The sequence below is a fragment of the Lytechinus variegatus genome, chromosome 19, assembly GCF_018143015.1.
Source record: "Lytechinus variegatus isolate NC3 chromosome 19, Lvar_3.0, whole genome shotgun sequence".
In the NCBI taxonomy this organism is placed as follows: domain Eukaryota; kingdom Metazoa; phylum Echinodermata; class Echinoidea; order Temnopleuroida; family Toxopneustidae; genus Lytechinus; species Lytechinus variegatus.
This window is the reverse complement of record NC_054758.1, coordinates 16,392,564-16,464,652: the sequence shown is the minus strand read 5'-3', so window position 1 is coordinate 16,464,652 and position 72,089 is coordinate 16,392,564. Positions and strand designations below refer to the sequence as shown.

Below are 72,089 nucleotides of genomic sequence, written 5' to 3'. Positions count from 1 at the left end.
TTCAGGTCCCCCTTCATCCGAATTAAACCACTGTTACTTGTTTCCTATTTTCGATGATGAATTATTAAGATCAATAGAATTGAATTAAAACAGTATACTACTCCTCGTGATCCAAGTCCCCTCTCCTAAAAATACAAAACGGCAATTAACCCGTTGATATTCATCTACCCCTCATTTCCCTCCTCTTCAAAACCACTCTGCCACTTTTACACAGTTTCCTAGAGATGATTAATAAATATTTTCGATAATAAGAATCATTAAAATCAATGAAAATCACATTAAAGACACTATTTAACTGTCTAAAGAACTTTGAATTAAAACAGTATATACTCCTCGTGATCCAAGTCCCCTATCCTAAAAATACAAAACGGCAATTAACCCGTTGATATTCATCTACCCCTCATTTCCCTCCTCTTTAAAACCACTCTGCCACTTTTAGACAGTTTAATAGACATGATTAATGAATATTTTCGATAAAAAGAATCATTAAAATCAATGAAAATCACATTAAAAACACTATTTAACTGTCTAAATACTCCTCGTGATCCAAGTCCCCTTCCCGTGTTAAGTTCGTCCAATTTCCCATAGGAGGGGACTTGGATAACGAGGAGTACTATTACTCGTGATCCAAGTCCCCTCTCCTAAAAATACAAAACGGCAATTAACCCGTTGATATTCATCTACCCCTCATTTCCCTTCTCTTCAAAACCACTCTGCCACTTTTAGACAGTTTAATAGACATGATTAATGAATATTTTCGATTATAAAAATCATTAAAATCAATGAAAATCACATTAAAAACACTATTTAACTGTCTAAATACTCCTCGTGATCCAAGTCCCCTTCCCGTGTTAAGTTCGTCCAATTTCCCATAGGAGGGGACTTGGATAACGAGGAGTACTATTACTCGTGATCCAAGTCCCCTCTCGTAAAAATACAAAACGGCAATTAACCCGTTGATATTCATCTACCCCTCATTTCCCTCCTCTTCAAAACCACTCTGCCACTTTTAGACAGTTTAATAGACATGATTAATGAATATTTTCGATAATAAGAATCATTAAAATCAATGAAAATCACATTAAAAACACTATTTAACTGTCTAAAGAACTTTGAATTAAAACAGTATATACTCCTCGTGATCCAAGTCCCCTATCCTAAAAATACAAAACGGCAATTAACCCGTTGATATTCATCTACCCCTCATTTCCCTCCTCTTCAAAACCACTCTGCCACTTTTAGACAGTTTAATAGACATGATTAATGAATATTTTCGATAAAAAGAATCATTAAAATCAATGAAAATCACATTAAAAACACTATTTAACTGTCTAAATACTCCTCGTGATCCAAGTCCCCTTCCCGTGTTAAGTTCGTCCAATTTCCCATAGGAGGGGACTTGGATAACGAGGAGTACTATTACTCGTGATCCAAGTCCCCTCTCCTAAAAATACAAAACGGCAATTAACCCGTTGATATTCATCTACCCCTCATTTCCCTTCTCTTCAAAACCACTCTGCCACTTTTAGACAGTTTAATAGACATGATTAATGAATATTTTTTATTATAAAAATCATTAAAATCAATGAAAATCACATTAAAAACACTATTTAACTGTCTAAATACTCCTCGTGATCCAAGTCCCCTTCCTGTGTTAAGTTCGTCCAATTTCCCATAGGAGGGGACTTGGATAACGAGGAGTACTATTACTCGTGATCCAAGTCCCCTCTCGTAAAAATACAAAACGGCAATTAACCCGTTGATATTCATCTACCCCTCATTTCCCTCCTCTTCAAAACCACTCTGCCACTTTTAGACAGTTTAATAGACATGATTAATGAATATTTTCGATAATAAGAATCATTAAAATCAATGAAAATCACATTAAAAACACTATTTAACTGTCTATACTCCTCGTGATCCAAATCCCCTTCCCGTGTTAAGTTCGTCCAATTTCCCATAGGAGGGGACTTGGATAACGAGGAGTAGTATTACTCGTGATCCAAGTCCCCTCTCCTAAAAATACAAAACGGCAATTAACTCGTTGATATTCATCTACCCCTCATTTCCCTCCTCTTCAAAACCACTCTGCCACTTTTAGACAGTTTAATAGACATGATTAATGAATATTTTCGATTATAAAAATCATTAAAATCAATGAAAATCACATTAAAAACACTATTTAACTGTCTAAATACTCCTCGTGATCCAAGTCCCCTTCCCGTGTTAAGTTCGTCCAATTTCCCATAGGAGGGGACTTGGATAACGAGGAGTACTATTACTCGTGATCCAAGTCCCCTCTCGTAAAAATACAAAACGGCAATTAACCCGTTGATATTCATCTACCCCTCATTTCCCTCTTCAAAACCACTCTGCCACTTTTAGACAGTTTAATAGACATGATTAATGAATATTTTCGATAATAAGAATCATTAAAATCAATGAAAATCACATTAAAAACACTAACACTAACACTAACGTGATCCAAATCCCCTTCCCGTGTTAAGTTCGTCCAATTTTCCATAGGAGGGGACTTGGATAACGAGGAGGGTTACACTTCGTAATTCCGAAGCTTCGTAATTCCGAAGGTTCTTTATTCCGAATGTTCGTAATTCCGAAACACGTAAATTGCCTATACCTCGATGTTCGTTAATCCGAAAACGAAAAAAAGGTTCGTTAATCCGAACATTTGTGGCGTTATTCCGACGGTTCGTTATTCCGAAGGTTCGATAATCCGAAAACGAAATAAGGTTCGTTTTTCCGAAGGTTCGTTAATCCGAAAACGAAATAAGGTTCGTTAATCCGAAAACAAAATAAGGTTCGTTAATCCGAAAAATGAAACCGGGAAAGCAGAGGCAGAGGCAAGGGGGAGGGGGGGGGGGGGCGGGGGACACTGTTGCCGTTCAATTGTTATGAGGATGGGAAGGCAAGGGCGGCCGAACGAATTTTGGGGGGTAAAGCTAAAAAATGAAACTCATACGTCAAAATGGACACTTTGGTGATATTTTCCCCTTAAGATTATCATCTGCTTGAAGTCATCGTGTGTTTGATAGTGATTAAGTAGAGAAAAACCTTTTTTGAACTGATCATTTATTATGGCAAAACGTATATTTAGGCTTTATTTTTCGGGAGAGAGTGTAATGAGCGAGCGGCTTGGTAAAACAAATTCAAATGTGAAATTGTAAAACGTTTTTTGGGGTCAATTATTCTTAAAATGGCATAATTGCGAGGTGTTGCGAGCGTGAATCACAAGCTAAAACTTTAGGGCATTTCAATAAAAAATGAAAATAAGTTTTTAAAAATCCGAGCAGGTTTCTGCTGTCATTAAAAAGATGTGCATCTAACTAAGAAATTAACACGAGCGCAAAACGCAGCTTAAACATACTGACCAGAAAAGGAACCTGTTAAAGAAAGCATTTAGTGACCTCTTTAGGATGCATATTTCACCAATCGAATGAGAGTGCGAAGCGCAAGCTGAAAATTTGCAATACTCCAGCCTGAAAACTTAACTTGTATACCTTAAAAAGAGTATTTTATTTCGAAAAAACACGAAAAACCGCATATTTATTTTTGAAAAAGGAACTTTCCCATTTTAGAAAATATTCATTTCCCTGGTTTTTTAAATTTCATTTTTGGGGTGCAAGTGCCCCCTGCCTCCCTCCCGGCGGATCCAACTTTCGGCAAATGGGGGGGGGGCAATATTTTTTTCAACCACATTTTCCTCGATCGGCAGCTTAAAGTTGATTTTTGTTTGTTTGAAAGGGTAGTCCTAACAGTCAATAATTAGCTTTATAATAAAGTAAATATGTAATAACATGATAAACCCTTTTTAAATAATGCGAGCGCGAGCTATATATTTTTTTAATATGATGGGCAATATGTTTGTGATCTTCAAAACGAGATGCCTATGTAACTAAATTTAGATAATAACTGCGAGTAAGATCGCACACAGAAATTTAAAATATATAAGCTCTGACCTGATCTATAAGGGGAAATTTAAAGAACTTTTTGCAGTTAGCCATGAAGACGATGCGTGTTGCAACCACCGGCGGCGGAATATATTTTCCTTGGGGGGGGGGGGGGGCAAAGCCAAAAAAGGGGCCAATAGGGGCAATTTGGTGCAAACGTATATTTTCACCATGAGATCATCATCTGTGTAAAGAGGTTGTGTGTTTTGTAGTAATTGAATTGAGCAAAAAAATTTAAGTGATCACTGATTGATAAATTACACATTTACGTTTCATTTCTGCGAGCGTAGCCAGCAAGCGGTTTGGGGGGAAAGAAATCAAATCTGAAGATGTAAAGTTCGCCTTTTTGGTCAATTACTGTTAAAAGGGCATCCTTGTGAGATGTTGCGAGCGAATCACGTGCTCAAACTTTTGGAAATTTCATGTAGGCCTACAATGATAATAATGATATAGATATTATTTACCCAGGGAAGCCACTTCAGTTCTGAAAACTGTTCTCCCAGCTATTATTATTTTTTACAATAAAGAATGCTTAGAATGTCCAGTTTTCAGGTTGGAAAATCGGAAAATTGTGGCTCACGTTTCTCGCTCGCATCAAGTATTGTTTATTGAGGAACTCATTCTATTCCTGGTTACAAACAAATATAAAATGTCCAGTTTTCAGGTGGAATATCACAAATTTTAAGCTTGCGGTTCGCGCTCCCATTATTTAGTTCGTGAGATATATATTCTATTCATGAGTCACTAAATGCAGTCCTTAAAAGATTACTTAGAAGCCTGTTGCATAAAGCTTTTTACCTGAGAAAACTCTGGTGAAAACTAAGGTTAGTCTGATTTCCGCCATTGACTTTAGCACAGGGCAAAAACTCCGGTAAAAACAACCTGAGTTTTCTCAGGTAAAAAGTTTTATGCAACGGGCCCCAGGTCAGTATATAAACAAATTACAGCTCGCCCTCGAGTTAATTCTTTAGAAAGATACACATCTTTCTCACGATTAAAAAACTGCTCAGAATGTTTAAGTTCACGTCTTGTTACATGAAATGTCTACTAGTTTGAGCTTGCGATTCGCGCTTTCAACATCTCACAAGGATCATTATTATAGTATTATTTTTATTACCAGCAGAAGCTGTTATTAAAAATGACATCCCCTCCAATACAAATCCTATTATTTCATTTCATTTCATTTCATTTATTTTTTTCCATTTCCAACAATCATTTACATTTACAATAGTTTTGTTACAAACATCTTGATATAATTATAATCAATAAAACAAAGAAACTTATTATGTATAATACTCAAGATAACAGGTCGGAAACGGAGGAGGCTGCTAAAAAGCGAAGCTTGTAGGATGCAGCCTCCTATAACATACGTATGAAGAATATAAACAAAACACAAACACAACATGGTAGAAATTTGAACGTAAAACTATCTGAATGAATAGTTTAAAAGAATAAAAAGAAAGAAATAGAAATGAGAGAAAATAGCAAGATCAGTGGTCTCCAGATTCTTGCCCCAACACTCACAGCGAATTATCTAGAGGTTACTCGCACGCGACCAACACACTTGATCCCCTGCATCTTTAAACCATTTGCTTAGGCAGCAATTGCTCAGATAAAATCGAAATTAGCCTATGCTTGATCAGGGCGCCTATTAATGAAATACATGCTTTTGGCCACAACACATGCATGTATATCATCGATCGTCATTGCATAAAAATTACGAACCTTATTTCGTTTTCGGATTAACGAACCTTAATTCGTTTCCAGATTAACGAACCTTATTTCGTTTTCGGATTGACGAACCTTCGGAATTACGAACCTCATTTTGTTTTCGGATTAACGAACCTTCGGAATTACGAACCTTATTTCGTTTTCGGATTAACGAACCTTCGGAATTACGAACCTTATTTCGTTTTCGGATTAACGAACCTTATTTCGTTTTCGGATTAACGAACCTTATTTCGTTTTCGGATTGACGAACCTTCGGAATTACGAACCTCATTTTGTTTTCGGATTAACGAACCTTCGGAATTACGAACCTTATTTCGTTTTCGGATTAACGAACCTTCGGAATTACGAACCTTATTTCGTTTTCGGATTGACGAACCTTCGGAATTACGAACCTTATTTCGTTTTCGGATTGACGAACCTTCGGAATAACGAACCTTCGGAATAAGGAACCTTCGGAAATATGAACCTTCGGAATAACCGAACCTTCGGAATTACGAATGTATGCGACGAGGAATACTATTACTCGTGATCAAAGTCCCCTATCCTAAAAATACGAAACGGCAATTAACCCGTTGATATTCATCTACCCCTCCTTTCCCTCCTCTTCAAAACCACTCTGCCACTTTTAGACAGTTTAATAGACATGGTTAATGAATATTTTCGATAATACGAATCATTAAAATCCCCGGGGGGGCCACTTCCATTCACGAGTGGATACCATGCGCGACCATGGGGTCTCGAAAAGCACCCTAAACACGTAATTTCCATATTCTGAAAATGCACCCCTTAACAAGTATTGGCGTGTGAAATCCTACCCTTAACAAGTACTGGAAACAAAACGATACTCTTGGCAAATATTCCCTGAAATGAACCCCTAAACAAGTACAGCAATGTTTCATTGTTACGGGTCCTTTGGTTGTCGGCTTTAACTTATTTAATTTAGTACGACCCCACCTTCTACACCTCGCGCAAATAGGACTCTAAACACGTAGTGTTGGGGCAAAAAGGAAATCCTTTATAAAACATTTTAATTTTGTTTTATCATCCCCGCAAATTCGACCCTAAACACGTAATTTTACTAGCGAAATAGATACCCTTTTTCCATTATTTTTGTGTTTTTGACACCCTTTTCACGTTACGTACGTAACGTGCCCTATCGTGAAAAGGACATCCTTTTTACGTGTTTTTTTGGTCGCGCATGGTATCCACTCGTCAATGTAAGTGGCCCCCCGGGTTAAAATCAATGAAAATCACATTAAAAACACTATTTAACTGTCTAAATACTCCTCGTGATCGGAGTCCCCTTCCCGTGTTGAGTTCGTCTAATTTGCCATAGGAGGGGACTTGGATAACGACTAATACTACTCCTCGTTATCCAAGTCCCCTCCTATGGGAGATTGGACGAACTTGACACGGGAAGGGCAGTTAGACAGTTAAATAGTGTTTTTAGTGTAATTAATTTTGTCTTATTAATTGTTTTGATCATTGCTTCATCAACTAGGAAGAATATACCGCCACAGGAGAGAAAAGAAAAAGACTATTTTTGTCGTTTGAAAAAGTGTCCGAGTCAGTTGTTTTCGTGTCAATGGGAAAACGTGTGGTGGAAGGAAGTCCCCGCTCAGTGAGAAGCTTCGCACAGTTTCGCATCGCGAACAATGAATTTCTTTTGAAAATCTTCCAACCGTGGATTCTATTGAAAGATAGCTGATATTTGAGGTGTGTCTCAAGTTTGTCCCCAGTGACTTGGATGACGATAAGGCCTATTTAGGCCAAGTCTATTTAGGCCTTATCGTCATCCAAGTCACTGGGGACAAACTTGAGACACACCTCAAATATCAGCTATCTTTCAATAGAATCCACGGTTGGAAGATTTTCAAAAGAAATTCATTGTTCGCGATGCGAAACTGTGCGAAGCTTCTCACTGAGCGGGGACTTCCTTCCACCACACGTTTTCCCATTGACACGAAAACAACTGACTCGGACACTTTTTCAAACGACAAAAATAGTCTTTTTCTTTTCTCTCCTGTGGCGGTATATTCTTCCTAGTTGATGAAGCAATGATCAAAACAATTAATAAGACAAAATTAATTACACTAAAAACAATATTTAACTGTCTAAATACTCCTCGTGATCCAAGTCCCCTTCCCGTGTCAAGTTCGTCCAATCTCCCATAGGAGGGGACTTGGATAACGAGGAATAGTATTAGTCGTTATCCAAGTCCCCTCCTATGGGAAATTAGACGAACTCAACACGGGAAGGGGACTCCGATCACGAGGAGTATTTAGACAGTTAAATAGTGTTTTTAATGTGATTTTCATTGATTTTAATGATTCGTATTATCGAAAATATTCATTAACCATGTCTATTAAACTGTCTAAAAGTGGCAGAGTGGTTTTGAAGAGGAGGGAAATGAGGGGTAGATGAATATCAACGGGTTAATTGCCGTTTTGTATTTTTAGGATAGGGGACTTGGATCACGAGTAATAGTACTCCTCGTTATCCAAGTCCCCTCCTATGGGAAATTGGACGAACTTAACACGGGAAGGGGACTTGGATCACGAGGAGTATTTAGACAGTTAAATAGTGTTTTTAATGTGATTTTCATTGATTTTATAATGATTTTTATAATCGAAAATATTCATTAATCATGTCTATTAAACTGTCTAAAAGTGGCAGAGTGGTTTTGAAGAGGAGGGAAATGAGGGGTAGATGAATATCAACGAGTTAATTGCCGTTTTGTATTTTTAGGAGAGGGGACTTGGATCACGAGTAATAGTACTCCTCGTTATCCAAGTCCCCTCCTATGGGAAATTGGACGAACTTAACACGGGAAGGGGATTTGGATCACGAGGAGTATTTAGACAGTTATAGTGTTTTTAATGTGATTTTCATTGATTTTAATGATTCTTTTTATCGAAAATATTCATTAATCATGTCTATTAATCTGTCTAAAAGTGGCAGAGTGGTTTTGAAGAGGAGGGAAATGAGGGGTAGATGAATATCAACGGGTTAATTGCCGTTTTGTATTTTTAGGAGAGGGGACTTGGATCACGAGGAGTAGTATACTGTTTTAATTCAATTCTATTGATCTTAATAATTCATCGAAAATAGGAAACAAGTAACACAGTGGTTTAATTCGGATGAAGGGGGACTTGAATCACGAGGAGTAATTATAGACTGACATTCTTTTTACGTACCTTACGAAATAAAGCAACGGAGACAGTTAAGAGAGAGATATGCATTTTGATTTATTAAGTAAAAACGTGATAGACGAAATAAAGCATAATCATGACAAACATATCATGAGATTTATTCATAGCATAATTAAAAAGTACGACGAAATAAAGCCTATATATACTGAAAAGAAGTAGATGCAATTTTGATTTATTTAGTAAATTAGGGATAAACGAAATAAAGCAATGTCTGCAGAAGAGGGATATACTCGGGGCCGATTTATTTAGTAAAAATGTAAACGAAATAAAGCAAATTTCATAGTGTGGGAAACATAAGAAGATGAATATAATCTTGATTTATGTATATGAAAAGTACTAATTTACGAAATAAAGCAATGGAGATTGAAAAGATGATTCAATCCTGATTTATTTAGTAAATTAGGAATCAACGAAATAAAGCAATTGAGACTGTTCGAGGGATATACTTGGGGCCGATTTATTTAGTAAAAATGTAAACGAAATAAAGCAAATTTCATAGTGTGGGAAACATAAAAAGATGAATATAATCATGATTTTTTTATATGAAAAGTACTAATTTACTAACTAAAGCAATAGAGATTGAAAAGAAGTATATAGATGCAATTCGATCTGATTTATAACGCCAATAAAGCGAAGATAGACCAAAGATTGTAGAGCTCGCGTACGCGGCGCTCTACAATCTTTGGTGGAGACTGAAAAGAGACAAGTCACACACACCTACGAAGGAGCTCGGTAGAAACAGGTAGGACATGTTTTACGTTGTGAAAAATTGTCCGTGGATCCGAGTCACCGGGGACTTGGATCACGATAATGCCAATATTTATAGAATAAAACAACTAAATCTACTACAATAATGTGATATCAACATTTTATGTACTCACTTTATTTTCTTTTTGATGATCTCCCTCAAAATTTAAAACAGCCGCTAAAAAATTATTGTCAATAGATGGCGTGTGTGTTTGAAGAACAGAGGAAACAGAGGAAATAAGGTGCCATGAGCCTAATTACATCAGGAGGGCTCAAGATATTCGTTCGACCCAACCCATTCGAATTTTTTCAATTTTTTTCAATGTTGCTGATTGACAAAAATGTATGAATATGATTCAAAATCTAACACTGATTCTAGAAATGGTAACTACTGAACTTCCTTCGCCCGAATTGGGAAGATAAATAAGTGACTTGGAACTATTTTTTGACTGGCGGACTAATTAGGGCTATTTTACTGTTTCAGTCGATGAATTTGATCCATTCATAGTTATCTTCATAAATGGCGATTTATTTTTAAAATGAGCTGGCTACGGTACCCTTTCCTTGTCAGATATGGAATGCCAGATATATATCCTATCCAATGGTAGTAAACATTCCACCCTCTAATTTCACATTTATTTTTAATGAATTTTTCAAAAGTGCATTTTTTAAAACACAAGTCTATGGGGAATGTTTTACGCGCGTGACACAATAAGGTACTTTTTTTAAAAGAGATTTTAGAAAGAGAAAAAAAGAGAAAAAAATAGCAGCATAAAGAGTTTGTTAAAAAAGTGTATCACCTTGTATAGATTTTTCTTTTTGATCTTGTAAGTCTTTGCACACAATGTCCAGAAATCCATCACGAGTTAAACTTCTAAATCCAATTTTGCTTGACAAATTTTCACTTATAACCATTCAATAAAAAAAAACAGAAAAAAACACAGAATTCATTATTGATTGTCAACTAAATATTCGTCAATTTTTTAATAACAAAAGCGCTGGGATCAGCATGCAAGCCGAACTTTATATGAATAGTAAAACGTAAGCCTGTTAATATTTAGGGGGAAGTTTGGGTACTAAAAGTTAAATTAAAACTTATCTCGTCATTATGTATCTGAAGACACATACAATCACGATCCTACATAACTAAGTTATATTCATCAATTTATAATTTTTTTTACAGATTATAAGTGTGCTTCCTTTTACACTGGGCCTACACTAAATAGGGACGACTGCCCTCACGATTTCTTTAGGGAATTGAAATAAAATATAAAAAAAGGAGAAAAAAACTTTAGTAAGAGAGAAGAAAAATATAGCATGTTTCTAAATTCCCCTGTAGGTAGTGTCAATTGCGTCCCCGCCCTAAATTGCCCTTTATCGTCATCATCACTGCCATCCAGGTCATCATCATCATCATAACCGTACCTATAGGCGTAGCAGCGGTGCTATTAGCAACAAAACAACATTATCATCCTCTTTAATTGACAGATAAGTCTCGCTTTGCCATGGACCGGCTTCTCTTTGCATGAAATTGAACATGACACAACATAATCTTGAGTTTGGAGATTCAGCAAAATGATGGAGAGCAGAATGCCCCGCCTGTATCATACAAAGTACAAAAAAAAACATAGCACGTTGTTTAAGCCTGTCATTCTAACAACAAATTGTTTTAAACTTTTTTGTAATAACTAAGTTTAAACAGCTCTTTAAAAAGTTTAAAGAGTTCTTTTAAAAGTTTAAACAGTTATTTTAAAAGTTGAAATATACAGTGCGTATCAAAAAAAGTTTACACTTTGAAAAAATCCTGTAAACTTTTACATTTGTAATATCTTGAAGATTTTTCCACATTTTAACATCGGTACAGATCCATTTAAGCAAATGACGATATAACTATCGAAAAATATTTCCGCTTGAGTGAGCATCACTTACTTTTGAAAAGTTAGTGAAAAATGATTTGCGCAGAAGTTTGAAATAGCTATGCGAATAAAAGTAAACTTTTACCATGAAGAACACGTAGAATTTAGCAAGTAAAATTGATTTGAAGATATCTTTGACCTCTTTTAACTTGTTTCCGTGCCCAATACACTTCGAAGAGTGCATTGCGCCCCGCCCACCCCCCCCCCACACACACCAAGGCCATCAAGGCGATATTTGATTTACACTGAGTTGTGATTTACATAGAATGAATTTGGCTTGATGTTCATTTTCTTAATCATTGTCAAGCTTGGGAAAAGTGTTGAGAAACAAGTATTAAATGAAAAATTAAATGCCAACCCACTTGAAATAATAAAAACTTAGTGAAAAAGTGCTGGAGATGTCTGATGTTAACTTTTGTTCAGATTCAGCTATGTCATTAAATCCAGCTGGCATGAAAAGGGTAAAAGTTGTGCTTACTAAGTATTGAAATTTCAATTTGGGTGTCAAATTTGTTTAAAAATGCTTGAATGTATCTGTTTTATCTTAATTGACTGAAAGTGCAAGGGAAATGTAGGAAAAATGTATCGCAGGGTAAGTTTGATTTCGCCCTTTCCCCTTGACACTGCGTGAAAACGAGCATTTCTGCGCAAACAGATTTCTGCGAGCTTTAGAAAAATGGGCAGTGCTCATTCAAGTGTAACATTCTGTCAAAACTTTTACTTTCATTGGATAGATGACCCACAAACCCAAGATTATATGTGAAAAAATTACCCACATGTTGTATATTTTTTAATTCCTAGAGCTTTTTTTCAAAGTGTAAACTTTTTTTTATATGCACTGTAGTTGATTAAAAAGTTTAAACAGGCTGGCTGTAAACAACTTGCTTAAAATTTCAAAAGGCGTTTTTATAGTGTACGAAGGGATCACTCCTTCATGCACCCTTCTGCCCCAGGTCCTGTTCTTATTTCGATGATCCGGTACTAAATAAGCACCTTTCACATCCTGAAAATTGGGTAATTACAAACAGTACAAGATAATGTTCATCATGATCATCACCGCCAGGCGCCACCACCACCACCATGCATCATCACCACCATCATCATACATGTCATATCCCCATCTTCATCATCGTCATCATCATCATCATCATCATCATCATCATCATCATCATCATCATCATCATCGTCATCATCATCATCATCTTCATCATCATCATCATCATCATCGTCATCATCATCATCATCGTCATCATCATCATCATCATCATCATCATCATCATCATCATCATCATCATCATCATCACCATCATCATCATCATCATCATCATCTTCATCATCATCATCTTCATCATCATCACCACAACCACCAGAGAGTACGATTAAGGGGTCACTCATGCACCCTTCTGTCCTAGGTTCTGGGGCCTGTTGCATAAAACTTTTTACCTGAAAAAAACTCTGGTAAAACTGAAAACTCTAAGGATAGTCTGATTTCTGCCATTGACTTTAACAAAAAAACAACAACCTGAGTTTTCGCAGGTAAAAAGTTTTATGCAACGGGCCCCTGGTCTATATTTCGATGAACCAATGTTAAAATCTTACGGACTACAAATTAGCGCCTTCGACATCCTTAAAGTTGGGTAATTAAAAACATTACAAAATAAATTCGATGTGTGCCAATGACTGCAAAGGCGGAAATAAAAATAGACGAAAAGTTTCCATAGAACTTTATTGTTGTGTTGGGAATGGGATCGGTGATTATTGAAGGGAAGCGTAATGAGGAAACTTTGCAGAAAGTTATACAGTTCAAATCACAAAGTATTTAATCATCAGTTGCAGTTGACAATTCACACTTTGAAGTACATGAAGATTCAGATATAACAGGAGACGATGAATATAATAGTTTCGAAGTATATTAAAGATTAAGATTCGGAGTGAAGTTAATATAATATTCGATGGACGTCTAAGTCTTGAAGTCAGTCAGTCTATCTGGATGAGTGTGGGTCTAGTATTCTATCGTTGGTCTTCTCTAATAATCAAGAAGTCTTATTTATATCACTTGTTTTGGGGGTGTAACTATTTTAAGATGGGAGTGATCTACACTTGATCTGATTGGTCTACAGGTCACTGTCTATCAAACTTTCTCTGGTATCAAGGGTGTGGTGATGCTCTGTGCAAGTGACTGGGGCGGGAGTGTGAGTCATATTTCTTCCATGAAGTTAGCTGACGTTACTGAGGGTTGGTCTTTTTATGGTCAAGGCTCAGCAGTTAAATGATATTGGTTGTTTTGGGATTCTAAGATGACATTGGGGGAGTTTGTAAACAAGTGAGGGTGAATGACTGAAAGGATAACAGGAAGTTATATTCGTACTACATAACATCCCCTTTCTTTGGAAAATGAGGCTCCTCTCCTCATTTGGGAAACGAAATGTATACAAATAGATTACAAAGGATATTTTGAAAAGTGAGTGAAACCAGAATAGTGTATCTCGATTGTCCACTGTACTTTCACTCTCTCTCTCACACATACTATTTATACTAAGAGGATTAAACTTATTCTACGTCTTAACTAATTTCAACTTAAACTAAAGATATAACTAACACATCGAATACATTCACTAAATATATTGAAATAAAGTAACACACAAGTAAATTAATCAACTGATCAACCAATGATGATACTAAACACATTAACTCATGCAGACTTATGCACTTTGAAACAAAAAGCAAATATTACTAAATCAATGTTCATTAATTACATAGTACAAACTCCTTCAAATCAAATGAAGAATACAGATCAATTTCACTCTAACTATAACACTAAATTAGTTCAAGCAATAACAGTAATAACAAGAAAAAATGTATGCTATATAAATCCTAGCATCTGATCAACATGATAATTAGTGGAAAGTTAACAGGTGCGCTCTAGAAATGACAGTTTCTCTATGTTAGGAAGGCCAATATGTACTTCAAATGAAGCAATCAACATAGAATTCAATTATTACTATCACTCCTATCCTGTTGGAGAATATCTTTCCTTATTCATGTTATAAAAGAACAAAATAAACAAGTACATGTACTTTCAAACTTGATAGATATCATCAATATGACAAGTATAAATTCAAACTTATCTTGGTAATCAACCTTGCGATGATAAATATTTGTTCAATAAAATATATACTGTTCTTAACTTGAGTAAACACATTGTCAACAATATTATTCAATCACATACAACATTAAACATTAAGAAATTACTATTTACATCAAATACAATTGTCTGAAAAATCTGTCTGAAAAGTTGGTCAGTAGGTCACAGTAAACTTTAGTGGTCTCGATGGAATTTAAAGGTCATAGGGCAATCCTCTGTAATGGTCATTTATGTCATTAATGTCGTTCCTGTCAACTAGTCTGGATATTGTAATAGAACAGGTGGATTGGGGTAAAGCTTGCCTTGTGTTGAGGATAAGGGCCTATTCACACTTGTAAGATTCCAGAAAATAGTGATGTCACCAAAGTAGTTTCTATACACTCCGCAACAATATTACATGTATATTAATCGATCAATTTGTGAGCGGTGGGCGTCCTCATCATAGGGAAATGTGCTTCTATTTTCACTTCTATTTCTGAAGTAATTTTATGTCATAGGATTACGCACCAAATCTTCTATATAAGTTTCACTCCTAATTTGCTCTGATAATGTCTTAATGGTCATTTTCAAGTACATTCAAACTTGACAAGTTTCATGCTATACACAAAGCGGCGAAATACTAAAAGAAAATAATAAAAACCAGAATAAAATCGTATTTCTTGACACACTTGGCCTATGTGTAGTCCAGTATCATTCATCACTGGAAAATGCTTTGCTTTACATGTTAATGTTAACCAAATACAACATCATCATGATATTGATTGAAATATAAAACATTCTTGCTTCATAATATCATCTACCTTGATTACATCACATCCAATGTTGTTTGAGAAATAATGAAATATCACATGTTACATAAACTTAGTTAATCCTTATCTGGCTGAGTATTTGGAATTGTCAATGTCAATGACTTCGTCTTAAGTGTTAAAGGTTGTTGAATTTTCATCGTGGTCAATATTAAATGAGACTGGTTAGAGTCAGTGTTTGTCAAATATTGCTATTTCCAATGTCAAATCAAAAGGATAAAGAAAATGTTATTATACAAATTAATGAAACTGTGTACAATAAAAATACAATTATACGCATGTAATGGACATTGAATTAAATATAGCCTCTCGCACTCTCTCATATGCCAGTGGAACAATAAAGAAAATGGTTCACTTACCGATCAGAGATGAAGAATATAACTCAAAAGAATGATTAAAATGTAGTCTTAGCACAATTAAAGTAATGTCCGGTGTTTGATATATTCGGGGGAAGAGCCAAAGTTATTCATTCTATAATTCAAGATTTATGTTGTTGTAGTGGTGATCTACGTCTTTGGCGTTGACGATGGCGTCTTGTGATGTTTCCAGTTAGATTCATTGTCATCTGTGTTGTAATCGATGTCCTTGTCCATACTGTTCCTCCGTCTGTATCGTCCGTCTGTTCATCCGTCTTTGTCGTCCGTCTGTGTGTTTCTGTAGTGCGGTAATTGTAGTCGTCGATTTTTGTCATCCATTGTAGCTCAGGTTCTAACAGGAGTTCATGCCGGTGCTAACACTCGTAGGATAAATGATATCTTTTAACTGTCTTTTTTATGAGAGCAATTCTCAGTCTTTTCTCAAAGCACATATCCATGATAAAAATTAAGCGTTTCTCGATTAGAAAACCGGGTTCTCCACCATGTCGTGTTGGGATCGGTAATTAGGGAAGCGTAATAAAGGAAACTTTGCAGAAAGTTATACAGTTCAAATCACAAAGTATTTAATCATCAGTTGCAGTTGGCAATTCACACTTTGAAGTACATGAAGATTCAGATATAACAGGAGACGATGAATATAATAGTTTCGAAGTATATTAAAGATTAAGATTCGGAGTGAAGTTAATATAATATTCGATGGACGTCTAAGTCTTGAAGTCAGTCAGTCTATCTGGATGAGTGTGGGTCTAGTATTCTATCGTTCGTCTTCTCTAATAATCAAGAAGTCTTATTTATATCATTTGTTTTGGGGGTGTAACTATTTTAAGATGGGAGTGATCTAAACTTGATCTGATTGGTCTACAGGTCACTGTCTATCAAACTTTCTCTGGTATCAAGGGGTGTGGTGATGCTCTGTGCAAGTGACTGGGGCTGGAGTGTGAGTCATACTTCTTCCATGAAGTTAGCTACTTTCTGTACACTCTCTTTGTGCCAATTTCAATGTGATAATATCAGGATCATATCATACTCGGTTTCTATACATCAGCAGATATTATATGACTCGTGTGTGCGCTACTTCTTTTCGACAAGATCAGATCGACCTAATAAACCTTATCGAGTAATTTTCCACAGATCCTACACAAAAAGGTAAGAAAATGATTTGTTTGTAGGCTTTCTCGTGAAGTTTCTGGCCTATAATTATCAGGTCCTAATATTACATTTGAATACTTTGATAATGAGTTTGTTGTAACCATAACCAGCATCTTAGTCTGGTTTTAGGTGTTACTGCAGCTGTACCATATGGCTTTGTAAGACTTATTATAGGGATTTCAAGTGAAATACAAGCAAAAACTGAAAATCTTATCAAATTTGTAAAATTAGAAAATTATGATATTTTCTTAAATTGATAAAGATTTACATCCAATTCGGTTTAAATTTTCAGCTATATCCTACTTAAGCTGCTTTGACCATTTTTAATTAACTTAGGGTCAAGCCACTGGCGTAAATCCCGGGGGGGGGATGGGGGATATATCCCCCCACTTTTCGAGAAGGGGGGGATGGCCTGTACAAACACCCCCCCCCGTTTTTACGAAAAAAATGAAAAAAAAATCACAAGAGATAATTGCTTTGTTGGTGAAAATTGTTTCTGAAATACCGCTTAACAAATGAAACAATATTGTTGAATATAAATAAAGAGCCAGTTCACCATTTCCAAACGAAATACTTATGTCCTTATTATAACGTTGAAGAGAAACCCCCGTTTCATCTTATTCATCAATGTTGGGGTCTTTGGGAAGGGATTATGATGGAATGTCGATTTTTTTTATGTAATCTCTTATAAAAAAATTAAACCATCATGGGGTAAAAACGATAATAATATTGGAGGGGTATTCGCCATATGGACATACAGTTGCGTAACTACGGGGGGGGGGGGGGCATGGGGCACGTGCCCCCTCCCCCTATCAGCTGACCCCCCCCCAAAAAAAAAAAAAACGGGGAAAATGGGAAAAGGAGAAGAGAGGGAGAAAGGAAGAGAAACGTATTGGGAAAGAAAAAAATATTATTCATTATGTTATATTATATTATAATTATGTTATGTTAAATTACATAAGAAACATTTGCCCAGGGCCTACGTCTTCATTGTTCCTTTCACTTAATTTACAACAGACAAATTACATGCTATTTAGCATCTCTTTAGATTCATTACCTTCGGATATAATTCTAAACAACACACCATTAAAACAGGTTTCTCATACTAAATTTTTGGGGGTCACAGTTGATAGCCATCTTACATGGAAAGTGCATATTAACAATGTATGTAAAATTGTATCAAGAAATATTGGTGTTATCAACAGAATGAAATTTCTTTTACCGCAATCCTCATTATTTATGCTTTACTCGTCATTGATTTTGCCATACCTGAATTACGGTCTCTTGATTTGGGTGAATACCCATCAAACATTGAAAGAAAAGATTTTTATACTGCAAAAGAAGGTTATCCGGATTATTTGCAATGCTCCAATACGCTCTCATACTAATTCTTTATTTCTCGAAAACAAGATTTTGAAAATTAAGGATTTATATTCATTTCAATTAGGTCAATTGATGTATCAATATAATAGCAATAATTTACCCATTGCTTTTCATGACATGTTTCATAATAATGAGAGCATTCATAAATACCCAACTAGGCAATCAGATGAATTCCATTTACCGCTCTTCAGGACGTTCAAAGCCAAAAATACTTTCATTTATGAAGGCCCAAAATTTTGGAATTCCCTTCACAACGATTTAAGAAATTCCCCCTCTCTGTTCACTTTCAAAAGAAAGTTAAAATCTTTCTTACTGAAATCTTATAATCAAGTCTGAAAAATACATCATCACAGATTTTTATCTTTATTCACAGTTCCTTTTCAGTCATGCGCTACTTTGCTTCTTGTCTACACTTTTCTCTCTTTAGGCCTAGTTCATATGCAGTTCTCACATTCATTCCTCATCTCCCCATTCTTCTCTCCCTCTCTCTTTCATTCATTCGCTTTCTTTCTATATTTTCTCATTCCTGAGTTTTTTGCGTAATTTTCACATTTGATTATTTGATATTTTCTTTTAATAATGTCTCCTGTTGGCTCTCATGGTTTTTGATTTGATTTGAATATATAAAATTAATTTCTCGTTTGTCAGATTTTGAGGAGCCCACAACATACAAGCCTAGCTTTTTAGTGGGATCCTCCATTTTCACAAATTATAGATCACAATTTCTTTACACATGATTATTTTATATGTAACTGTTTTATAGCATGTCTTTCTCAAGTTGATTTTATGACATTGATATATATTTTTATGATGTTGACTTGTTATGATTGTATTTATTTGATTTATATTTTGTTGAAAATGAAATAAATGAAATGAAAAAGATGCTCGCATTGTCTGTTTAACGAGATATATAATCCTGATGTACTAAAACACCCCGTTTTCATAAACCAAATATATTTCCTATAGCACTTGAGTTATCATTGTTTTATGTAGTGACATATGCTTCTTTTTCATGACTCAAAAAAGTGATTGCCCCATGTTAAGGTCTTCGTATATATGAAACATTTCCTGTCCGTGATTACGTGCGCATTAATGGATTGGTGAGATATGTCTGCTCTTCATGAATTCCTAAAATCAGTCCTAAACATGTCCCTTCTTTTGATTTGAATATCAAAAATTTTCAGCTCGCGCTTCGCACTCGCATCATTTGGTTAATGGATTACGTATGGTTCTAGTTAATTCCTACAAAGTAACCTTAGAATACCCCACTTCAGGTCTGAATTATCTAAATTTTCAGCTCGCGCTTCGCGCTCGCAATATTTGATTAGTGAGATGCGTATGATAATCATGATTGCAATGACTGCAAAAAGTGTTTCATGTGTTCAGATGCAATTCTAATAAAATCAGCAAGCGCATTATATGACTATGGTGATGTAACACGTGGAAACTGATGTAGAAAGATGACACACGACACCATTCCTTGTGTTTCGGTTCGTTTAATATCGATGAGTCGTTATATACAAAATTCCAAAATTTCCAAGTACAGGAACAAAAGATAAAGAAATAATAAAAAACCTGCAAGAACCAATGAGAATAAAACAATTAACTAGAATGATGATATGTGTTTGAAAAACGCACAAAATAGAAATTTACACATATTTGCTTGTGACTCTAAGATAAAACATTCATCAATATGACGTCAAGTAGACTCGTAATAATAAATGATAAACATGTTGTCTATATCCAGTCATTAAAACTTATTCAATATTGCCTGAATTCAACTCATCTAATCACAAATTCAGTTCCTCCATCGTCACGGATAACTCTTCTAACAAATAAATGAAATACATCCATTAGGTGAAATTTACCAAACAACAATTAAAATATGCCAACAAATTAGCATTGAAATACAGTGGTTTATAAATGATAACCACTCACCCTGGCAATCTGGCCTAGAGGACCATATTTCCTCTCGTGATAGCCTCACCCGCTACATGAATGTCATGTCAAATATACCTTTAAAAGGAAAGTAACAATTATTACACATAGTAAGCAATTATTGTGACCCTTTACTCTGAAAACACAAAACTGAAACATTGAATTTACAATTCAATAACCAAAATCTTCAACTCTAAAGATCATTTTACTAAATCGTTTTACTTTACGATTAGAACCGAACACATTTTATGTTTATAACTACATACTACAATCAAGTATACAAGTACAAGTAATTAATATAAAATATCACAAAAATCATCTGAAGTGACAAAGACAGATGCACAACTAATTAATTATTTAATTCACAAAACCCCTTCAAATTAAGACAAATATGCTATGCTAGCATACTTTAATATAACCTAACCTCTTATTCCGAACAATAGAAAATACATTATTAACCAACTTTATAAACTATCGTTCAAAACTAACAGAATTGACAAAATAAGATAAACATCTTACCTATATAATTCTGACCCAAAAATGAAGAAGCCTCTCTGCCTGCCCCATGAATGGGGTGCAGTGCAGGAGTGAATTGGAGTAAAATCCTTTCCCCCTTTTATGCATTTATCACTTTCCATTCACAGATGCTAAGCCTTGACCATAATGATCTACGTCATACAAGCTCATAGCTCTGGAATGTGATGTTTTGACCCAAAGACCGCATCACTCTTACCCAGAAAGAGTGTGAATCATACTTCTTAAAAAGCATGAAGATTGTTAAACATTTCTACTTTCTACTAATTCATGTGCACTTCCTGTGAAGGCATCTATTACTTACAAACAAATGATTAAGAGTAATGAAAACATATGAATTTTCAATAAACAGTTCATTTTGACCTGTTACATACTCCCCTACTTAATTGAGTGACGTCCCGCCACTCACTATACCAAAATTATTACAAATTAAAGTCCTACTTTAAGTAACACTACCTGGAGATGCTTGTTCGCAGTTACAGAACAAATCAATTTACAATTAATCATGACACTAAATACATAAAGCCAGTAATCACCTGATACGGAATATAAAAATCTCAGCAATAACACGGTATTGGCGAACCCGCACCACTAATACGAACTTCCTGGTCTCGTGACGAGAATAAACACAGAAAACATATCTAGTGCAAAAACTCAACTGTTTCATTTTTCAAGTACACTCCTTATTATGTTATACTAGTCTCATATTGAGGTTCCTAGCATTAACATTCCAAGTGCTTCCTAACTGATCCTAACAGCTCCAGAGTTTATACCAACCAATTGTTTAGTTATCGACATAGACCTTCACAATCCATGTATCTCAACGAATAACAGACCATTATATAATTATAGCCAGTAAATCAATCACTACAATGTCATCCTTAAACCTCCAAAAATATAGGCCTACCTACTTATACTTTAAGCTGATCCAAATTGTTAAAGAATTACAAGACAATAAACAAACACCGGTAACAACAATTACCAGATGTTCCCCCAAATCTTAGCAATTTCCAATGGAACAATGGTTCACCAATATAACATACTGAAAAATCTCATGACTTTTGACTAATTCTCTCAACTACCAATGCATCCTTTCCGGCCTCGAAGGTTAACATAAAAACAAAGGTAAAGAGAAAAAAACCTTACTGCCCCAATAGTCACTCCAGTATCCCTCTAATGCAATCCCGGTCTCAGATTGAGGTTCTCGAAATTAACATTGATACTTTATCCTGACTAAACCTAGCAGTACTCCTAGCCAAATCCCAGTTACAAATCAGAAAGATCAGCATATTACAATATGATAACCATTATAACACACAGACACATAAAAGTAAAACACTTTCATCAACACGTGGGCCCCCCTACTTTTTCAAAAGTAGCCCCTAGAACTATCAAATACACATTCTGGATCAAACAATTAACATTAATTCACACCATAACTTAATTAAACCGAATATTAATCAAGACCCAAAACAAAAATTAAAAAGTTAACAAAGTCCAAGTATCAGACAAAGAAACGCCTCAACTATTCATTAGTTAATTATGTTTGCCAAACCTAGAGCTTCTCTGCACATACTGTACTCCCTTCTATCAACATATAAAATACTGGTGTCTCTGGCCTCCTACACCCCAATGTGTGGTTCCCATCCAACCAGCCAAAATTACATAAGAAAGGGGCATGGACTGTTCCAAAACACAGCATTACCATGACAACGCAAAATTAACCTTGAACAGTACTCAGTATTCCCTTGACCCATTAGCGATCTTATTATTGCCCTATAAACAATGAGGAGGGATTTGGAGGAGCTTCCAAATGAACCAGAAAAAACTTCAACAAGAAACCGAATTTATTATCAACTGAATGATAAAATGACTCGTTTGTAGGATTTGAGGCACACCTTTCCTACCAGCATCATAGATGGTCCAATTTTTATTCATTTTTGCACATTGTTGTCAAAATACTGAAGCAGGACCCTGTCATGTCTTCGGCAAGCTACAGACTTCTACATGTATCTGATTGTGATACATATACTACGGAATTATGCGTTCTCCAATACTTCGCGACTAGAGTGAAATGTGCTTGGTAAACCTTCCGTATATTTATTATACTGCAAGATTGACATTATTTTATACCATGAATTATTTGGAGATTAGATGTGAGTACAAACATTCTGAATAACATATGAGTTCCTTATATATTGCTGCAATACTTCATACTCGGAGTTAACTGAATCTATATGCATTATATTTCGTCAACTTACATGTAACTTATATACAACAGATTTCTACTGTGAGGTGGAGTGTTAACGAAATTTTTCGTCATTCCGTTTATATTTTTCGTCATTTAGTATTTATCATTGATAATTATCATTAATAGACTGAAATACCCTCACACTATTCCAATATGGCGACGCCAAACAACCAGGTAGATGACGCCACCAACAAGCTCATCAATGACATGTTCTCACGCTTTAAAAACGAAAACAAAGATCTGCTTAAGTCTATCAATGTAATCGTTCACGAAGCAGTGAAGGAGGAATTTGGCAAACTTCTTGATCGTTTGAATGATCAGGAGAAGAGAATGGTAGATAATGAAGTCGAGATTAAAGATCAAGCTAGAGAGATTAGTCGCCTCTCCGGCATAATTGAAGACCAGCAAATAACAATTAATAATCTTCGCTTATCAACTGAGGATTTGGAGCAGTACTCGCGCAGAAACTGTCTGCAGTTCTTTGGCGTAGAAGAGCAAAGAAACGAAGACACGGATGACCTCATTTGCAAAATAGCACGTGATCAACTTGGATTGGAGATCTCCAAAGAAGATATTGATCGCTCGCATCGGTTGGGTAACCCCAATAAAGCACAGAATGAGAATGGAAAAGGGAAAGTAACATCGAAACGCCCTCGACCAATAGTTGCGAAATTTATTTCGTACAGAACTCGCCATGCAGTCATTTCTCGACGTCGTCGTCTGAAAGGTACTCGGGTGGTTATCCAAGAACAACTGACAAAATACAATCTGAACCTGCTCAACTGCGCAAAGAAGAACAAGAATGTACAATCAGTATGGTCCAGTGATGGTCGAGTAATAGCAAAAATAACAACCAACAATGGCAAACCGATGAATAAAGTAATCCGTAACGAAAGTGACCTCCGTTTCTCATAAACATTTAAATGACATAAAATGAATTATCATCATTTCATTATATAGCTGACAAATAAGCGGAACTCCTATGTTTTGCTTTGCAGCTCCTTCATTGATAATATGGACCACCTATTTTCTGTTAGGAAGACTTTCTTTGATTGTTCGATTCATCAAATTTTATTATATACAATCTTTTAAGATTTTTTGTGTGTATTTTTTGTGTAATTTATGTTTACATGGTATTACTTTTTTTTATTATCAACAACTATTGAGTTTGTATCACCTCTTATGGTCAAGTATCCGTGTAGTAAATGTAATAAACCAGTAAAGAGTAACCAAAAGGCCCTTTTATGTACCTCATGTGAAAAATGGGCACATATAGTGTGCGAGGGAATTCCCAAATCCAAATATGATGATTTAAACGAAAATTTCAAAAACTGGCAGTGTACCGCGTGTATTTTGAAACAATTTCCCTTTTGGGATCAGGAATGTATTCCATCTGGAGAAAATTACGTTATGAATTGTTCTCATTTTCCAAATAATACCCAAGTTGAAGATCATGCATACAATGTACCTACTGATTTTCCAAATGATAAAGGCATTAAGTTAGCTCATCTAAACATCAGAAGTTTGAGAAATAAAATTACAGATGTGCAGCAATTTCTTATGTCAAATCCTTTTGATATTTTAGGACTATCAGAAACATGGTTGAACGATGATTGTTCAAACCATATAATATCCATTGACGGTTATAAGATTGAAAGGAAAGACAGGGAAAGTTCTGGTGGGGGTGTAGGATGTTACATCAGTGAGAAATTTAATTACATGAGAAGAATGGATCTGGAAACCAAAGAACTTGAGGTTATGTGGCTGGAGATTAAAAGAAAAAATAGCAGTTCGATTTTTGTTGGTATTTTATACAGGAGGCCTTCCTCACCAAGTACCTATTTTACCACCCTTGAAGCAAATGTTGAAAAAGTAATTTCATTATCAAATAATATCATTTTGATGGGTGATTTCAATTGCAACATGAGTAATAATAATGCGTTGTCTAAAATAATTAAGGATATTTGTCATACTTATCAGCTTAACCAGTTAATTAATGACCCCACACGAGTTACACCTCACAGTAGCACAATCATCGACTTAATACTTACCTCAAATTCAATTGAAAGTGTAAAGTCGGGTGTAATCTCTATTGGTTTTAGTGACCACTGTTTGACTTTTGTAGTAGTGAAAGGCAAGCACACAATGTTTCATTCTAAAATAAGTAAATTTAGGTCTTTTCGCAACTTTGATGAAAACAGATTTCGAGATGACTTGAAAAATCAAAACTGGAATGATTTCAATAACGAAAACGTTCAAGTTGACGAAATGTGGTCTCATTTCAAATTTTTGTTTACTACTTTAAGTGATAAACATGCACCTTTTATTTCTGTCAGAAGAAAAAGAAATGGAATACCTTGGATTACAAATGAATACATAAATTTGGCACGTGACCGTGATTTCTTTAAGAAAAAGTTCCATAAAACGAAAAGTGATTACTATTGGAAAAAGTTTAAGTACTATCGAAACAGAGCAAATAATTTGAACAAATTTCTTAAAAAAGAATATTACCTGAATAAGTTTTCAGAATGTGGAAATGATTTGAATAAAAATTGGAAAGTTCTCAAAGGGCTTTTACCATCAAAGAAACAGGAAATAAACAACACAATCCTGATTGATGAAGAAATGATATCTGACAAAGTAAAGGTGGCAGGTTTATTGAATGAAGCTTTTAATAAAGTAGGCTCAAACCTACAAACAAGCTCAAGTTCCAACACAGTAGACGGTGCTTTTAACGATTTACAAACGTTAACTCAAACTAATTATTCTTTTGAATTTCAAGACATTAAATCTGAATTTGTCAAAAACGAACTACGCAATATTGATTGTAAAAAGGCTGTAGGAATGGACGGTCTACATCCTAAGTTACTAAAAGTATCTGCTGATATAATTGCGGAACCACTTTCTAAATTGTTTAACTTATCACTAAAAACTTCTCAATTTCCATCTGATTTCAAAGTCGCAAAAATCACGCCAATTCACAAGGGTGGCTCGCTCAGTGTTGACAATTTCAGGCCCATTTCAATACTGCCCTCTATGTCAAAAATCCTTGAAAAAGCAGTACACAAACAATTGTATTCGTATCTTAACCAAAATAATTTATTGTCGGAACGTCAATCTGGATTCAGACCACTCCATTCCACAGCCACGTGCCTTACAGAAATTACTGACTACCTGTTTGAAAATATGAATCATGGTCAGATTACGGGAGCTATATTTTATGATCTAAAAAAAGCATTTGACGTAATTCCACACGAAATAATACTTGATAAACTAATTTTCTATGGTATGAATAATAAGGTACGTGAATGGTTTAAATCGTACTTGGTCGGAAGACAACAATGTGTTAATATAGATGATTATTGTAGTGAGTTTTTAACTGTGAAATCAGGGGTGCCCCAGGGGTCAATCCTTGGCCCCTTGATCTTTTGTCTATATATTAACGATATTAACAACTTAAGAATTCATAAAAATTCCAAAATTTCACTCTATGCAGATGATACCGTTATTTTTAACAATTCTCATAACTTTTCTGAAGTTCAATTGAATTTACAAAATGACTTTGATTTAATATGCAAGTGGTTTGATATTAATAAGATGTATATTCATCCACAGAAAACCATGGTCATGCCTTTTGGCACTAAAAGAAAGCTAGATAATCACCAATTCAAGATCAAATTGTACGATAACCACTTGCAATGTGTTGATAAAATGAAATATCTTGGTATTATACTTGACTCGCAACTGACCTGGTCTGACCATGTAAGATATATATGTAATAAAATATCACGTACAATTGGATGTATTCGCCGCATAAAGAAATTAATACCCCATAAAACTCTTGTAACCTTATATTTTGCTTTAATTTTACCACATATTGATTATTGTTGCACTGCATGGGGAAGTTGTTCAAAAACAAATCTTTCCAAACTACAAAAATTACAAAATAGATATGCCAGATTAATATTAAATAAGGATTATAATACACCGCAGTGTACACTTCTTACAACCCTAAATTGGCAATCCGTTGAACAAAGACTAAAATATCACTACTGTTTATTAGTATTTAAAATAATTAATGTAAACGCCCCTAACTATTTAAAATCGCTTATTACTTATCGCACCTTTAAATATTGTACCCGCTATGCACTAAATTCTCTCCTCGACATTCCATTCCCCAAAACTGAATTCAAAAGAAAGTCATTCTCTTATAAAGCAAGCTCCCTATTTAATAAACTCCCATTTTCAGTTCAATCCACCAATTCTATAAATTCTTTTAAACGAGGTTACCTATTGGCCAAACATTTATTATAACAAAGTATCTTCTAGTATTCTTTCTTTTTTGTTTATTTGTTTTCTTTTTTGTTTATTTCATAGATTATAACTTTTTATGTTAATTTTCACTTGTATTTATTTATATATATTATCATGTTTATGTTCTATTTTATGTTTGTAAAGGCGGAGGGCTTCGTTGTAAAGCAGTTTTATAACTGAACCGAACTACCCTCCACCTCATTTTATCATTTGTTATAAATAAAACATGAATAAATAAATAAAATTGACCAAAGCCATTTGATCTGAAAACTCTTACAGGGTATCTCATAAAATACCTTCCCACTAGTATAAATCCCTATCAAATACATTGTAGCCTCATATTACTTTCAAACAAAATACATTTTGGCTACAACATTCACACTATGCACACACACAAATACATCTTAAAGCTACGTTCATATTTACAAAGTTAAGATGTACAACAGACGGATGAGCTCCTCAGATTGTCAGGGTTTGAACATGGTTGTATCCAACGACGAACATCGATCCTGCTGACAACGCCACTTTGTAACACGCGGAAACTGATGTAGAAAGATGACACACGACACCATTCCTTGTGTTTCGGTTCGTTTAATATCGATGAGTCGTTATATACAAAATCTCCAAGTCCAAGAACAAAAGATAAAGAAATAAAAAAAAACCCCTGGCAATCTGGCCTAGAGGACCATATTTCCTCTCGTGATAGCCTCACCCGCTACACGAATGTCATGTCAAATACCTATATAATTCTGACTCAAAAATGAAGAAGCCTCTCTGCCTGCCCCATGAATGGGGTGCAGTGCAGGAGTGAATTGGAGTAAAATCCTTTCCCCCTTGTATGCAGTTATCACTTTCCATTCACAGATGCTAAGCCTTGACCATAATGATCTACGTCATACAAGCTCATAGCTCTGGAATGTGATGTTTTGACCCAAAGACCGCATCACTCTTACCCAGAAAGAGTGTGAATCATACTTGTTAAAAAGCATGAAGATTGTTAAACATTTCTACTTTCTACTAATTCCTGTGCACTTCCTGTGAAGGCATCTATTACTTACAAACAAATGATTAAGAGTAATGAAAATATATGAATTTTCAATAAACAGTTCATTTTGACCTGTTACAGTGAGATATGCATACTCTTAATAGATTCCTAAAATATATTCCTTAAAATCTCGCTGATTGGGGTCAAAATATACGAAAACTTAAGCTCGCGCTTCGCGCTCGCATTGTTTAGCGAGACAGGTACCTATAATGATTATACAAATTTTATTATAATGTCCCTTTTTAGGTGTGAATATACAAAAATTTCAGCTCGCGCTTCGCGCTCGCATTATTTGATCAGTGAGATACATATCCGTTTAACGACGTTGTCCTTAAAATTTCTCTATTAGGTCAGTATAACTGGCAACTGAGCGCGCTCACTCAGTGATTCAAAAATTTTGCTAGTGCCCCCCATGATCTAAAAACATGATTGCAAAAAAAAGCCAAAATATTTCAGTCATCCCCCCACCCATCAACACGGATTTACGCCGTGATTTTACAAAAAAAGAGAAGATCTTGCAAAAAGCAATAACAGAATCATTCTGTGAACTCATAAAACAGGATTTTTTTGCAATTTAACAGAACAGGACTGTTTAAAATGGGGAAAAGGGTGTTTTATTCAAGGAAATTTGTAAGATTCGATCCATACACCAAATACCATTTTTCTGTATAAGATTACGCAATCTGGTAAGATTACAGGTGTTCTCGAGACTCTGCTGCAGGAACTTCTTATATTTTAAGGATAAATTTTCTAGCAGTATAGGGAATTCTTCTCTTCGCCCAAATGCCTGCTTTACCAAAGAGCTATGTGTACATACATACAATGATTTACAAAATTATATGAAGCGAATACAATGCACAAACCAAATTACATAAAATATTGATGATATCACATAAATAACATAAATCTAACTTAGGTTGAAATTGATAGTCAGGCTAACAATTTAAAAGATATAGAAAGTAATTACTGATACAAAGCACAAATGCATAATAAGCATATATATGCCATAAAATATGAAATAAAAAAAACAGTTTAAATGAATAAAAGTAAAGATTATGCAATTCGAAATCACGGAATATTTTTGATCGGTCTGCGTTCGGATTCGTTATAGTGTGACTGTAAGCAACATGTGTAGGCCTGCAGATGAGGAAAGAGTAGGGGGGGGGCTCTTGCCCTCCCCAAAAGAGAAAATTTCACGACCAAGGAAAAAAAAGATAAAATGATAGGAAAGAAAACCAGAGAGAGAAGGGAAAAATACGATATCATTTTCTGAATATTACGTCAAAATCTAACACAAAATTTATTTTTTGGAAAAAATTACATTTTTCCACGATCGCTTCGCTCTCTCAAGACTTTAGAATTTTCCCCGATCCACCATATCTAGCTACATCAAAATTGTGGCTTATACTACGTCACTGACTTTAATCATTTATCTTTAGTCTATACTGCGAAAACTCTGGTGTTGATTTAACACCAGCACGGAATCTATATAATGTCCACACCGGAGAAGTATTGAAACAACACGTACCAGTTTGGAATCAAACCGGTGCTGTGTTTATACTAATTGGAGTTGTATAAACACCTATCTGGTGTTAGTCCAAAAGCAAACTGGTATTTTCAACACTTCTGTGGTATTCTTAAATGAAGAATTATTCTTCTCTGAAGCATGATGGGTTATTTTGACCAATTTTTCCATGAGTATGCGGGGTAACAACACCTAAAACGTTTTGATAGCTTTCGAGAAGGGTCGGACGGGCAGATGTAATTCTACACTAACAAGTTTTTTTTTTCATATTTAGACATAATATCATGGCAACAAGTTACATAATGACAATTTGATGTGAGATAACCCCCCCCCCCAGTGCTGTTTGCAGTTAAAATATCAGTTTGAGAGAAAAAAGTTAATCATTACAGGTTATAGCCAGTTTCTTTTACAAAACTAAGTATGTGAAAAAGAGAAAAATCTATGTGTCTTTCTTGACTTGTATTCAATTTCATTCATTTCTTTATTTCATTCCAATTCAATTCCAATTGTTTATTTTTCCATTCCAACATATATAATGCAAAATAAAATGGAAAAAATATACAAAGTAACGTATTAACATTGATAAAAAAAAGCATTCAGAATAGAGAGCATACGCCATATGGAATTATATGAAGATCCATAATTTATTGTTCGAAATAGACATGAAATGAAATACTCCGAAAATTTGCTTTGCCCAATTGATCGTGGGCCCGGCAGTCGCTGTGCAGCGCCAGATCGACGAGGCTCTATCCCTTTAATCGTTGAACGCCAAACAGGTTAGCAGCAATTCCCATCTCTTAACGTCTTTTGGTCTGACGCGGCCGAGATTTGAACCCCCGACCTCCCGGATGTAAGTCGGACGCTCTACCAACTGAGCCAACACACCGGTGTTATATATATATATATACATGTATTTTTAATTTTGCTTTCGATGAACTGTTTATCTTCATGCATAATTGATTCATTCAGTAAAGCCTTCGTAAAATCATCAAATCCAAGTGGATCACAAACTTAAACATATCTCACAATGGACGCCATTTTGGATTTATGCAAATTAGACGTCTTTCCACCACTTGGATTTTTCTGGACTTTTAGTATGTCATTCTGGAGACTTCATGGGAATCATGGAAATGCATTGCGGTGAAAAATTCTGTTGCAAATTGTTTGAGGTCAAACCTTATTTTTCCTAGACTATTGTTGAACTTAAATAATAGTCCTATACATAGTTATGCTTTTTAAAATGAAAGTGATTCTTGCTCTCCAAGGAGATGAAGTTTCAAGCACTCTAGAAAAAAAGGCCTTATTATTCTTCGTCCGAAGAAGAACATGAAGAAAAAGGAGAAGAAGAACCAGACGAAGGAGGAGAAGAAGAAGAAGAACAACAACAAGACGAAGACGAAGAAGAAGAAGAAGAAGAAAATGAGGAGGAGAAGAAGAAGTGGAACATGAAGTATTTAACAACACACTATTAATCTTTTTCAAGATGATGTTTAATTATGTCAGCTTTGTTCATAGGCCTGTATGTGGTGCAATGATTATTTGCCTAGGACCACCGCAATAAAACGAAAGAGGAAGTTGAGGAGTACGAAACATTTATAGTGGCCACATTTCCTGCAAGTTGACTCAATATATCAGAAAAGGTATCATTGCTATGTCAGTAAAATCTGAAGCAAGTCTCCAGTTAACGTCATCACTTCTGCCTAACTAAATTAAGTTCTTCAAACATCACGAAGTATAATCATTATCCACTCGGAAACAATTCATTTATTGATTTCATACGTAGCCAAATGTCAGCTATTAACATGTTATACGTCAATTATATTTGGCTTTAAGTGGGAATTGTAAACGTATTTGAAAAGAGTTATTTTTACATATAAAAACAATTGCTTACGCATCAATACTTTTCAGTTTTACGGATGATTCCTCAAACGTTATGTTGAAGATTGCAAATTAAAGGCTAATTTATGTTATACTAACAATCATATAATTGATTCTTATTTTCATCGAAATATAAGGACATTAGTGATTTCTGACAGATTAAACTAAACTTATTTCATGTTTTAAGATGTAAATTCTAAAGACAAATTTCAGTTGTATAGAACGATCCTAATGTTTTATGTTTATTTGTATTATTTTGCCTTTACACACAAAGTAACACAATATTGTCAACATTACAAAATAATCATCTCAAAGCACGTCAATCGTTATACACAGTAAAAACGCTGTTTAAGATTTTATACAACGCTGTTTACTATATGAACCTTACAGTATTTGGTTAAACGTTTAAACAATCATGTTTAATTTATTGAAAATTATATATTAAAAATTAAACTTTGTTGTTTAAGATTTAAACATGTGTTTAATCTGCTTAAACAATTACTTTAAGGTTCGTATAGTAAACAGCGTTGTATATTTTTTTTACTGTGTAATTTTTTAATAGAAAATAGAAGTTCAAATAGAAGTGACTTTGTCAAAGAAAAGTAATAAAACTTAAGCAGATGCAATCCAAAATGAGCACAATTATAACCTGAACAAGTATAAACGTTATGTGCCGAGTGATCATGTAATTATTTAAACAATTCACTTAATAACTGACAGTTTCTGTTTTGAATAAATTGTTCTATGGAATCACTTCAACCACGCCTTTTGTGTTTGAGTGATTTCAAGTGCTTGTACATGTAATTGCTCCATGAAATTACCTTGAAGTATAATCTTAAATTATATGCAATTTGCTAGGCACCATATCCATCTCGTAAGATATTCTCAAGGCGCAAAAGTGAAGGGGGGGGGGGGCAAAAAAATTACAAGTAACAGAAAAGCACTGATAATATGAGTAAGGGAGGTAAGTTTTTAACTTAATCTTATAAATGTTTCGACATACTTGCTATCCCGGATGCGCGTTTCCGTTTTACACCTTGGCGAAGGCATTCTCCGCAAAAATAGCTAAAAAGCGACTAGTGAAGAGTCTACACACGTCGCTGGTTATCGAGAGTCCGACACTGGCGAGTTTCCCCTAGTCTGCTGGGCAAACCCTTCACTCGAAATATTAAAGGGTCTGAATCTGCAGCCTACTCATGCCTTGTGTACTGAAGGTTCTCTCGCGTTTTGTATGTGCTAGTCTTTGCTTGGAGGCACACTTGTTGATCAAAGTTCCAATCAGGGTCTGTGCCTGCAGACTAAGTTTCCCCACACACAACAGCATGCAATCTACACAGCCACTGATAGCACAGAGTTCAGTGGCGACACGGCCACATAACTTCATATGTACTGTACACAGAGCTTTCATATGAACTAAATCCGAACAGGCCTTGTACTCAGGGAGGTGAGAAACTTAGAATTCGGGCAATAGCCAAAATTAATTTAGTTAGCAGAATAATGATAAGACAAGAATAGCAACAATAGTACCAAACGAAAGAGAATCGACAGCTTGTAGAATGAAGTCCAGTTGTTTCGACTCAAATTGTTTCAAAATGATTCTAAGTTACGATGAATTAAAATATACTAGTTACCACCGATACTACTACTACTGCTGCTGCTACTATACGTACTACTACTACTACTACTACGACTAATTCTAACAATGATGCTATACTACTACTATTACTACTACTACTCACTACTCACTACTAACTACTACTACTACTAATGATGATAATAATAATTATAATAATAATAATAACACATAATAATAATAAAAAAATTATAATAATACATAATAATGAAAGTGATGATGATAAGAAAAAAAGCAGAAGAAAAAAAGAAAACAATGAGAAGAAGAAGACTGAGGAGAAGACTGAGAAGAAGAAGCCGTAGAGCAAGAACAAGACGAACGGTAATACTTAAATAATTAATAACTATACTACTACTGTTCATAACAATGACGCTAACAATAACAATCATTATAATATTGACAACAAACCATGCAATTTATAATAACAGTTTCAAAATGATGCTAATGAAAATAAAGTATACCATACTTCTACTACTATACTACTAACCATGATAAAAATATGCTAATATTAATATAACAAAATGTATAACTACATTATTACTAAATGTACCACTATTATTACTACTATGACGACGATGCGGCGACTACTAATATTACTACTACAACTAATTTTAGTTACAATTTTCAAACAAAGTAAAAACTACTTGTAGCAATTTGTAATCAGCAAAGTATAATTTGTCCAGTTAGTTTCCCCTAGTTAGTTTCCCCTTAAAGGGATCGTCCAGGCTGAAAATATTTCTTAATAAATCTTAATAAATAGAGTAAAATTCACAGAGCAAAATGCTGACAATTTTATCAGAATCGGACAAGTTTTAAAAGTTTATTAATATTTTGTGAAAACAGTTATATGCAAATCATCAAGGTGGGCTTATGATGTCACATCCCCACTTTCCTTTTTCTTGAAATGATAATTTATTTTCATTTTTTCATAAATCTGTAAATGATTTGTCTCCATTATGATGAAATAAGTTGCAGCAATAAATAAATAATGCGCTTAATTAGTTGTCAATCCCATTGTTTTAGTTCTTGGTAGAAAAAAAAACAATTGAATAAACCCAATTTCATGAAATAAAATACAAAATATGACATTATCAGCCCATCTAATGAATATTCATGAAGAATTCACTGAAAACCAAAATTGGTCGCCAGACTAGTTTAAAGTTAGTCCAGATGGTGCCCACCTGGACTAGCTATAAGTTAGTCTGCTTTGCTGGACTAGCATGATGGACTAGTTTTGCTTAGTCCATCTTGCTAGACTAGCCTTTCATTAGTCGGTTGACTAGCATGTTCCTAGTCAAGCGACCAGTTTAACGTTAGTCATGCAAGCCTGACTAGTTTGATGCTAGTCCAGCGACTAGTTATTGGTTAGTCCAGCGAGCTGGACTAACATACAGCTAGTCGCTCGACTAGTTATTGACTAGTTTTAAGTTGGTCCAAATGGTGCCCACTTGGACTAACTTCAAGTTAGTCTTGCTGCGCTGCTGGACTAACATGATGTTAATCCACCAAGCTGGACTAGGTTGCTGAACTAGCATGTTTCGGTGCGTCAAGCTGGACTAGGTTGCATTACTAGCATGACGGACTAACTTGACGGACTAGCCATGAATGATCCAGAAAACCTAGCCGCGCCTTCAGACGTTCCCACCACGTTGCTAGACATCGCTAAAATAAGAATGAAAATATTTTCGAGGAACAAAATAAGAAATCTAGAAAATTTGTAAATTTATTTACAATAACAATACAGTTTTATTATCCAAATATCATATATTTCCAAGACATTAAAGTAATATCACATCATCAAAATAATGGCATCCAGATGGGCTAGAGCATATACCATATTTTAGACAAATTATTTCTCACTATTAAAGTAGAAAAAATACCTCCTTGACAGTATTAATTAATCAATGCATTCTTTACAATAAATTCTTTTGAATTTGTTATTTGTTCACAAGAAAATAATATCAACCCCATATCATCTGACTGCCAATGAAATTAAACTTCCAAACATATATGCAAAATCTAACCTATTTACTTTTCCAAATGAAGATGTTCCTTCTAGATTTAAACATATATTATTAGGACGTGCAGTTTAATGCGCACTACATAATACGATTATTTGACGATTTTTTTTTCTTTTAACAAGGTTATGTAAACCATCATATTCAAATTCTTTCTTTCAATTTAAATAATGAGATTGAAAAAATCTTTACAAAATATATAGCAAAAGAAAGTAAAATAAAATGTACATATTGTAGAATTAATCGTAGATTAAAAAAACACGGTAAAAACGTAACAGAGGAAAGAAATAAATAAAGTATTAAATACTAAATATTCAAAATCAATACACCGAGCATAGTTTGCATGTACATTAGTGGAATCCCCACTCTAGACAGGCGTAAACTTGAAAACATTAGAAAAGCGTTAAAAATATTGCATATTTATATACATTAAATACAATCATTGCAAAAAAAAGTAAATCAAAATGAATTCGAATAAAAAATCAAATAAAATTTGTAAAGTTGTAATTATAATCATTAATTAGATTTCAGTCTCGATACAGGGAATATGTATATTTTGAGTAAAGAAATAAATAATCTGTTGTCTCACGATGCGGCAAACTGAAATTGCGACGTTTCGACTGCTCCTGCTAGTCTTCGTCAGGCAATGAAGTGGACACTCGCTGCGCGCGCCTTTTATACCGTAGGCTACGGGCCGTCGGTGCCGGAACCGCCGTGGTGTGATTGGTCGGCGCAACCGACCAATCAGAAGCCGCGGACGGTGCGATCGCCGTGGGGCTTGCGGACGTCGGGGAAAACCCGTCGGCTGCAGTCGGCGTAGAAAGCGGGCAATTTGCGGACGTCGAGGAGTGAACCGCGGTAGCTGTGCAAAAACTAATGGGGTTGGATGCGGACGTCGGAGGGCGGTCAACCGGTGAACTACGGGCGGTCGTAGGGGGCGCATGTCGGCGAATGGTCGGAAGCCATTCTTCAGGGATGTCAATGCCGTTATCCCTGTTCACATTATTGGGATGAAGACGAATTTGGATAGCCTCTTTAACACGCCGTGTGTACCAGTGCTTATCCCGCTTTTGTTGAAAAATATGGCAGTAGGAAAATGACTCAAAGGTTGATATTCAATTGAAGGACTTCAAATATGAAAATATACATATGAAAACTTTATTATTTCTGGAAGTTTACTTGCTTACTTTTGTTCGATGTGTTTCTGTAAACATGAGTTTTGTACATTGCAGTATGTTATCATGCTCCTCATGAAAATATCAACAAAATAATTTTGATACAAATTCAAGGTATAGAAGGACAATTTTGGTTTTGTACTCGAGTGACAGAATTATGAAAAAATACATAATACAAATTAATAGTCAGATGAATTCCTTTGTGAAAAGGGTGATAAAATGTAGATAATACAAATTACAGAATTTGGTATGTACAAACTGTTGCTGTCCAAATAAATAAAAAAGAACTAATGTTTTGCTCTGTAATGTCATAACACAAACATTTGCATTTGTTTATTACGCAAAAGGAAACCTTTTCAAACTTAGTCATATACCCAGAGCATCCCACAATAAACTTGGCGTCTGATTAAGAAAACACTATTTAGATTTGAATTTGTGAAAACCAACATTTTATAATACAGATTTAAAATAAATCTGATATTGTTTGGAATATCAGATTTATCTTAAATTATTATTATTGTATGGAATAAACCTTAACCAAAATTATTAGGACACTAGAGTGTTTGATTATACTAGATTTCAGCAATAAAGAATTAACACAAATAGATATAGAAGGTTAATTATCTTAACTCACTGCATGTTTGATTTATTGTTAATGTAAATATGGGCCGTGGACTGTTGTCTCCATCCTGAATATCTAATAAGATCTTTGCATAAATATGAGAGTCTTACTTAGGCAAGTGGGATATTGAAAATAGACGATATAAAACGAACAGATCGACATCGTGGCCTCTGACAGAAGGTCGAGCGATTTGGTGATTGTGAGGATTGTGTTCCGTGTCCGTCTGGAGGTGTAAGGGATTCTGTGACTGTTCAGATAAATGATATAACAGACGATGGAAATGACAATTAGAGTGATAGAAACAATTGGAAAATCAGAAAGATGAAATCGATATTATTCAGAGTTAGCAGCATGTGCTGGCGAGGAAGGCACCACTACGAAAATCATAGTAATAGTATATACATGTATCTTTTTTGTCATAAAAAATCGTAATTGTCATATAGAAAGAGATGACCCCTGTATCTTACGTCATAATTACATGGACTATGAATAGTTTTCATACAGTCTGATACTTGTGCAGAAATCCCCTTAAAACAATTGCCTCATAGCTAGCTATCACATTATAAACATACCGAATCCTAAAGACTAATGTAACTAATGTTTCCATAAGAATGTGTTTATTAAAATTGAAGAGAACATGGGAGTTAGATGTTAAATGTGGAAGGAACTTCATCAGAAATTTCACAATGTTTCATTTTTGTTAAATCATATCAATATTAAGGAAATGTGAAGGAAAGCAAAACATTACACATAGAAATTTAACTAACCTCAGTTCTGGTGACACAAAGAGATCATTAAATTTCCATGAACATGCTGAAGAAGTCATGTTGTTGCCAAGGATGGGTCCACTGCTTATGTCATTGCTTCTAGAATGCTTAACTGAAAAAGAAGAACAGATGTTCAATTATTATATTCATTTTATTTCTTTTTATCAATCGACGCAGAATATGTCAGGTACAATAAACAATAAAAACATTTCATGACAACTCCTTTACACCATTAAGAACAACAGTGAAACATTGTTTTGTACAGTATCTTCAGTGGTATATGATGATGGTCAACTTGTCAGTAATTAATCATTTATAATGTTTTTTTTATTCTGCCTATTCTTTTAAAATGTAAATCGTTTGTAAGCAGCAGATAAGCATAGAAGTGCTTCCTCACCTTCTCTTCCTCCCAGACCTCTATCGTCTATAGATGATTGGTATGCTTCTTCTTGCCATTCCCAAATTTAATCGATGAGTTAGACGTTTTTGCGAACCCATTTTCAATGATCGGCATATACGATATTTCTTTATTCTGTAGACGACCCATCTCTGTAGATAACTGTGTAAAAGAAAAAAAATCATCATCATCGTTTTACTACAGAATCAGTGCGTCTCATTGGGTTGTTGTTTCTTATGTGATAAACAAAATAATTAACTAGCTCCTGCAGTTCGCCATCGTCATTTGTAACATATAAACATTGATTTTATGCTTATGGGTCTTTTAAATCACTCGTGGGTTATGTAAAAAGGGATAAACCTATCGATTTTCATCTACTTGCATCAGTTCATTTATATAAGCCACTTCTTCGTGAACATTTGCCTAATAATGGACATAGATTATTCTAAAAACTGCCTACAGTAGGCTCCAATTTCAATTTTTTTTGGTGAGATTCTGAATAAAGAATTTTTCTTTCCTTTCCATAAGTGGTACAAGTATAAAAGTATCAAACCCAACACAATCCAACTGACAATGGGGGAACGCGTAAAACATTCCATTCAAAGACTGCTTTCCAAATACAAAGATCCAGCTAATGGAAACTTAATAAAAAATTATATAAGCCTACCTAATATTCCAGATATCACAAATAAAATATAAAACTAATGATAGCTACTGAACAATTATAATTATTTTCACAATACCATATCTAATCTTACAAAATTCAGAAAGAAACACAAAGAATTTCCTTTCCTGCATGCATGTAGAAAAGACAACAATCTCAAATAACTTGGGCTACGAGTATGTATGACATATTTTTGAATTTCCTTCAAAAAAGATGCATTTCTGATACTTTAGTTAATTTCAAAAGTTCCACAAATCAATTTAATGCGTATTTGCTAGTGAAGAGTCAAAAAATATAACCGAAAACCCCCAGCCGAAGTTATCGGCACTATACTCTCCTATATAAGAATACGAAAATTCTCACACTCCTCTCACACACTTCACTTATAATTATTGGAAACACTTAACGGGCATGCAGTGACATATTTGTGCCGTTGCTGTGTGAAATATGCTCTTCGTCCTCTCCCAGATTTGTCTCTTTAGGATCATGCATGCATTATATCGATTTTAATCTTTAAAAAGGAGGAAAATTGTACTTACTTTGAATTTTTCGATATGGTTCGACTGATTCTAGAAAACAGGCAAAAGATACAGGCTTTCAGTAGAAGAACTTCAGACTTGCTTCCCTGATCGTATCACACAGCGAAATGATGACCCAAATGATGCATTGTTTGTGAAAGCGTTAATTTGAGCGGGCAATTTCCAACTGAAACAAAAGCTGGCTTAGGATTGGTCTTTGTATCCAAATAAGCAACTTCTTTGTAGTGCTCAGTGCTACTGCATGTTGACAGTAATGCATGTGTTTGCTTTTCGGGTTATTCAATGCACAGGCTCAGATTCCAGTTAGGCCTACCTGTAAACACTGATTGTGGGACATGGGTTAAATGTGCCTATAGGCAACATCTTGAAAGAATCAGAACATTAATTGCATGTTGCTCATCTTTCATCCGATCTTTTTTTTTTTGCTTTCATGCACTTCATGATAATCATTGATTTTTGTTAGAACTTTCTTCATTATTCAACAGATGTCTTGAATCAAGATCCGTGTCGTACTTTGAGCCGCAGGTTATTCACTATAATCATGATTCTGTGAAAGTGCTAAAATACCTAATCTTTTCTAATAAATATTTTTTTAGGCGTACTAATCATAATACATAAATTACAATAGAGGACAATGGTATATCCAAGAGCTTTCTTCTTTTTTTTGTGGTGGAGCCAAACATACTTTAGTTTAAAAAAAAATGTAAAAGCTATTTTATTTTCAGCATCTGACTTGCCTTGCCTCAAATTCGACAACCCAGGCTGGATTCACTATTAAGACAAGCAGGAAACCTTGCCTGACAACCTATCTCGATTTACATAACTCAAACTAGACTGTACTGCTTGCAAGCTATAAAGCTAGTCTGTCTAGATTGACAAGTCATAAACTAGTCCTCCCTGCTTGACAAGCCCGAAGCTAGTCAGTCTGGCTTGACAAGCTACAAGCTAGTCCGTCCTGTTTGACAAGCTAAATGCTAGTCTGTCTCGAATGACAAGCCTTGAACTAGTCAGTCCTGCTTGACAAGTCAGAAGCTAGTCAATCTGGCTTGACAAGTTACACGCTAGTTCGTCCTGTCTGACAAGCTTAAAGCTAGTCTGTCTCGATTGACAAGCGATAAACTAGTCCGTCCTGCTTGACAAACCAGAAGCTAGTCCGTCCCTAAACTAGTCCAGCACAGAAAAGGACATTAGTCGAGCAATTTCGACTAATTTCAAGCTAGTCCAGCAGGCCGAAAGCTTGTCTTAGAGGCTGGACTAGTTTAAAATGCAGGTTTTTCCTAGTCCAGCAGCCTCGACTAACATGCCAGACTAGTTAAAGCCTAGTCGAGCCTCCGCTGGACTAGTTTAGGTTTTCAGTGTTGTTTCACTGGAATGATGCAAATCTTTAGAATGCAATAACTTCGTTATTTGGTATCCGATTTTGATCAATTTTCCAGCATTTTGCTCTGCGAATTTTACTCTATTGAGTTTGTATATGTCTTTTATCACTAATGCATGGCCCCAGATACCATCGTCAAATTAAGGTACAAAGTATACAGTAGGATGGGGGGGGGGGGGGTCGGGTGTCCGGACACTTTATTATTTTTGAAGCCTTCTTTTTTGTCTTAGGATTACACCAAAAATGTCAATTCAATGGAAGGAATCATCTTATATTTTGTTCTCTATAATATTTCCTAACATTTTCTACTAAAAATTGATGAAACTTCGCTTGTAAATTTTTCCAAATGACTTTCTAAAATTGATCGTCCGTACACACAACCTGTCCGGACACATAACAAAAGGGTATACTTTACATCAAACAAAGTTTTTAAAAATAACATAAAAATTTCTTGCCAACAAGTGAATAGATAAAATATGATTATTGTTTGAACACATACTGTATTCATCAAGCTTGTATGAATCTTAATCTTACATTAATAATGCAGTGATCAACAAACATTGTCTTACGGATACCCTATAGGCTATAATGATTGTTTTTCTTTCATCAAGAAATAAACTTTAATAGGTCTATTTTTATACTCATAGAATGCACTGTCATATATCATCTTCTTCCATGATAGTGAGAGGGAAAATTACCACTGAACTGTACCACTACGTTGTAATAGGTCCATGGTGCAAATTACCTGCAATTCGGCAAAGGCAAAATGATCAAGGTAAACCTGAATACAGCTGCACAAGAATATGTTCTGTTGTTATCTTCGGTGCGGACTTTTGCATCGCGCGCCCAGCTGATAATGTAAACAAACATAGACTTTTCACTAGTCGCTTTTTAGCTATTTTTGCGGAAAATGCCTTCGCCAGGGTGTAAAACGGAAACGCGCATACCGGATTTCTCGTTGGAGAGAATTCCATAGTGAGGACCCGCATGGATGAATGACTTTTTCAACCACTTTGTTTTACATTTTGGAACTGCAAGAAGACCGGAGTCACTGAGGAGTCACTGACCGTGAGCGTAGAAGCCTAGATGGTTAAAGGATAAGTCCACTCCAATAAAAATTGATTTGAATAAAAAGTGAAACAATTCAGCAAAGTATAAAACTGAAAATTTCATTCAAATCGGATGTAAAATAAAAATGTTATGACATTTTATAGTTTTGCTTAATTTCACAAAACAGTTATATGCACATCCTGGCTGGTATGGAAATGAGGAGACTGTTGATGTCATCCACTCACTATTTCTTATGTATTTTATCTTATGAAATATCCTAATTTTCTCCTCATTGAAATTTTCAGTGTTACGCTAGTTTGATTTTTCTCTATTTATTCAAATAAAAAATATTTTACTGGATAGGACATGACCTTTAACAGTTTAACTGTGTGAATGAGAGCAGTGATGTAATGTGGAACTGAGTGATATACCAGTAAAGTATTTCAAATTTGACACGTTCTCTCATGGGCAACCAGTGTAAAGATTTCAGAACAGGTGGGTGTTTCATATAGCTGCACTCGACCCAGGTGAGGTGAATGGGTATCCGGTAGTATTTTTCCTTGAACGCTTTAGCGCCTATTAATATTGCGGCTCAGCTACAGCCGGGGTAATAATATGATACCAAGTATCAAAGCGCAGTTGAGTATATGCACATAATAACTGCGCTATATAAATGGACATATCATTATTATTATTATTATAAGAACGACTGGTGATTCTTTCTTTTGGAAATGGTATACACCATAGCGGGCGATAATTTAGCGCGTACGAAAGGATCACCAGTCGTTCTTAAAGTCGCTCTTAACTTATACGAACAGCTTTATGAAACGGCTCCCAGGCATGATATGGGTAAATTTGTTACGAAGGGTCACTATACGAGCAGCAGAATTTTTGTAGAATATAGGCCTATATACCAATTATCTCAACCCAGACAAAATACACGAGAGGCGAGTAAATGCGGTTTCCGTGGAGTTTAATAAAATTGTTTCTGAAAAGCATCTTCCAAATGATGTATACCGAAATGTAAAATGATGTGTCATCAAATAAAGCCAAAATAATATAATGCAACAATTAAAACATAATAATATAACCGTAAAGCCTCCTGAGATGTGTCATATGCGAAAAAATTAAAGTTATTCAACCAATCTCCTCAATTGAAAATTAAAACAGTCCATCCACATTCATGACAAAGACACCAGTTTGTCATGTTGGCCAAATGTGGGAAACGTAAAAATCCATCTGCAAAGCTACGAAGCAAAGATTCCCGTTTGCAACACGAGCTTATGCAGGAAAACTTTTAAAACAGAAACTAGTGCTCAGAAGCCCCACCAACGGCCCCGAACTAGAATGTGAACGAGGCAACGTTATAATGTTCGGTCCGAAATGGAATTCGCTGGTGGCCTCATCCAAATCGGGTGACGAACCAAGCCCCGTTCACATTATAACCTGAGGAGTGGAATATACGAAATTGGTCTGAATAACTGAAAATTATTATCTCAGGATGCCCATAATAAGTGAAGAATCATAATGTGACAGGAAAAGGCCGAGCTCCAGCAAGGGCGAAAACACCCCCCTGAACACCTGATGATAAATGAACTAAACTAACTGGTAGACCAAAGTAAAATTCAAAAAGTTATCCAAAAGTAGGTGAACAGGTTGGATGGAATTACCTTGCGGCCCACTTTGGGTGTGCGACCAGGCTTAAGGCCCGAAGCTCACATGCAGGTTAGAATGAATAACATGAAACAAAACATCTTGACGTTGAAAAATTAGTGGGGGTGACAAGGGGGCGGAGGAGGGAAAAATACAGGAAGTATGTTGCACAAAACAGGTGAATTGAGATAAAAGATGCTTTCCACTCGACTCTACGAAGAAGAATGCTAACTTGTTAGAAATTGGATTTTTCCCCCTCCCGAAATTAACACGTCAGCTGCTAACGCGACGTAGCATTTTTAGCCACGCCTCCTTGTGATGTCCGAACTACCAAAATTCACAACGCAACATTTTTTGGGCCACGCCTCCTCGTGAGGTCCGAAAAAATACCATATTTGGCATCGCAACATATCTCCACCAGGGCAAAGGAATTCGCCTGACCAGGCCCCTTCCTTGTAAACACCTGTTACGTACCGCTGGCGAGATATGTCGTTGTCCAGCTAGTCTGACCTGAGATAACCTCTCATTAACTCGCTTTGCGCGTTAAGAGGTATTATAGTTGATCATCTGATATTCAAAACCTGACACCACAAACCACAACCCATCACCGGCACTGGTGTACAGATGGGGGAGGCTTTGAAGGCCATGCCCCGAAAAGTTTTACGACCAAGTATTAAAAAAAATAGGAAAAGCAAAGAATGGGTAAGGAAAATGGTAAAATATGATACTATATTCTATGAATATTCATATAGAAATTTATTAGGGGCAAGCAGTGTTTTTTCCTAACATATTTTTAGATGACTTTGCGCATAATTAGATTGAATCGGTAATATACCAGAGAAGAATGGCAAAATACATGGATTTAGTAAATGATTGCCATGAAATTACTTAAAACGTTATCTATTCTTTGTTTCAGCAGTCTACTCCCATCTCCCTAGTTTGTTCCAGATCGAATTCACGATGGTGTCGGCTAGAACTTCATCTGCCATTTTCATTCTATTATGTAGTGTGGTACACAGTGCAATGGCTTATAGAGTCTGTAAGTATTCATTTCATTATAACATTTTTATTAAGAATAAAAAAACATGACTCAGCCGGTATGTATTTTTTACATCATGGCCCTGGCATAAAAATATACATAAGCATGATATTATCAAATATAAAACAATAACGTGTCAATAAAGAAATTACACGTGTCTATAAAGAAATTACAAATTTATCACAAAAACAATAAACATATTCATCATCATTCTAACATGTCTAACCTAACGTTAGGGTGAGAAACAAGAGAAAGCAAAGAGAGAGAAAAAACATTATAAAAAAAGGAAGGGGAGAGGAAGCGAGAAGGGGAAAGAATACGGAGAGGCCGGTCAATACTTGATTGATACCAAATATGTGATGACGATAGAAATCAACAGAATTAAAAATAATTGCAGTTAAACAAACGTTTGAAAACATCAAGGGATTTTTCATTCTGAATGTAAATGGTAAGTTATTCCAGACCAAGTCGTCAGCATACCTAAAGTGGCTAAAGTGGCCCTTAAAACATTCGAGCGTGGGCTTTGGTAAAACAACATTCAACATTCATTGGCAAGTCTAGTATTAAAAGATTGTCTATCAAAAACTATTTTCACGTCATTGCACATTGGGTCTGAGGCCTTTCCATGAATACTATATACAGAATACCAGCTACACAATAGTCACGTCTGATATCAAGGGTTTGCCACTTCATAAAATAATTATGTTGATTTTCAATTTCGAACAGCAACATGATTAATGATTGAAAACGAAATTACATTCTCAGAACACAAACACTCGAGAAACTGCTGAAAACCTCAAGATGCGACCTCGAGTCCCAGAAACTAACCAACAAGGCTCTTCTCACTCAACATGAGAATATTGCGGTGGAACTTTCTCAGCTTAAAAAAGACTCCGATGCCATGCAGCTCCAGTGCAATCGAGACAAGACAGCAATTGTTGAGAAAGAAGCCCAAATAGCTGATCTAAAGAGGTGCAAAGTCAAACTTCTTCGAGAACTAGCCACCATCAGATCTTCTAATGATCTCCTACACTCCCTCTGCCTCAGCAACAACATTGACACTACTGGTAAACTCCTGGACCCTCATATTCCCCCCGACCCATTTTTACAACCTCCAGAGTTCCAAGCGAAAGGAAGTCGTCCACCAGCTCGTATCAAACTTACTAATGACTTTGATGCTCTAGAAGATATTTTGACTATCTCAGACTCTGAATTGTCATCATCTGATTCTGACAGTCCTAATTCTCCTGATAGACCTGCGTATAAACCGAAGACCGATGGCCCCTTTACCGATGGTAATTCTAAACTGGCTCAACTGCCTGCAAGCAAGGTTCCTCAAAAAGACCATCAACCCAAACTGATCACCATATCCAAATCCAATGCAAGGCCTAAGAAGATAGCCGGGCCTGCCTCCTTTTTCTCATCAACTCTTGAGGACTGTGCCATTCCAAGTCGAGGACTGGAACCCGTAGCATCCCAATTAAATGACTCTTCTCGGTCCCCATATCGTAATACTAGCCGGGGTACCCAGAAATGGCATGATCCTGCTCGCAACAAGACCCAGAAGAAGCATACCAGATCCCCTCCGAATTCATCTGGTACCTCTCCCCCTCGTGACAGAAGTGGTCGCCCCCTTCCAAATCTTAGCGATTGGATTAATGCTAGCTCCGACGTCTGCACCAAACAAGATCCGTCATGCCTCTGGCTCACCCCCTTTGCTGAACCACCAACCCTCAAAGCTTCTACAACCTCAAGAAGAATCAAAACCTTCCGGAAGTAGATCTGACTGCAGCTCAGCTGATGACCAACACCAGACTTTACCCAATATGTCGACCGCTCCTGTCTCTCCGAAGAGGCTATCTACTGATCAGCTACAGACTTCTAGTCTAACCGCTGACCAAAATAAGGCAACGCCTATGGCGATACCAATCCTCTCAACTGACACTGGGCATGAAGATGACTCTGACAAGCTACACAGCCAGCTAAACCTAAAGCAGCAGATCTCCCTGCAGAGTTCCCAGCCCCCTGGAAACCCAAACAATGGTTGACTACCCCCCGCCCCACAGACGAATCACGCGATCCCCCGCACTTGCATACAATCTCACCCAACATGGAAGAGCTATTGATTGATGTCTCGGACAGCTTTTTACCCCTTCAAGCGTCTGTTGCTGATGAATACTCGACATTCAACCCAATCTCCTCTGGATTGAGATCCGGTGACGACCACCAATTCAACTCTAAGTCAAATGATCCTGTCTTCGCACAAAAGCAACACAAAACCCAACATGCCAGCAATCCAAGGAACCCTGACCAAACTTCTGGAGGCTGCCCAGAATCTCAACCTAAGACACCAGCAAGCATTCATCACACTACTCCATCCAAGCGACAAGCCCCTAAGCCCACCCAGATGGGTTTTCGGCATGGCCGCGGCACACATAGCCTTGCTGGAAAAGGCATACTTCCTGATAGCGACAACCCTCAATGTTCTGACGTATATCCCTCCAAGGTACCAGCATCCACTCGCTCAATGAGCACCCGCCTCCTTCACCATCAAATGATCGAATGCATAGAAGGGAGCATATCTCTCATACCAAGTCCACCCAACTCACCCTAGATCACAGAGGCCCCAACCACCGTATCCATAGAGAGTCAATACTTCCCAATGTCGTAAAATCACCAAAGGTATCCAATCTTACTATAGGCACATTCAATACAAGAGGGACCTCTACAATTATTCCTTTCCTCCAAGAAAAATTACTGACAACCGATATCTTAGCTATCCAAGAGCACTGGCTTATGGACACCCGACTGCTTTAACGATATTAGCCAGTCCCACATCGTGGTCAGCAAGCCCGCATCTCAAATGGCTGATGCTTTCTAACGACTCAATTCCAGAGGAAAGGGTGGAGTAGCACTCTTCATTCGAAAGGACTCAATACTCAGTCACAAAGAAATCCCATCGGAATCTTCCAGAATGCTAGCCGTACAAGTCAAACTCAAGGTGTCTAAAGAATCTCTGACAATGATTTGCTGTTATCTGCCGTGTTGAACATCGTTCAAAGACCAGGCTGACTACCACACTTGCCTTGCTTTAATAGCTCATATCAGATCTATCATACCTGACTCCTTCATCATTGTGGGTGACTTTAATGCAGACAACATGAACTCCTCTCCCACCAAGAAAACTGAGCATCTCCTCCAGAACTTCTTAGGACAAGAAGGCCTTTGCTACCTAAACTCTGAACTACACCATGATGGCTTCACCTATCAAACTGACGATGGCAGACAAAGATCTTACATTGATGGCTTTATCGTGCCCACTAGGGACTTGGCTCTGTATCAGAGTCTAACCATCACCGGAGAGGATCCTACCAACACATCCGACCATCTAATGGTACTGACTTACCGCCAACAAGCAATGACTCGGGATCATGTGCAACGAAACCTCAAAGATCACATGGCGAGCATGCAACCCCAGTGAGATTCATGACAAGTATACCCTTCCTTTTGAGAGATATGCCTTTCAGCTTTTCCAGAATCTGGATGATATTCTATTACTGGATAGAATAGATACAAAATATCTCCTATGCAGCTTAACTGAAGCAATGGTGGAGATATCTCTCTCACTACCTCACTGCTATCCGTCAACAAAGAAAAGAGGCAAGCCTGAGTGGTCCCCTGATGTTCAAGCTGCATACAACCAGGCTCAAAGAGCTTGGAGAGACTGGCGTTCTGAGAAACGACCTAAAGCAGGCCACTGCTACCATAAACATCTGCAAAGCAAAAAAGCCTTCCGGAGTTGCTTGAGGCAGGCTAGGGCCTCCCAAAAGATCTCACTATGAAAGCAGATAGAGAAGTCATCCCATTCTAATCAATCTCTGTTCCATCACCTAATCAAGAGGAATAAAGGCAGCAATTCTCATCAAACTCAAACGAACACCCTAGAATATGCTGACCAGATCTACCTTGATTCAGAAATTCTCAATGGATGGCACATCTACTTCTCTGATCTTGCACACGACCCATCCACTCTCCATCAATGCAGCCGAAGGGTATACTGCCACGATTGACACTCCTGCTGAGCAAGTAACTGAAGAAACTCCACCCCTTTCTACACGCTCAGTCTGGCATCTCAGCTCATTGGACCTCAGAGATGCCATCACTAGGCTGAAATCTGGAAAAGCTAGCGGCCCAGACAACATCAGCTCTGAGCATCTGAAACATCTTGGTGAAGTAGCCCGCAGGCTGCTGCTTGTCCTTCTTAATGCCATCCTACATCAAGGACACTGCCCTCAGCCACTGAAATCTGGCATCATACTTCCTTTTCATCAAAGGTAAAGGGAAGTGCAAAGAAGACCCTCGCAACTACCGTGGGATCACCCTTACATCTAGTATCTCAAAGTTGCTAGAGACGTGCCTTAAACCTCTTCTTGAATTCCAACCGTCCATCAAGGATATACCAGACCAGCTGCAATTTGGATTTAGAAGAGGATTCTCCTGCCAGCTCACAGCTTTATGTCTGCAACTGATCATCGAAGTTCAACAAGGGGAGAAAAGGCCTACCTACGTTGCCTTCCTAGATACTGAAAAGGCATTCGATAAAGTATGGCATCGAGGCTTGCTGAGCAAACTGAGAGCCGCTGAACCGGATCATTTCATTCTACGAACAATAGAGAGCCTGTATGATGGTATGGATAGCCTTGTCTACTGGGACGGCAAAGTCTCTCCTCCAATCCATATCCAGCAGGGTGTAAGGCAAGGCGGAGTGCTCTCTCCTTCTCTCTACACTCTTTTCATTGATGGACTTATCAAGACTCTTCGAGTCAAGAATCTTGGCTGCCATATCAATGGCCGGTATGCCATCTTGTCGATGATGTGGCACTTCTGAGCAACTCTGCAACAGAGCTTCAGGCGATGTTAGACACCACCTTCGCCTATTCACAGTGCTGGAGGTACAAGATCAACCCAACTAAAAGCGCTGTGGTGGTCATGCACCACAGAAGAAGAATGACACACAGACTGTCTGGAAGATGGGCGACTCCTCAATTTCCCGTAAGGATTGCCACGACCATCTGGGCATCCCCAAGTCTGGTACCCGCCTAGACCCCACCGACCAGATCATCTCGAGAGGCCTTAAGACATTTTATGCCCTTCATGGCACGGGTGCTCATACTCTGGGAATGATTCCAACACTGTCTTCTCATCTTTGGAACGTGTACTGCATCCCAAGAATGCTGTACGGTTCAGCTATCCTTCACTTCACCAAAGCCATGGAGTATAAGCTGGACAAGGCTCAGAACCATCTTTTCAAGAGAGTCCTTGGGATTCCCAATACTGCAGCTAACGAATGTGTCTTCCTGCTAACCGGTCTTCTTCCCATCAGTGCTAGAATAGACTATGAAAAGCTTCTGCTCTTAGGGCAACTTTTTAACCTAGATCAGATCAGGTTTGAGTATGGAACCTTCCTTCTAGCACTGCATGTCAACACACAAACAGTCAAGTCCCTTAGGTGTATTCTTCAGAAATATGGGCTACCACCACTTGAAGACCTACTTGTCAACCCCATCCCATATCGAGCTTGGAAGACCACCATCAATAAGGCCATCAACAATCATGTCCAAGCTCAGATGTTACAGGGAGCCACTTCCAAGCCTTCTCTTGTTTGCTGGACACTGAGGCCCTTCACTGATCCTTTGGATCTTTACCCCAAGGACACTCCCTCATCTATTATCAGACAAGCCTTGACTGTGAGAGCACAACTCCTAACATCAACATACCTTACCCAGTCCAGGCTCTGCAAAATTGGGAAGAAAACAGACCCAACGTGTGCCCTGTGTAAACTTGAAGAGGACACTACAGAGCATAGTCCTTGCCAAATGCCCACGTACCCTCCACCTACGCAACACTCTCTTAGACAAGATAAGGAATCTCGTAAATGATTTCCCCTCCTCAGCAACCTCCTTCAATACCAGCAATCCCTGCCAATTCACAGCAACTATCCTACTACCCCATCCCTCCCTCACCCGCTAAATGCCTTGATCCTAAAAGCTACCCTGCACTTCATCTTTAAGGTGCATGTCCTTTTCTTGTCTCTTAAACCTGTCAATTCTCAGTAACCTGCCTGTCTTTCAATCCCTGTGGACTTGACATTTACCAGACTAATTGACTCAATTTTTGCATTTGTACCTGCGGATCTCCGAACAGCCGAGGAACTGAAACGAGAGAGATCAATGGTGCAATCTTCAATGTCGACGAAAAAAAGCTGATGTTTTGTCGATCGTCTTTAAATTTCCCGCCTTTGTCATGTTTTTCCGCGTTTTGAAATAGCGATTTCAATCATGATTCAGGTTGCTGTTAAAATTGAAAATGGACATTGAACAAACCGTTAAGGCTATTGATATATCAATTAATGTTGCCTGTTTCTATACGTGCATCCCTTTTCTGTTAAATTTAAAAGTGTATTCCTATAGTAACAAGGCAAAAGCGATTTTCTGTCTCGCTCACTTATGAAAAAAAAACAGAAATATCGTGATTTGCGAGGGCATGCAACAGAATTGTATCAAAACTTCATTGTGAAATGACTGGGATGGAATAACGCTTGTCATAAAAGAATTGCACGTAAACTTTAATGTTGACCTGAAGATGAACTTTGACCTTACCATGAGACCTCTCACTGCAGCACATGATGCACGTCCCCCAAGTCCATCTACCATCCAAGTTTTGTTGAAAAGTAACTTCCGGTTGCGGAGTCAGGTGTCATACGAAAGTTTTGCATGTAAACTTTAACGTTGACTTGAAAATGACCTCTGATCTTACCATGTGACATCCGACTGCAGCATAACATGCACGTCCCCAAAGTCCATCTACCATCCAAGTTTGGTTGACAAGTGACTTACGGTTGCAGAGTTAGGTTTCATAAGAGAGTCTTGCATGTAAACTGTAACGTCAACCTGAAAATGACCTTTGATCTTACCATGTGACATCCGACTGCAGCATAACATGCACGTCCCCAAATCCCTTGCCTCAACTCTTATCCATTTTACATCACTCCCACCTATTTATCCGTTAATCACAATAGCTGTGATTTGGATCCATTCCCCCCCAAGAGAATACAATTGAGTTGATTTGTGCGGTTTATACACCATCAAAAAACATTATTTCACACCCTTCTGTAAGAAACATATTCATATTCACCATTGAAATGGAAATTATGGAATTATATTACAGGATTGAGACGTCACATAAATGAAAATTTGTAACTCTGTGATTCTTTGATTCTTCTAAGTTTCGATCCGACGGGGATGGGGTTTACCTGTACAATCATCCCGTAAATGTTTCGAGGGTATGACAAAAACAATTTATCTCCAGAAAAGAATCGATTCATTTATTAAAATACGTAAAATCAATACAAAATGGCAACACAAAAATCTATACAAAAAAAAGAAAAGAAAAAGAAAGAAAAACAAAATTCGTTCCCCAAATCAGTTAATCCTAAGTTGTTGTGGAGCGTTGTGGCCCAGTGGATTAGTCTCTGGACATTGAAACATAGGGTCGTGGGTTCGAATCCCAGCCATGGTGTAGTTTTTTCAGTAAGAAATTAATCCAAATTGTGCTGCACTCAACCCAGGTGAGGTGAATGGGTAGATGGCAGGAATTTATTCCTTGAAATGCCGAGCGCGTAAAAGCTGCTTGAGCTCCAGCCAGGGTAATAATATCCAAGTCCTTTGGAAGCGCATAGAGACGTAATCATAATGTGTTATGCGCTATACAAAAACTGGCTATCATTATTATTGTGTTTTTTTTTTTTTACTGTATATTGACAAGTCTGTTTTGGAAACAGTTAACGCACTTATCTGTATGTGATAATTCAACTTGCCGATATAGGGTAATTTCACGAGCCATGAATAAATGCATATATTTAGGCCCTTTCTAATTTTGATGGTGCATAAAAGCAATATTGTCTTTAATAACAACAAATGCATCTTATATGTTCGTACCAATCTAGCAGATGTTACACAGGTTGAGAATATAGCTACATCATTTTTTAATAACATAAATTTTCCCTTTTCTCTTTAGTGATATCAATCACTTATAGCAGGGTTTGCGATGAAGTCAATGACCAATTCATGTTTATAACACTCTTCAACCAAAAAATTATACACTCTAACTTACAGGGATTAGTAAAAATAAATCCATTACGGCTATGAATAGTGACCAGTCGATGTTAGGATTTAGAATTAATCCTTAATGGTTAGTATGTTAATAAATATGGATTTGAAAAGCTATCTGAACGATTTACATTTAAGTCTTTAAGGATTAAAATCCTAATATCGACTGGTCACTATTTACAGCCGTAATGGGTTTATTTTAAACCCCTGTCATCTAAAGAGTGCATTTTCCAAAATAAAATATACCTAAACTTCAAACTTCTGTGTTACAATGTTTGGTAAATAAATAGTGAAAGTTGACTACAATACTATGGCCTAGAAAGGGATTTTAGTGTGCTCTAAAGTGCGATTTTCGCATGTCAATTTCTTAAAAAGTCCCTACCATGCAAGGGGGGGGGGATACTTCCTCCCACACCCTCCCCCGCTTGGTTGCTTCGCTCCCTCTCCGGGACGCGAAATTATTTTCCCCACAGTAGTTCTGGAACCCAATATGAATATTCAAGACTTTAATTTTCGGAAAAAGAGTACGCAAATTTGTGTTCGTTTTGGGTCGTTCGCGTTGCATGCATGCCATGAATGGATCAGCACATCTCTTATTGCCGGACTTTGTCGTCCACGCGCATGCGTACTTTTATTTCAAAGACGCAAGTTGGGGTCCCGAAGTACTGTGGGGAAAAGAATTTTGCCACCTGGACACCAATCATACACCCTAATCGTCATAAGAAATCGACACCCATGCTTTGATCAAGTTTAATCAAGCCTTCACCAATATTTTTCTTTAACATTTCTTATTCAATCAAAACCGACTTACTACCAGGATAATCTTCCTCTTTGTTACCCTTTAGTTTCCATGATATATATTTTTTTTAATTATTTCAGATTACGATTCTTGGTATCTCTATGTCTGGATCCCTTTTTGTCTAATTATTGCGATTATCCGGGGCTGCTGCTATTACAACCGGAAGCGAGAACCGGAACAACGAATTGTCTACGTAGAAGGCGTCCCAGCGGATCAAACTCAGACAACGACAATCGACACTACGCAAGTTACTGCAGGAAGTGGCGTAGTGCTTCCACCGGAACAGGCACCACCCTATGGGCAGCATCAAGGACCTGTCATCAATTCGGCTTACACTCCGGGTCCTGGCAATGCGTATCCTCCACAGAACCAAGGAGTGGCGATGTACCCACCAGCCTCTGGGGCAAATGCCGCCTACCCTCCTCCTCCAGGGTACGTCGAGGCCGTCAAACTTCCCAACTACCAGTCAAGTTAGAAGTTATTCAACAAAAATATTGTTTTAAATTGATATCCCAGTACTAACGAAGCAGTCTTTAACCGGAAAGATGTAATGATCTTCGGGAACCTTGGAATTATCTGTTTAAGTAACCCCCAAATATATTTTCAAAAAAAAAAAAAAAAAAAATCGGCCGTATTCCACTAGCTCCTCCTTCAAACGGCTAATCCAAGCTTGGCCAGGTAAATGTTTCATAAAACCGTCCGTTAGTTGCGAGTGACTTTACGAACGGCTGGTGATAAATTGATATAAATCAAATTTTCATTGATGTTGATCTAGCGCCAAGGAAGGATCACCAATCGTTTGTAAAGTCGCTTGTAACTTTTTTGTATATTATAGAAGCTGCTTTATGAAACACCTACCAGGAATGAGGCCCTATTTCCACCCTAAATTCCTGTAACAAGTTAACCGTTGACATTACCAACAAAGGCAAGGAATCGTTCGAATCACACCACCACCCCATCTACGTCAGGGGTTGGGACCCACTTTCTTCATTTTTAAAAAGTTAGTGTTCTTGTCTATTTGTACAGTTTGTAAAGTATTTCTTCTACGATGGGGCCCTCCTAGCTATTCGCCACTGCATGCTTTTTTATACATTTTATCCCACTATTTATTGGGAATGATTCTGAGCTTGCACAAATGTCTCAATATACACCACCATATAAAGTTTAATTGGAACAAGAATAAATTTAAATAGCGCCCGCTTTGTCAGGCCACTTGATCTCCCCGACTGACCATAATTATCGCTTCCCACAAGAAAGGGAATTGCCTGGAGCTCTGGACTGTTAATAAAGTAAAAATGTCCGCTCTTTGAGGCGTACACATTAATTCCAATATAATTCCAACACAATACACTCACCGGGTTTAACTTAAAATCTTTTCTCGAAGACTCGAAATCATATCGGTATACGATGTACTTCTTTTAGCAAAAATTATAAGGCAATGTATGTGTACGTTTTAAAATTTTAAAGATGTGTATACATTAACAGGCAAAACCTAGCCAACGGTCGTTTCGAATGAATGCGGGAAAATTATGAAGCAATTTAATATCGAAAACTGAAAACATACGATCAAAATTTTGAAATATTGAAATGTCAAACATTCTCATTCTTACATAAATTGTGATATTCTATTGAGATATTAGCAAGGAGCTGATATTAGGCAGGGGCCGCGGAAACCGTGTACAAAAAACGTAAAAATGACCATATGATTGCAATTTTTGGCATGGTCAGCCCCCCCCCCCCCTTAGAATACCGAACCGCGGCCCGTGTTGGGTACGTACGGCGGTTAGGGTGCCGTGCCTTAACGTCTGAAAACATATTCTTTCTATATTGTATCATGATAATTTATATATTCCAGTGACATTTTGATGAAGAATAATTTGTTGCTCAGTTAGACAAAATCATCTTATTGAATAACGAAGTGCATGTGTGTGGAACCATGGACTCAACTTCGAATTCCATTTCGGTCACGTTATGCATATTACCGTTTCATGAAAATGTGAAATGGAAAAATATCATAAGGTTTATAATTCAAACCTGCATCATTAGAGGTCAAGTCCACACATAGGCGGCGGAAGCAGGCGGGGGGGGGGCGGGGGAAAGATCCCCCAAATTTGAGGTGTGGGAGGGGGACGACCCCCCCCCCTAAATTTTAGCTGATAACCTTTTTTTTGCTAGTCAATTTTGTTTCCTGCGTCCCCCTAAATTCTGGTGGACTCCCCTTAAAATGTCTCTTGTCCCCCCGAAAATTTAGGTTGATGACTTTTTTTTGCTTGTCAAATTTTTTGACATGTGGCCATCACAAAATTTCAGGTAGACCCCCCTAATTTGTTTGGCTTCCGCCGCCAATGAGTCCACATCAATAAAGAAAGATGTGAATGAATAAATAAAATATCAAACAATCATACCACTGACCAAAATGAAACAGAATTGAAGGTAAAACCAATTGCAACCTTTCAGTTTTAATGAATTTTATTTTAACAGAACGATTTATTATTAACTTTTTATTACATATGCTGCACAACCTGCAGATCAGTATGCCACTGGGAGAGCCGATGATATCACACTCATCATTCACTATAAACCACATATACCTTGTTTTTAATATGACAATCAAGGAAGTTCTTCATTGATTCATAAATCGTTGCAGCAATGGCAATTCCACATTTTCACACAAAATAACCAAACAATTTTTTCAATGTGAAAAGCATGCATATAAAATGTTATAATATGTTATGTAATATGCATGCACCCTCATTTACAGTTCGCATGTGTCTTACATATTTTACAGTTTTTTGTTAATATACTAATTTTTTTGAAAATTCATAACTGAATTTATTTAGCAGTTAGCTTAATCCTTGTTTGATTTTCTTTAAAAAAAAATTCAAATCAACATGTTGCAGGGGTGGACTTGACCTTTAATAACGTGGTTGGGTATACTTCCTGCCACACATTTATCCATCTCTAGCAGAAAAACATGTCTTTTAGTAAATCTTGTGAGCCTGATTTTCTTTGGTCTGTGTCACACTGTTCCTGTAGTGCAACTGTTTACTTCCAACATTTACTTTGGATGGATTTATTCAGTTTTGATATGTAGATTTTTTTTATTCGTAGGAGACTAAGGTGAAAGATTATGTTTCGGTAAAAAAAATTGAATAGATGAGGGTTGTGTATATTTCGGTATCCATGTGATTTCTATCTCATGTCAAACAGTCTAAGATATTAACCTTAAAAAGGTGTCTTTAGTTTGAATCTGTATCAATATTTTTTCTACCAATTCTTTTTAAAAATTATATTGCAAAAGGTGTTGATATAAAGTGGAGTGAATGTGTATATTAACGTAGATAAGCGCTGCATATTATCTCAGTCTAATATGCAATTATTTAACAATTGTTGGTTTGGTATATCAGCTGAAAGATGTCGTTGAATTCAGGTGCAAATAACAAAATATGCATATTTTACGATTTTTTTTTCATCAGATGAATACGTAATACGTATAAGCAAATTATTCATACTACATGATATTCTCATGATATTTGAAATCCTAGTCCAATTCCATTTAAAACCTTTACTTTTCTTATTTGCCTTTTCACATAGCTTACATTCTTTGTGGTTTTCACTTTTTAATGTATTTCATCTTTTTAATTTTATTTTTGTTATTTTTGTATGCATTTTTTTTACTTATTTATTTATTTATTATTCCTTTTTTGGTTGGGGGGGGGGGTGGAACTATAGTATCCCATCGCAGCACTTAGTAGACTTGTTACCTGCAAAAAAAGGGGTGAACGCTGCATTTTTTAGTACAAATGTCCCACTTGGCAAAAATGTTCCTTGAGTCAAAAGACAAGGATTCATCCAAAGAGACACGCTGTATCTATGCAAATAAGCAAGTAATTTGCATAAATTTGCATATTAGGTCGATTTAGTGAAACAAGTATTTAAGGATATATATTTAACCAGAACTGTCCTAAAATTGGAAATAAAGACTTAGGGTAAGAAAGGGAAAAAAATTGACATAAAATGATTGGGATATCCTTGTTCATTATTACCTAATTTACATGAATTACGCAAATTATAATTTAAAACAGAGTATTTTTTTCATGAATCCTAAACTATTTTATAAATAACAGCAATTAATACACAATGTCAACATTCTACATGAAAGAGAATATATTAGCGAAAAGGTCGATATGCTTCATGACAGTATTAGTGCCTTAATTTGCTTGGAAAGAGGGCAAATAATGTCAAAATGTATGACGTGATATTGCGCTAAAACGAGACCAAAACGACCTCTATGTCACAGTCACACTCACGAATCGGACAACAAAGCGATCAATGGTATGTCATTCGAGATATTCTCAACACAATAGCTTCCATCGGCTTCTCCTATCGCTTTTGTTGGTGTATCTGCCACACTGTAATCTATGGTATATACGGGCAAAATGCATTTCGGTATCGGTAAAACACTATTAATTTTGTTTTATTTGTTTCTAATTTGTTTCTCTTAGTGGAAAATGTACAGGAGTCATTGCTTTGCAGGTTACTGCTTTAATGAAGCTCTGGCACAGTAATCATGACGAATGTACCCCACCTCAATCCATATTTTAACTTTGTTAAATATATCTTTTGGAGACCCCGAAGTGGCAAAACTGCATTCCCCGCGGCATTCCCGCTACTTTACAAAACCAGTTTGACTTGTATTATCGACTTGGAAAAGACAGATGTATGAGACATCAGTCAACATGTTTCCTGAAGATTTTTTTTTTGGTTTATTTAAGCCTATATACGCCCACGGGAGCCCTCCGAATTTACCCCATCCCCTCCCCGTATTTCGACTTTAAATAAAAAATATCGTGTTTTAAAGCCATCGGCAAGGCAAATTGCGTTATGTGGTATAATAAAGCAACTTTTGTATCCATATTTTATATTTACATTCATCATTATTGATATTATTATAATTATTATTAATATTATTATTGTTCTGCCGTTTGTAATAGTGCTCTAGCACAGTAAAGGCTATAACCCAACAGGAGCATGCCTAGGATACCCTTTCCCCTTTTGGTTTTATGTATTAAAAATAGTTTATTGTCTTTAGAACTCTTAAAAGATTACTTTTGTTTGTATTGATATCTTGGAATAGATCGAGGAGAAAATACTCTACATTTGACATGTAGAAGAGCTGTGGTACATTGAAGAAAAGCCACACGTAAGCTCTAAAATACTCAAACCCCCTTTATTGGCGTTTATCTACATTTTCCACTCTCGACCCAGGTGTAGTAAATGGGTACCCGGAAGGAAGGAATTTCTTGAATGCTCGATCAGGGTAGCCGTGCCAAAGCCGGGGTAATAGTATGCACCGCTTAGAAAGATTTGTATTAAGCGCTATATAAATGTTGCATATTATTATTATCATTGTAATCATTATTAATATTAGGTGACTGCTGCATTTGTATTTAGAATGTTCATTTTAAGCGTAATTTTTTTTCATTGACCCTTGAAACTATCAAATGTCTCTGCATTCTACTTTTACTCAGAGCCATGAAATCATGGTATTATCTTTGTTTGTATATAAAGAACGTTCAATAAAATCACGTTTAAAACGCAACAGTTATTAGCCTTCCTTTCGTATTTCTTCAATTTCTCAAAAAGGAGTTTAAAATATTGTTTTACTATTCTACAGAAGCTTTGAAGTGGGACTTATCCCGCCAACTTGACTTCTGAAAAGCTGTATGTCAGCACCGCGATATACGTTGTCCAGCAGAAAGACGTTAGATAAATTTCATAGATATTGACATTCAAATGAATCAAGATAACCGAAAATATTGTTCTCATCAATGCATGGGACAATGTGCCCCATGATAACATGAATATACAAATATACGTTTTGATGAGAAGATGACATTTAGAAGTTCATGTTTACCACATGAAACGGGAATGGGGTAGTTGGTCGCACAAAAATATAATTATTTGTAAATGTAATCCCTCCAACATTTAATACATTTCTCTCATTTTCCAGCCTAATTGCTAATAACAACTAATTTTTGACCCCTTTATAGTAATTATAACAAATGTACACAAATGCACACCTCCATTATAGTACTCATGCACACGCCCACACCCACATTACTGATCCACACACATGCATACAAGTCCTCCCCACACATTACTCATGCACCCACACAATGCTCATGTACATACACACCCTCACCCACACTTTTTTAATGCACGTACACACCCTCATCTATTCATTTCTCATGCACATACACACCCACATTACTAATCCACACACATGCATACCCTACCTACCTACATATACCCATGCACAAACACACCCTCACCCACACATTACTCATGCACATACACACCCTCAACCACACATTACCCTTGCACATATACATCCTCGTTCACACACAACTCATGAACGTACAACCCCTCACCACACCTTTCTCATACACATACACACCCACATTACTAATCCCCCGCACGTGAATACACTACCTACCCACATAGTACTCATGCACACACACATCGTCACCCACACATTACTCATGCACATACATATCCTCGGCCACACATATTTCATGGACATACACTTATTCACCTACACAGTACTCAAATATATACACACCCTCACTCACACATTTCTCATGCACATACACACCCACATTAATAATCCCCCGCACGTAAATACACTACCTACCCACATAGTGCTCATGCACACACACACCCTGACTCACACATTTCTCATGCACATACACACCCACATTACTAATCCCCCGCACGTGAATACACTACCTACCCACATAGTACTCATGCACACACACATACACACCCACACATTTTTAATGCACATACATATCCTCGGCCACACATATTTCATAGACATACACTAATACCCCTTTCATAAACCCCATTAAAATGAATTAGGCGGCTAATAGCAGCATAATTTGGTCGTAAAATTGGAGGAGGACAAGAGTTATCCGCATTACTCTGATGCTGCTATTATCCGCATAATAGCAGTATCGGGACAAGATTTTGAGTTTATGAACGCATTTCCAAATAATGCGGATAATTGCCATGGTGCGGTCACAAGGTCACCCTTTTCCAACACAACCGCATCGGAGGGGGCGTGTCCAGTTGTCATGGCGATTATCCGCCTTTTTCAGGACGGGCGCTCGTAAAAATAATGCGGCTTATTTTCGGAGTTTATGAACGCAATTTTTATTGAATTATCCGCATTACTCTTAGGCGGCTAATTGGAGGATAGGTTTATGAAAAGGGTATTATAATTCAACTACACAATATTCAAGTACATACACACCCTCACTCACACATTTCTCATGCACATACATACCCGCATTACTAACCTCCCGCACGTGCACACACTACCTACCCACATAGTACTCATGCACACACACATCCTCACCCACACATTACTCATGCACATACACACCCTCAACCACACATTACCCTTGCACATATACATCCTCGCTCACACACATCTCATGAACATACACCCCCTCACCACACCTTTTACATGCACATACACACCTACATTACTAATCCCCCGCACGTGAATACACTACCTACCCACATAGTACTCATGCACACACACATCCTCACCCACACATTACCCATGCACATACACATCCTCGGCCACACATATTTCATGGACATACACTTATTCACCTACACAGTACTCAAGTACATACACATCCTAACTCACATATTTCTCATGCACATACACACCCACAATCCCCGTGCATGCATATAACAATACCTACCAACATAGTACTCATGCACATACACACCCTCAACCACACTTTACTCATGTACATACACATCCTCAGCACCCACACATATCTCATGGACATACACTCCCTCACTTACTCAATACTCATGTACATACACACCCACACATTTTTAATGCACGTACACACCCTCATCTATTAATTTCTCATGCACATACACACCCACATTACTAATCCACACACACGCATACCCTACCTACCTACACATTACCCATGCACAAACACACCGTCACCCACATATTACTCATGTACATTACTTATCCACACACAACCTACCCACACATTTATCATGCACATACACACCCACTTTACTAACCCCCGCACATGCATACACTACCTACCAACATAGTACTGTTGCACATACACACCCACACCATTAATCCACACACACACCCATACACAACCTACCCAATTACACATGCACATCACTACCTACCAACATAGTACTGTTGCACATACACACCCACACCATTAATCCACACACACCCATACACAACCTACCCAATTACACATGCACACCCTCACGTACCCATTAGTTATGATGACCCACACACACCCTCACACATGACTCATCATGCCCACAACCACTTGCACCGACGCTCACCTACACCAACCTTTACATATCCTTTCATCATTCCTTGTGATAAGTAGGCCTATACCACTTTCTCGATAGATGAAAGTCACTCAGGTCTCATGGCTGCATCTTTTCTTTCTAATGGACTCAAGCAATAATACTACCGGCACCGACAATGTGCGGTACCCTCTTCAATGTCATTCATGCAAAGTGGCTGCTGGGCCCACTATCAATTTGGCATAAAGAATCTTCGAGTATTTCTCTTTCATATTTCGAACGATACAATATGGATTTTCCTCCAGTTGAGAAAAATTCTCCTCGAATTCAAATCGAATCGTAAAGCGGATTATGTTTTTCAGAAAAGTATAATGACACTTCTTTTAATATTTTGTTTCTGATCACCATATGATGATTGTAAGCTGTATCTCTTTTACTGCTCGTACATGGTAACATGAAGGCCATACGCAGGAGAAAAAATATGATTTGGTGCAGAGGAAATTGATTTTTTTTAAATTTGCATTTAAAAGCTTTGTTTTTTGACGGAGAATAGAAGTCAATAACAGCTAAAATAATGAGTAATTAAAATGATCCTAGATGAATAATATTAATGCATTACCGAATGTTTTTTGCTTTATTCAGAAATCGGAACCTTAAAGTAAAAAAGAGTAAGTTATTTTTCTGTGTTTATCAGTTTAATTACGTTCATTCAACCCGTTTATGAAAGCAAAGTTTCCTCTAAAAGGTTTATAATCAGATTGCCAACCGGCTATAAACGTTAACATTTTTTATTCAAGCCATCGATAATGGGGATTTTTTTCCCAATGCAATAATGGCCTCGTGGGACATTTTGCCTTGGTAGCATTATAAAACTCCATTAATCAATAATTTGCGCATAATGCTCAAAAGACACGTCCTTCGCCCGGAAATGAGATAAAGAAATAAATGGAAAATGATTGCGTAGCGGTGGATTTGGCTATATGGACAGGGGCGTATCCAGGACTTACGGGGGATTTTTAAACCATCAATAACAGTGCCGTATTGTGTATCGTTATCTCACTGATCAAATAATGCGAGCGCGAAGAGCAAGTTTGAAATTCTTTAAAATTCAGACCTAAAAAGGGACATTATAAGCCTATTGACATATTGACCCCAAACAGGGACATAGGAACATTTTTTAAAGGAATTCATGAAGAGCATACATATCTCACCATAGTCGTGTAATGCGAGCGACAAGCCTGAGCGTTTGCGGATTTTGTAAGATTTACACTTACACACATGAAGCACTTTTTGTAGTCATTGCAATTATAAACAATACGTATTTCATTAATCAATTATTGCGAGCGCGAAGCGGGAGGTGATTTTTTTTTTAATTCAGGCCTGAAGAGTGGCATTTTACGCTTGTTCATAGGAAATCACTAAGATCATACGTATTTCATTTACCAAATGATGCGAGCGCGCAGCGCCACCTTAACATTTTTGATATTCAGACCAGAAAAAAGACGTTTTAATGACTGTTTTTTTTTTATTCATGAAGAGCAGACATATCTCACCAATCCACTAATACGAAGGTAAGCACGGACTGTAAGAGCATTCAGACCTTTAAAGGGGGATCACTTTAGGAAGTCATGAAAAAGAAGCCCGTGTCACTAAATATTAAAACAACAACTCGAAGTGTGAGGAAATATATTTGGTGTATATTGACTTGAAAACGGGATCTTTTAGTACAAGAGGATTATATTTTTCATTAAATAGACAATGCGAGCACCACGAAGGTTGAGCACAAAGATCCTAAGCAAATCATGTTTCATAAAGTTATGAAAAATATTTCTTATGTAATAAATTAGAATATTTATTATCTCCTTCCTCCATTTTATTTTGCCAGCGGATAGGGGGAGGGGGCACGTGGCCCATGTAGTTATGCCACTTATTAATAAAAAAATTGAAGCTTTTTCCTGTCGAAGAAAAATTTGGCAAGCACCTCCATCCCTGTCCTAAAGGGGACAGGGCTCATGCCCCTATCTCCCCTGGATCTAGAGTAGGATGTCTGAATATCATTCTAAATATCACACTGAGCTAGGCAGTGATGTAGTGATGCAAAATGAAACTATCATGGGTTGACATAAATAGGGTGGAATTTCAATTCCCCTACACAAATTTGATTCTCGCTTCAGCATGTTCAGAGCAGCGTTGTAATTGGCTGCGCCTCCCGCCCGAACGCAGTCACAGAGGTGGTAATTATTCTTTGCTAATGCCTGACGTATTTCATTCCATCCGATGCTCATCTGCACTTCTTCACCAGATTCTTCGTGTAGATAAGCAAGAGTGGATCAGTTCTTACCATGTTCATGCTGTTCACAATAATGGCGATAACTCAATGGATTAATCGCAGCGGTGATAATAAAAAATATTACCTGGTGCGTGAAGGGCATTAATTTTATTTCGGAATTTTAACGAGTATTTCTTAAACGAAAGAAATGGCTATCAACCGCGAGGTTTTCATATCATTCTATGCCATCCTGATATGCCTTGGTGTGCCAGGGAATGTCCTGATATTAGCTGGATACTCCAGAAAGAAAGTCAAGAATGGCACGGATATATTCATCATGGGCCTCGCAGCTGTGGATTTGTTCTCATCTTTCTTCATCATTGCCAAGTTCCGACCCTGGGTGAGAAGCAACAGCTTCTGCCAGTTTCAATTTTTCTTCACGGGGTGGATCGCCATGGCCCAGATGGCGGTGACACTGGCGATAAGCGTTGACCGCTTCTTCGCTGTTTGTCGGCCGATCCATCGCCGTCCTCGCGTCAAGACCGCCATCGCCGTCATAATTCTCTGCATCATCGGAACCGCGCTTCTTTATTCCCCAGTGTTAGCTGCCGTGCGCTATGAACCGACGATCAAGGACTGTATCTACCGCCAGGATTTGCAATGGTTCTTGAGCTATGACCGGTATGCTGTCCAGAGCTACATGGTAGTAACTCTCATCCTTGTTACCGCGGTGTATACCCGCATTGTCTTTGCGTTACGACGGCAGACAAAGGTCCGAACGGCTCTAACCGCCAGTGAGCCATCGCACACGAAATCAGACATGGAAGCTACCGCGACCATGCCTTCCCTAACCGGTAATAACACCGGTCAAGGTACATCAGGTTCTGGCTTGTCGACATCGACAGATCCAAAGCAGGCTGGACCATCCGATACCCTCCACAGAAATACGTCAGATGAAGACAATGTAGGGGAGCTCTTGACCATTACTAATACCGAAACCAACTTAAAGAATGAAGCAGTCAATCCTGCAAATCGAACTTATAGTACTGCGGTTGGATCACATCCTCTGGGTGAAAGGGTCTCTGTAGTAAACCCCGGAGCCGCTACCGCAACCGCCACTGCGGTAGATACAACCGCTTTGGGAAGACAGGGAGAGAATCGCCTGACGCTGATGCTTGGCTGGGTGACCGTGTTTTACGTCGTAAGTTGGCTTCCTGCCATTATAGGACGTTATCTCCCTGTTGAAGTACGTCGTGAATTCTTTAGTAGGTCAGATCTTCACCACACGCTTTACGCCATATGTTTCCGTTTCTACGAAATCAATTCAGCCATTAACTTTTTCATATATTGGCCTCTCAACAAGCGATTTCGACAGAATTGCAAAGACATTTTTATTCAAATCAAGAATTATAATTCTTAATGAAAAAGTGCATTGTATACGGTCGATCAGGACTGGATTTTTCAGACAATTCCCATTTCAATTTAATTTTGATTAACGTTCAGCGACCTGCATACCTTTTTCACATTATAGAAATATCGAAATATTCAGGAAATTTAGGAACAATTGATTTTGAGTAATATGATACAAATTTATGTTTGATGGTCAAATAGAAAGTCAGATTCAACTATAGAATTGAACTTGAAAGCGCTGAATTATAATCAAATTTGTTGCTTATATATATTTTTAATATAGCTTTTAGTTCAATTGATGCATGGTTTAGACCTATTCATTGTCCGGTAAGATTACATGAGTAATAATTATATAAACTACAATTACTCAAGTCATAGGTATAATATAGTCTCTTAATGGTGGCAGATTATCGTAAATTATAATAGGAAAATAGTTTTTGTTTAATTAGTGGACATCATTGCTTGGTAAGAATTTTGTTAGTTTGGAAAAATTAGTTTATTTTTTTCAATTTTTAATGGAACATTGCTGGTGCTGATCCGAGTTTAATCGCATAGTCGATTTTACTTAAATGTTTGTGGATTATATAAAAAGAATTATCTATTCCATTTCATTCTTATGGAAATCTTCATGTCAAACACTTGATTTGTTGAATTGGAAAGATTATTTGTCTTGTTGTGTTTTGACAAGGGCCATTTCATTATTTTAACCAAAAAAATAATCATTTTCTCCTCTAGCATGTCTAGTAAAGTATTAAACTGTGAGTATATACCATTTTTCATTGAACGCACACGAGTTGACAACATTTTTTTTACAAAAAAAGTATGAAGGGGTAACCGCTGTGCCAAATGCTAAAAGGGCGGATTGATTTTAATATCTCTGTTGATTAGAGTCGACCAGTGAGATGAGACGCTTTCCTGGTCTGACAGATCGGAAGTTGGAATCTACATGTATCATCTAGTCACGATTTCGACTCTTTCTCTTTTCGTCATGGATTAGATTAATAGCTAATATCAAATTTTAATGACAAAGAAATTGAGCTCCGAGATGGATTGACGTGTAGATAACAATTATAAGTAACTGGGCATTTGTAAGACGATTAAGACAGACACACATAGTCCGTATCTAAGCGCTTATAGGCTTTTACTATAACGTTATTCGTATTCAATGAGCTGAGGGGAAAAGTGGCTTTTTATTATAGTGTCACTCATGATTATGTTTTATTCTAGATCGCTGATCAAAGTATATGATCGCGAGACATGAATGACTCAGTAAAGCACATTAGACACCCCCTCCCCCGCCATGCCCGCCGGACACCCCTGTCATAAGAAAAGGAAGAGGAAGAAGAAAAAGAAGGAGGAGAAGGAGAAGAAGGAGAAGAGAAGGAAGAAGAAGAGGAGGAAGAAAAAGAGGAAGAAAAAGAGGGAGAAGAAGAAGAAGGCGAAGAAGAAGATGAAGAATAAGAAGAAAAAGAAGAAGAAGAAGGAGAAGAAGAAGATGATGAAGAAGAAGAAGAATGAGAAGAAGCAGAGGAAGGAGAAGAAGAGGAGAAGAAAGATGAAGAAGAAGAAAAAAAAAGAAGAAGAAAAATAGGAAGAAGAAGAGGAAGAATTTGTCGAAGAAGAAGAAAACGAAGAATAAGAAGAAGGAGGAGGAGTGGGATCACTAGGAATAAAATAGGAAAAGGTAAAGAAGATGAATGAATGAATCAGATATTTTACAATACTTCTATAACCATGATCACAGATACTCTGCCTAGCAGTTATTTTATGGAAATCTTACCCTTTGTCGGGCTTACCAATGGATATCTTACCACGCCTACAGAGAAGTCAAGAAAATCTTTCTCGTCAATTTTCTAAGAATTAAAAGCCGCTTCTTTACTTCATTTTTTAAAGTAATATGATCAATGCCCCGTCTTATTAAGAATTACGATTAATCCAATTTACTTCAACTGTATATGGAAATCCATCAATGCCATACCTTTTCTACAGGAAAGCTGCACAATGCCCTTTGTAAACAAGGAGTAAACTAAATTTTCAGATATAAAGATGAATGTATGAATATACATCATACCTAAAAAATATTTTGAACAAAGTTAATTTAATGTTAACGTTGGTGGTTTTCATAGTTTTGGCTCATTCGTCTCAATCGCATCTCTTAGAAAGACGGGCCCAGATCTACTTTTGCGTTTCATGTTTTTTCTCACGTTTGTATAAGGGAGTGAGTCCAATCATTTGGGCTGCCTTACAATTAATATGCGACAAACTTTCTAATAAAGATAAGATTTGCAATCAGTCCATGCACATTATAATCATATTTAAGCATGTCAAGTGGGTGTTTCTTTTTATGTTTCTAATGTAATCTTAAATATTCCAATCAGACTGAATTCATACACTGTATATAAATAAATAAACAAACAAATAAATATATATATAACGAGATGAGGACAACTCAAAATATGACGCAGGAAACCGTTCTTAGTTTTAGCTTTTGTCTTTATCAAGACCTTCGTCAGAAGCGGTCTGAAAGATACAAGGGGATACAACATCAAAGCTTGTCTTGCACATCAATGAATTATCATCAACTCTTCGTCAGTGCACATGATATGAAAAAAAGAGAGATAAATTAAAAATCCGTTTTTGAAACAGCTCGTAAAAATTAACGTCTGTTCATGGGCATACTGATTGTGAAACTTTCCTTTCGAAAAATCGATGCACTAAAAATGGAGGAAGCGAAACGTTAAAGACGCATGAAAAGATGCGTTACCATGACTGCAAAATAACAATGGCGAATCTCCGGCTCCAAAACAGGAAAATCTGAAAGGGCATCATCGCCAACAGCGTTCTATATTTCACATGACTATGAGTATATGGTTTGTGATTATCTCAACTCCATGAAACCCACTGTAGAATCTCTATTTATTGAAATTAATATTCCTGGTAGCAAAAATATGATATTTGGTGTAGTTTATAGACCCCCAAACTCAAATACGAATGACTTTCTAACTTACCTTTCCGAAACAACACATAATCTAGCTCTCGTTAATAAGGATGTAGTATTTATAATTGATTTTAACATTGATTTATTGAAACAGAGCAATATATCTCAAGATTTTCTTGAAACTTTTTTTTCGGCCTCCTTCTTGCCACTGATTTCTAGACCTACTCGTGTAGTTAATGAAACTGCTACACTTATTGACAATATTTTCTGTAACATTCTCCCTCCTCCCGATTCTTCTATAATACTTTCTGACATAACGGACCATTTCCCGATTCTTACTCATTTTTCATTAAGACGACCAACTAGACCGATACACTCCAGACAACGAAGACGCAGACCTACGCACGAAAAATACAGCCAGTTTAGGTGCTTATTTTGATGTCGACTGGTCAGTTGTATACAATTCTGTAGATGTTAATGCGTCCTTTAACCTTTTTATGAATATAATTAATGAGAAATTAGATCTGCATATACCGTAAAAAAAGCGTAGTACATACAAAACGATTTCTAAGTCACAATGGATATCGCCATCTATCTTACGTTCGTTTAATAGAAAAAATGACTTATTTTATAAATTCAAAATGAAAGGTACAGAACAATCAAACATAAGATACACATCTTATAAGAATACACTTACTAAAATATTACGCATCGAAAAGAAAAATGACTTTGCGAGGCAGTTGGCTCTATATAAACAAGACATGCAAAACACATGGAAGGTTCTAAGACAGACCATGAACCTATCCAATAATAAATCAAGTATTTCCAAAATTACATTTAATAATGTTATTATTGATGATGGTGACAACCTTTCAAATATTTTTAATAAACATTGCTCTTCCATTGGTGCAAATCTAGCTAAAGATATTCCTCCCGCGACGACAAGTTTTTCGAACTATCTCGGCCCGCCTATCCAAAATTCAAGATTTTTGGCTCCAACATATAATCAAGAAGTTATTGATATTGTGTATGGTGTGAAAAATAAGAAAAAGCCCTGGCCTTGATGACATTAAAAATTTGATTTTAAAATCCGTAATAAATTTATTGTTTCCCCGTTGGCATGGTTGGTGCATATCGTCGGCCTTATGCCAAAAGGGCCTTAACCCTATTTTAGGGGTTCTGAATATTTTATAATAAATTTAACACATTTCATGTAAAACTTAATAACTTAACACGTTTATCGAAATTGGCTTCAAAAGCAAAAAAACGACCACAAACTTTTGATTATTAGAGAGGCCAAAACCTTTAAACGCCATTATCTCGGAATGGCCAAAAGCAGTTAAAGGCCCTTTTGGCATAAGGCCGACGATATATTCAACCTTTCCTTAGAAAACGGTGCAGATCCAAATCAAATGAAGATAGCCAACTAAAAAGCCAAGGTAATTCCTTTATTTAAAAAAGGTGATAAGTCGGATGTCGGTAATTACAGACCTATCTCTCTTTTGTCCACATTTTCTAAGATCCTAGAACCGATTTTTTTTTGCCAATGCATAATATTTATCTGATGTTCAATTTGGGTTTCGCGAAAAGCACAACACCACTCATGCCCTGATGAATTTTGTAAACAAAGTAGTCAATGCTCTAAACAAATCTTGTCACCTTGTGGGTATTTCCCTGGACTACTCCAAGGCCTTCGATATCATGAATCATGAAATCCTACTTAAAAATAATGTCTCACTATGGTGTGCGAGGGAAATCCTTGGAGTGGTTCAGGAGCTACTTATTCAACAGATAACAATATGTGTTTGTTAAAGATCACAACTCCAGTTTGAAATATGTTAACTGTGGAGTCCCTCAGGGTAGCATATTGGGCCTGCTTCTTTTTATAATTTTATATAAATGATTTCTGTAGATCATCCAAAATCTTGTCCCTTATCTTGTTTGCAGATGATTCGACCTTATTTTTTCTCATCAGAATCCACAAACTTTAGTTGATGATATCAATCCTGAACTTATTAATGTTACTGAATGGATAAGAGCCAATAGATTATCTTTGAAACTTAACAAAACAAAATACATGTTATTTAGTACTTCCAGAGACAAGTTACCGATGAACATTATGTTTGATAATACCCCATTAGAAATGGTACCTTACACCAAATTTCCTGCAACAACAGTTGACAGTAAACTTTCTTGGGAAAATCATATTGAAAATATAGCCAAAATAATTTCACGAAATATAGGTATTATTAATAGGCTAAGATTTTGCATTCCTTCCACATTATTAATCATGCTCTACTAATCCTTGATCTTGCCTTATTTAAACTACCGGATTCTTATTTGGGGTGATACCCATCAATATTTATTAGATAAATTGTTACTTTTGTAAAAGAAAGCACTTCGTATTATCTATAGTACATGTTTCCGTTCTCATACGGACCCACTTTTTCTAGAAAGTAAACTGTTGAAAGTCAAAGTCCTGCATTGACTACAGTTAGGGCACTTCATGTATAGTTATACTAATAATGCACTTCCCAATATTTTTGATGCCATGTTCCCTAAAAATCAATTTTATCATAACTACCCCACTAGACACTCTGACGAACTTCATATTCCACTTTACAGAATTTACTGGCCAAAAATACATTCCTATTCAACGGTCCTAAACTCTGGAACTCACTAGCTAATAATGTTATAGACAGTGTCTCCTTAAATTCATTCAAACGTAAACTCAAACGTATCCTGCTTAATTCTTATAATTCTTCGCAACGGAACTAACACTTTATTATCTTGATTATAATCCTTACATTAATTTTGTCACTTTTATTGTTTTATCTTTTTTTCCATCTGATATTGTCCAGTTATATAATCTTTTGTTATTTCATCAGATCAAGCTAGTTCGCGGTCAGCCCTTTCCCATTCTTAGTTTTCCTCCTTTTTTAAAAAAAATTGTTATTATATTGTCTTGTACTGTCCTGTCTCTTGTTTTGTCTTGTCTTCTATGTTTTGTCATCCCCTCTCTCTTTCTGTTTTTTTTCTTCTGTCTTGCGCAACATATCCTTTACAGCGAAGACCTCTTTGTGTGAAAAGCTTTGCATTTGTTCAGTAATTATGTTTGCATCAATATGATTTCTTTTGTTCCTTCTCTTTTTTCTTTCCTGTAATATATACATGTACGCATATAAGAATAAGTTGACTATATTTTCTTCATTTCCAAGGGGATCCACGCTTTACAAGCTTTGCTTTATAGTGGACCCCCCTCATTTCCATTT

The 72,089-nt window shown here is 36.7% G+C and overlaps 2 protein-coding genes and 1 long non-coding RNA gene across 4 annotated transcripts; 2 read left to right on the top strand and 1 right to left on the bottom strand.

The window, feature by feature from the left end:
* The first annotated feature begins 15,992 nt into the window (after positions 1 to 15,992).
* LOC121405926 lies at positions 15,993 to 54,417 on the top strand. Of its 2 annotated transcripts, none has more exons than XM_041596923.1 (3): positions 15,993 to 17,048; positions 44,735 to 44,854; positions 53,902 to 54,417. In XM_041596923.1, exons 2-3 carry the CDS (start codon positions 44,776 to 44,778, stop codon positions 54,294 to 54,296), a joined length of 474 nt encoding a protein of 157 aa, XP_041452857.1. In that variant the 5' UTR covers positions 15,993 to 17,048; positions 44,735 to 44,775; the 3' UTR covers positions 54,297 to 54,417. The 2 variants fall into 2 exon arrangements, with proteins under 2 accessions (XP_041452857.1, XP_041452856.1); XM_041596922.1 differs by having other exon boundaries at positions 44,732 to 44,854.
* LOC121405927 lies at positions 36,896 to 40,123 on the bottom strand. The gene is made up of 4 exons (XR_005968725.1): positions 39,735 to 40,123; positions 38,532 to 38,693; positions 38,135 to 38,246; positions 36,896 to 37,614 (listed from the first exon to the last, which is right to left on the bottom strand). It is a non-coding gene; the product is annotated as an uncharacterized LOC121405927 (long non-coding RNA).
* A 10,260-nt stretch (positions 54,418 to 64,677) lies between the features above and the next one.
* Positions 64,678 to 65,889, top strand: LOC121406312 (gastrin/cholecystokinin type B receptor-like). Its single transcript, XM_041597324.1, has one exon. It carries the CDS (start codon positions 64,678 to 64,680, stop codon positions 65,887 to 65,889), a length of 1,212 nt encoding a protein of 403 aa, XP_041453258.1.
* Positions 65,890 to 72,089: the final 6,200 nt, after the last annotated feature.

Coding starts and splice junctions, on each gene's coding strand:
- LOC121405926 (XM_041596923.1), top strand. CDS start 44,776: ATGGTGTCGGCTAGAACTTCATCTGCCATTTTCATTCTATTATGTAGT. Junction 44,855..53,901: donor TGCAATGGCTTATAGAGTCT/GTAAGTATTCAT, acceptor TAATTATTTCAG/ATTACGATTCTTGGTATCTC.
- LOC121406312 (XM_041597324.1), top strand. CDS start 64,678: ATGGCTATCAACCGCGAGGTTTTCATATCATTCTATGCCATCCTGATA.